The sequence below is a fragment of the Arachis hypogaea genome, chromosome 15 (assembly GCF_003086295.3).
Source record: "Arachis hypogaea cultivar Tifrunner chromosome 15, arahy.Tifrunner.gnm2.J5K5, whole genome shotgun sequence".
NCBI lineage: Eukaryota > Viridiplantae > Streptophyta > Magnoliopsida > Fabales > Fabaceae > Arachis > Arachis hypogaea.
The window spans coordinates 25,518,848-25,590,936 of NC_092050.1; the positions used below are offsets into that span (position 1 = coordinate 25,518,848).

General features: G+C 37.4%; 2 protein-coding genes across 9 annotated transcripts; both read left to right on the plus strand.

Moving 5' to 3' along the window:
• Positions 1-4,171: 4,171 nt before the first annotated feature.
• On the plus strand, positions 4,172-9,144 carry LOC112750019 (uncharacterized). 7 transcript variants are annotated; one of them, XM_025798505.3, is made up of 14 exons: positions 4,173-4,467; positions 4,570-4,602; positions 5,093-5,194; positions 5,267-5,302; positions 5,486-5,592; positions 6,173-6,281; positions 6,789-6,860; positions 7,159-7,302; positions 7,401-7,472; positions 7,576-7,647; positions 7,755-7,829; positions 8,131-8,199; positions 8,311-8,548; positions 8,724-9,144. In XM_025798505.3, the coding sequence occupies exons 6-13, from the start codon at positions 6,268-6,270 to the stop codon at positions 8,372-8,374; spliced, it is 582 nt and encodes a 193-aa protein (XP_025654290.1). In that variant the 5' UTR covers positions 4,173-4,467; positions 4,570-4,602; positions 5,093-5,194; positions 5,267-5,302; positions 5,486-5,592; positions 6,173-6,267; the 3' UTR covers positions 8,375-8,548; positions 8,724-9,144. The 7 variants fall into 7 exon arrangements, with proteins under 7 accessions (XP_072075006.1, XP_025654290.1, XP_025654287.1 ...); XM_025798502.3 differs by having other exon boundaries at positions 4,177-4,467; positions 5,065-5,194; XM_072218905.1 differs by having other exon boundaries at positions 4,172-4,602; positions 5,065-5,194.
• A 15,366-nt stretch (positions 9,145-24,510) lies between these two features.
• Positions 24,511-27,626, plus strand: LOC112750021 (polygalacturonase 1 beta-like protein 3). Of its 2 annotated transcripts, none has more exons than XM_025798508.3 (3): positions 24,511-24,647; positions 25,043-25,449; positions 25,553-27,626. In XM_025798508.3, exons 2-3 carry the CDS (start codon positions 25,375-25,377, stop codon positions 27,404-27,406), a joined length of 1,929 nt encoding a protein of 642 aa, XP_025654293.1. In that variant the 5' UTR covers positions 24,511-24,647; positions 25,043-25,374; the 3' UTR covers positions 27,407-27,626. The 2 variants fall into 2 exon arrangements, with proteins under 2 accessions (XP_025654293.1, XP_025654294.1); XM_025798509.3 differs by having other exon boundaries at positions 24,533-24,647; positions 25,034-25,449.
• Positions 27,627-72,089: the final 44,463 nt, after the last annotated feature.

Here is a 72,089-nt window from a genome sequence, read left to right on the forward strand (position 1 = left end):
TTTATCTTTTAAATTCTTCCTTTTACATTTAATGTTCAAAGTGATAGCGTACATATAGATAAATTATTATGTAGTTTATAACAAGAATGATTAGATATATATGACAACAAATTGAGTTATATTATTTTGAGGAAAGATTAAATATTTAATTTCGGAAAATAACATTATTTTAAAAATTCTTATTGAAAGACTAAAAGAAAATTATGTAATTCTCATGCTTGAAATTTTGTAATAATTGGATTCCTTTTAAAAACAATTGATGGGTTTGGCAATGTATCTATCTACTCATAAAAACGTGTCCTTTCGACCAATGTTACTAATAGTAGGTAATCGGGGATTGGAATCAGACTTCATTCTTGAATTCCATCCTTATCAATAAGAGGTTATATAAATTAAATATTAAACAATTGATTGTATTGATCAATAACAAGAAGGGGAAAAAAAAAAAGAAAGAATTGTTTTGGGTTGAGGTTGAGGAACTTTTGTTAACATTCCTTCAAGTTGCTTCAACGTAACTCAACCTGTGAACATACACCTCCCAATGATCTGAGGTGGATGGAATAATTAATTAGAATTATTAAGATATAAAAGTCCTACTTCTACTATGAAATATAAGTATATAACCACCACGTCATGGATATTATGGCATTTAGTGTGTACTTTAATCCATGAAATTTTGTTGTATTTTTGTCATAAAAAATTAAAGTGCCTCGCACGAATGAGTGTGAATCACTCTCGTTAGCCTATAAATTAAACTATTACAGCCTTAGCTTGTTAAATATAAAGATATAAGTATATATTTAAATTGGTTCCTAACGAATTTTAAATCAAATATTTTAATTTTTAATAAATTTTTATTATTTTAAAAGTCTTTAAATATTATTTTATCTAATAGTTTGATTTCTTTATCACTTATAATAAAATGTTTAATATGTATATTAAACAAATAAATTTTTAACAAATTTTATTATAATATAATTAAATCTCTAACAAATATTATTATAAGATAAATAAATTCTGTTTACAGAAGAATCAATCTATCTCAAAAATTTTTAAAATAATAAAAATTTATTGAAAATCATCAAAATGTTCAATTTAAAATTTTTTAAAGATTAATTTAGGTGTTTATTTTAAAAATATAGAAGTATGTGTATGTCCCTTATTTTTTACTTTATATATATATACATAAATAAATATTTTCTTAATATAAAAAAACTATATATTTAGAAAAGTTTTGGGAACTAATATTATATAACCAAAATTCAGCATTAAAAATCTAAAACTCCTACAAATAAGAATATTTTAAATTTAATTAAAAAATATCTAAAATCAAAACTCAACAAAAATATATTTTTAGTGGGTTTTATACGAAACTTATTTCACAACTTATTATAATATTGGAAAAATTTCAAATGTTCTTGGAATATTGGTGTTTTAATAGTTTTAGTCGTTAATTTCAATTAAAATATATATATATATATATATATATTAATTGAAATCAATGGTTGAAATTATTGAAATATCGGTAGTTTAGGAATATTTAAAACTTTTTTTATAATATTAATTGAAATTAGTTGGTATGGTGTTTTAGTTCCATCACATTACTCATAAAATATAACTTCCACTTAAACAAAATATATATTGATTATTGGTCAGCCATCAAGCAAGAATCAAAAGCTTAGACTACTACTTCTTTAGTATGCAAATATTTATAGTTTAAAAAAAAAAACAAAAGAAAGGGAATCGTGATAATAATATAGAGTATTCCATTTAACATATTATGAGGATGAGATTTTGGTCACAATCGTAAGCGACATAATTGAAACAAGGCATATCTCAATGTAATTGACCCAACACAGGTCCTTAGCCACAAATGCAAACAAGTAAAATCATAAACTAACCTTTTCGGGTACCATCAATTGCAAATTGTGACAATTTCACGAGCTTTGTCACTGTCCAAACACCAAAGGGGGTTCACGAAAAAGCTATTATTGTAAGAGTAGCAGTAATTACAAAACAAAAACATTAGCGGCTAAAACGCGTTAAATTCTATAATAAGCATATGATGTGGCACCAATCATCTTGTGACACGTGTAGACAGGGACGAATCCACTCATGTGGTTGTGGGAGCAAGCGCTTCCACTACAATTTAAAATTTTATTGAGTAGTATATAATAATAATATTTATTTGTCCCAACTAAATTATTAAATTTGATCCTACAATAATTTTTTATTTAACTTTCGACATTTGATAGGCAATTTAAAAATTTCATATTAGATGTCCATTATATATAATGATAAATTTTCAAATTTAAATAAGATTGGTGTTCTTTCTTAGAGATCGACTCGAAAGAATATTATCTATCCATTTGTGTTTCTTCTTTTAAAATTAGCTTTAGTTTTTTTCATAATAACTATACTAATTGAATGAATTTTTTCAACTATGAATATCTTCAAGAGCTAATTTGTATGAAAGTTGAGTTTTAAATGATTGTTTAATGACATATACAAAAAGAAGACATTTTAAATTATATATTATTATTTAAATTACTATTTTAGTATTTTAATTTGTAATTAGATCTTTTGAAATCTAATCATATTTTATAATAATAAAATATAATTATAACAACAATTATACTACGTATACATAAAATAATCATTTGTACAGAATAAATCTTAAAATATAAATTTTGAAATACAAAATACATATTAAAAATAAGTTAAATTATATATGTATTTATGCACAAATTTATAATAGATAATTTGATAATTAATTTTTTATGTAAACATAATATTTTTATTAGAAAAATTATTATAATATTATATATATTTTGCCTCCACTATTAAAATTTTCTGGATCCGTCACTGCGTGTATAGAGAATGGGCAATTGGGCATGCTTGTCTTTCAGCTCCCATGACTTTTATGATTCTGTCTCATTCGCCCCAATTTCAGAAAAAAATTGAGAGTTGTAATTTGTAAGTACCAATAATTCTAGAGTTGCTCTATTCTTCAATTTTATTTTTGTAATAATTGAATTATTTTATCACATGTTCAAGTTTTCTTTATCGTTATTATCAGTTAAAGAAATAAACAAGTTAAGGTGTTATGAAATGCTTGGTTAGCGAACTAAAATCTTTTGTCTCAAGTAAACACGTAAATAAGATTGTATTCAAATAATTTGAACCATCTAGGTCATAATGTACGACATTTAATTTGCATACAATTGACTATTACGAATAGTTTAATGAGGTGGTACGTAATTAAGTAACCTTAATTAAGGGCTATATGGATAGGTTTATAAGTGACTTTTTTTAACTTTTAACTTATGAAAATGTGTAGTATTAATGTTTGGTACAATTTTTAAAATAAAATTGTAACTTTTTAAAAAGTTATTTCGATATTTAAGGAAAAGTTAAAAAAATGACTTTTCTCATAATAAAATTTTTTTATCATTTTTCTCTTAAAATAAGTACTTTTAGAACTAAAAAATTAAATACAAAATAATTTATTTATAAATTATTTTTAATATAAGTATTTATTATTTAAACTATTTCTTCAAAAATAACTTAATTAAGTTATTTACACAAACGAACCTTAGTACGTTAATACTTGCATCGTTATAAGACAAGGACACGTTTGAAGTTTGCTCCATTTATCCTTCAATATTATTTTCTATGATGATCTGAAGAATATTTAGAATTTTATTTCCAGTAGTATTTTCCACGGTTTCCCGCTGATTTAGGATTCCATTCCCTAAATTAATAATTGTATATTTCTCGATCGTTTATTTTTAAGCTTTATATGCTCTATTGTGAATAACAAAAATAAATAAATAAATAGCCACTACTAGAAAACTAGTTATTACAGACAAATATTTTCGACAGATTTTATCCCACTGAAATACAGACAAAATTTCAGAGGGATTTTTTTGTCGGAAAACAAAAAAAAATAGATTAGCATAAATTACAGACGGAAAAGAGAATCCGTCTATAATTCAGTTGGAAAAAAATTTTTTTTTTCCGTGGAATAGTTACAGACGGATTTTCCATCTGTAATTAAGTAGACAAAACGCTACATTTTATTAAATTATTACAGACGGAAAATCCGTCTGTAATTTAAAATTTTCCGTCGAAAAATATTAAAATAAGAGTTGTGAGTGAAAAGCTCCTCGTTTCAATCACGGTACTTCTCCAAATCTCTACACTCATCCCTTCCAAATCCTCCATCAGCGGCGCATCTCAGCTTTCTAATTTCATGCAATTAATTCCTCTTTTTCCAATGGATCTTCTTCGTCACGCTCTCTTCCGTTCCTCCTCCTCCGCCGCCGCCGCTCTGCTGCCATTGTTCGGTTGTTCCTCTGAGTTTTTAGCGTCTTCTGCCGCTGCCGCGACCACTCGCGTCGGACGATCTCTCTCTATCATCCCTTGCGTCGCACGAGCCCCCTCCCTGTGATTCTGTTGTTTAGGGTTCAATTTTTCTGTGCCAATTTTAGATTTATCAGTTTTTCTTCACAGTTTATATCTTCTTGTTGTTGTTGATGCTGATTGAGCTTCTTGTTCCTGTTACAGTTTCTATCACATGCTGGTATCTCAAAACAGATGGTAATTTTGCCCTTTCCATTCTCTTTCTTCTATTTAAATGTTTCTAATTTCCAGCTTAGGGATTTGATCACCTGTTCTGAGCTTGTTCCACGATTCTATTCTATTTGTGATTTTTTTTTGTGTGGATAAATGCATTGCTTTCAATCCTTCATCTTGGTTAATTATTTTGGAACCCTAGAATTGCACATTCTTAATTAATCAGTGTTCTAGCAATACAGTGAAATTTTTTGAACTCTTATAGATATAGAATGGAATTGAACTTCTAGATTATGGCTTCTCTTAATCACTTATTGCAGCAGATAAATTTATCTATGCAGAAATTGGAGTATTAGGATTATTTATTGCAGTATTATTCTCTCTTCTGTGATTTGGAAGTTGTAGAAGTAGTTAGGTGATATGTTAAGATAGAATATTGAAAGGTTCCTTTTTTTTTCTCCTTCTGTTTTATGACCTTCTTTTCAGCTTAAATATTAATGAAAAATAAAATTAGCTTTGTCTATGACCTACTTGGCTGAGGAGTGAGGAGCAGATATTCCGATATGATATCAAGTTTGGTGGAAAAGCCCAAACAGCTTTTCATGAAAGATATCAGGTTAGTGCACTAATTGATTCTATGAATTTGTTAAATAGGAATTGGTTATTGACTTGGTTATTTTGGTGGCAGGATGCTGCCCAAGTATAATGTCACTGCCACGTTAAGGTTGGTTTCAAATTAATTTCTGTTTAAAAAATGATAAATCTAAAGCATCAAGCAGAAATTGGAAGCTAAGAATTACTAGTAGAGAGTACACTCGAAGAGACATAATGTGAAGTTATGGGCTTATTATTATTTAGAGCATAATGTGACATTAGTTTATTTGAAATTGTATGATGCATGGTTTAGAGTTTCTTCATGTGAAACCTGGAAAAGGAGCAGCATTTGTGAGAACCAAGCTCAAGAACTATGTTACAGGGAATACAGTTGAGAAGACTTTTAGAGCTGGAAGCTCGGTAATCTATTCTAAACTGCAGTTTTAGGGCTCATGCTTGGAGTTGTTATGTTCATAATTGTCACTTGAATAGGAAAAGGAAATGTTCTGGAGTTTTAGTAGCTATTATCCTCTATTAATAATATTACATAACACAACTCTCCTCTATTATCCGAGTTCTGGAGAAGCTATGCAAAGCACATCAGTGAAAAAATTGTTAATCCGAGTTTTAGTAGCAAAAAATTTCAATTTTGTTTTCATTTGCATGCTCAACGTGTACTTTATGGCAACTTTTTATATGGTAAGCTTCTTTTCTTTAGGGTAGCAATTATATAACCACTGCAGGCTTAAGTATCGCAGTTTGCTATCAATCATTAAGATCAGGTTATAGCTCTACGGATTGTGACACAAAATATCTGAATTCATATCCTACTTGTCTTGCCCCTGTGAAATTATAAATGAATTCAATTTTTCAAAATTTGGTATTTGCGTTTTTTATTTAGATTATCAGTTTATCTATCGTTCTTTTTTTACTTTCTCCAATTTGTTGCCCATCGCTTGCACCAAGTTATAATTCTTTTGCTCCTCTGGTTCCTTCTCAGCTAGTGATTCTAAAAAGATAAAGGGGTAGTAGAAAATGTAGCGTGAGAATTTGGATGCAGAAGATGAGAGGAGCAAAGAGAGCATATAGAAGAAAATGTGGCCAGCCAGGTAAGTTTGCTTATAATTGTGTAGATACCAGCCATGAACACCACAGAGAGAGTTACAAGTGTAGTGCCAAGAAGCGGCATTGCCAGCTTCATAGCGAGAATATCTTTTGTATGGCACTAGTTTTTCAAATGGTCAAGCAATGACGTTAGATAGAAGTGTATCAGATATAATTTTAATTTTAAATTAGGTAGAACTTAGCAAATAGAATCCAAGTTGATTAAAAGGGCATGCATATGCATGAAGGAAAATGGTTCATGAGACTTATCAAAATTGTGTATAGTCTATGAAATCCAGGTCATTTTTTAGACTGTTGATAGCTTTTGCTTGTTAATTTGTTATTATACAGTTTTGTATATCCAGATGCTTAATATTTTTACTTATATGCTTAAAATTTTATGAATTATTCTCTGGAAAGCAAAAGAAAGGAAAAGCTTTAGAGGGGTTTTCTAGTAATACGTTATGTTATATCATGCTAATATCTTTTATTGTTTTGTGCTTGAATTGAAGGGATTTCATGTGGAATAAGCTGCCAGGCACAATACCAAAGGAGATTGGGAATATTGCAACACTAAAACTCTTGTAAGAACCTATACCAAAGAAGATGAAATTATTATAATTGATCCTCATCAAGTTCTCTTTTTTCAAAGAAGGTGTTGTTCTATCTGTCATCCTTGTTGATATTGTCTGAGATTTGTTTCAAAAGATCAATCATGATTGCCTATGTGTATAACCAGAATTAAATTTGGACTTCTGCTGGTCCTGATGTTGTTATAAATAGACATGTATGGAGTAATCTAGTTGGCTGAGTTTAGAAGCAAGGTTTATGGAGTTGGTTGAAATTGTGTATATATATATATATGATGCTTTGTACTTTCAGGCTTCTGAATGGAAATAATTTATCCGGTAGCTTACCGGATGAGCTGGGCAACCTTACAAAATTAAACAGATTCCAAGTCGACGAAAACCAATTGTCGGGTCCAATCCTAGTGTCATTTGCCAACATGACCAATGTTAAACACCTGTGAGTGAATCCTGATGGCCCATATGCACAACCAACTGAACTTGAAGCTGGATTTCTTATTTATCACCTTATCTGATTTGTTTGCATATTCCCTGCAGCCACATGAACAACAACTCATTTAGTGGTCAACTTCCACCCGAACTTTCGAAGCTGCCTAATCTTATCCACCTGTGAGTATTTAAGCTCTTTATTTTGCTTCCTGAGATGCCTTCTGGTCTGATTAATTGTTTTCAAGTTTTAACTGTGCCTGTTTTGTTGAAATGACTTTTAAAGGCTTGTGGACAACAACAACTTATCTGGTTATCTTCCACCAGAATACTCCATGCTCCAAGGGTTGCGAATACTGTATGTCCTACTTCCATATATTTTCTTTTTTATTTGAAGCAGTTATCAACTTTTTCATCTTTGTGTATTATAGAAGTTAATATGCATTTATTTGATTTCCCTTGCAGCCAACTTGATAACAATAATTTCAGTGGGAATGGAATTCCTTCTACCTATGCAAACTTATCCAGGCTTGTAAAACTGTAAGTATTATTTTAACCATGCAATCCGAATGTCTGATATCCTACCTTTGATAGTATCATTCTTAAATATAATTTGTGGTAAAAGATGGGGAGTCTTTGAATCTTTATGCTTAATCGCCAAAGAGCTTACTTGTGAAGTTATGGATTGGAACTTGGAAGTATGTAAAAAATCACATGCTTTGGGCTCCTAGCTCAAGCTCAAGCAGGATATTAAGTCACAAGCTTAACCTTCAAGAACATAAGAACAATTTTTATTTTTTATTTATTTTTCAGGGCTAATGTTTACTCTTTTGCTTGGCAGGAGTCTGAGAAACTGCAATCTACAAGGAACTGTTCCTGATTTCAGCCCAATAGCAAATCTTAGCTATTTGTATGTTTAGCTATCTCTGGTGATTTTGCATTGTGACTAGTGACATTGAAATAATTTTCTTCTCCTTTTTATGGCTACCCTCTAATTTGTGGTTGTTGGTTCATGTTGTAGAGATCTTAGCTGGAATCATCTTACAGGACACTTGCCAACAAATAAACTTTCAGACAATATATAGCCAATTTTATTTATATATTTTGTATATATAACAATGTTCGTTTATTTTCATGCTAGCGATGATCAACATGAGTCTGATGTAGTAATGCTCTTGCTGTTGCAGCAATCTGGCCAATAACAATCTCAATGGATCTATTCCTCGAAACTTCTCAAACCTGCCTCTTCTTCAGGAACTGTAAGAAGATACTCGTCAACCTATTATATGTGATTATTACATAACACCATCTTGGATTTCTTGAATAAAAACTGTTTAGGAGAAGCGAGTGGCGATATAAACTCTAGTGAGACACTTATACGAATGCAATTCTTTGCAGATTAGTTTGATGTTTGGCTTCTGTGGTTTATCACAGGTCACTTCAGAACAATATGTTGTCTGGATCCATCCCTGCTGGAAAAGGGTCATTCTTTTCTAGCTCTATCAAGTCTGGAACCACTTCTGCCAATTCTGTATCTGGAAGAGCACCAAGAAATCAAAATTCTGTTCTTGATTTGCGAGAACAGATTCATAATCTCAATGAAGAGCTTTTTCAGCGTGTTACTCAACAAACAGATGAGCGTATTAGTAAGTTGTTAGATACACGCTTGGGATGAGGGCTATGATGATGATGAGGATGAAGATGACACTAAAGACTATAGCTGATAGTTTTAGTATGGTTGAACAATATACTAGGAATTATAGTTGATGATCAATACATTTTATGTTTTGAATTATATTGACTTGCTTGTTTATAGTACTTTTCTTTTAGTTTGATAATACGATGAATTTGTTTATTTTTTGAAATATTATAAATATTCGAATATAAATTAGATAAAAATTTGTATTAAATTTATATTTATTTTGTATGAAAATAAGTTTATTTCGTAATTAGAAAAATAAAAAAAATTCTATTTTACCTTACCGACGGATTTACAGACGGATTTTCTGTCTATAATTAGAGTGTAAGATAATTTTCCAAAGTTCAAATTACAGACGGAAAATCCGTCGGAAAATTCGTCTGTAATTACAGACGAAAAATCCGTCTGTAATTACAGACGGAAAATCCGTCTGAAAATCCGTCTGTAATTATAGACGGAAAATCCGTTTGAAAGTGCGTCGCCTTTGGGAAATGGGTAGAAAATTTACAGAGGGAAAATCCGTCAGTAACTGGTAAAAATCCGTCTGTAATTTTCTGATGGAAAAAAAATCCGTCGGTAAATAATTTCCGACGGGGCTTTTACAGAGGGACAAAATCCGTCGGTAACCAAAAATCCGTCTGTAATAAAGACTAAATCTGTCTGTAAATCTGTCTGTATTAATCCATTTTCTAGTTGTGAGCTATTTCAATCACTCCCATAATTGAGATAACAATTGACTTATTAACTATTTCAATATACCAAACTCAGAGAAAAATATACAAGAAAAGTATATATATATATATATATATATATAAAACAATACATATTATTATTGGAAAAAATTATTCTATTGATCTTAAGTTTAAAATAAAAAATCATATGACGTTTGATATATGAGAGGAAACTTGTATGCACATGGTAGGTTTATTTTCACAATAATACAAGGGACGTAAACAATATATCACAAATCATAAAAAAAAAATCACATATTTAAGTATGGTAATTGGTACGCGTTATATAAAGATGGTACTTTTAGACTTTTTATGATAAAAGAATATTTATTCGTTATTTTCAAAAGAAAGAAATTCAATATAAAATAAATTTAAAAAATAAAAAAGACATATATACGCACAATCACGATTCAAATGTAAAAGATACTTTTACATAAAAAAATATTAGAAATATTAATATTTACGTGTCTCTCTTTATTATTTAAATTTTTAAAATAAATAATTTATTAATAGTACGAATATTCAGTTGTTGTATATTAATTGTGTTTTATTTCCTTTTATTAATTTTTCTTATTATAAAAATTAAATTAAGCCAAAGCATTGGATAGTCTTTCCTTTTCCTTGGATTATTTTAATTACAAAAATGTCCCCTCTGCATTTCGTAAGAAATAAGAGTTCTCCAGGTGATGTACTACGTTCCCCCTTACTATTTAGTAGTTGTATAATTATAACAAGATGATTGTTAAATGATTATTAGAATATAATATTTTTAATCATTAGGTAGTTATTAATATTTAAAAGTATAAGATAAAATATGTTAGGGTTAAGTATGATTTTGGTCTATAAGATATAGGTTGAAAAATTTTGTCGTCTCTAACTTTTTTTTGCACACAAAATCATCCCTAAGATTTAACTTAGTTTTAAAACCATCTTTCGAAACAAAATATCCTTTTTTTTCTTCACTAAAATATCTAATTTATATTCTTCTTTTTCTTTTTCTCCATTATAACAGCATCTCTTCTTCCTTTTCTTTTTTTTCATCACAGCATCAGTAGCAACAACAATAAAATTAGAAGCAAAACTAATATAATAAATGTAAAAATAGAATCAAAAATAGAAGCATAAACAGAAGTAAAAAAACAAATCTGTATTTCAAATATCAAAGAATCAAAACACAAAAAATCATAAGAACAATGAAATCAGAAGCACAACAACAATAAAATAAAAAAAAACAGAATCAGAATAGAAGCATAAGAACAATGAAATCAGAATCAGAAGCACAAGAACAATAAAATCAGAATCAGACGGTAATGCTACGGTTTGGTTACTTTCAAAGCATTACCAGCGAATTTTTCTACCGGTAAATCCGACAGTAATCTTGCCGTAAGTTCGAACCATGAACCCTCTCTCCTTAATTTTCGAACTACTCTCTCTCGCTAACCTTCTTCTTCTTCTTCTTCTTCTTCTTCTTCTTCTTCTTCTCTCTCTCTCTCTCTCTCTCTCTCTCTCTCTCTCTCTCTCTCTCCCTCTCTCTCTCTCTCTCTCTTCCCCCAAACCACCTTCGGCAGTCCCTCCGCCAGCGTCAGCCACCATCAACTGCGTCCAAAGACTGCGTGAACTCGGCTAGGTGCTCTTTGCGACGTGTAGGTCGCTCTGTCATTGCTATTTTTGTCACTCCTGCCATTGCTGCCATCGTCGTTGCTCCCTTAATCGCTGACCTGTGTCTGTCCTCCCTCATCCAAGTAAGTTGCCCTCATCCCTCTTCCTATTCCATCCCCGTTTTTACTTCATTTTAAATAAAAAAAGCTTAACCCCATTTTGAACTCTAACCTTATCCGATCCTTTTTTAGTGACTGTGGTACGTGGTTCAGATGTTCTCACCACCTCGCATTCTCGTTGCCAGACCTACTTAGTTCCTGTCACATCGCCGTCTTCTGCTTCCTCTTATCATAATTCCTCCATCATTGTGTTCTTGGTTCTGTTTTTGCAATGTGGCTGAGTTCACTAACTTTACTTTTCACCGAGGTTTTTTTTTTCAGATTTTATTCTATAAATTTTTTATACTTAATTTTTTCAGGTTTTCAATTTTAAATTTTGACGTAGGTTTAAATAATTTGTTTAATTTGATGTAATTAATTATTATTGAGTTGTAGCTAACTCTCTTGTTAATTGAATTATCTTAATATCAAAAATATATTCAAACAATCAGAAGAAAGCTATGAAATACAACATAAAAGTTAAAGCTTGCAAAGGATTTTTTCTTGAAAAACTTAAGGTAAAATGGGTAGAAGTAGTGCCTTTTATCTTGTAAGTTATGATTGCTAATTGTTTTATTGAAAATACTAAGGTAGTGGAGAGGAAGACAACCAGTATTTTTATAATGTTGTAATTTGGTATATGATAATGTTAATAATCACTTGTTTGTATGTTTATGGTTTATTGAACATCAATAGTTGAATTTATAGTAGAATTGAAACATTTTTTGAGAAGATTGAGTATGACAGTTGAGTGAAACTAAAACTTTAGTAAACTTTTTTAAAGAAAGAAATGGATTAAAAATTTTTATTGATATTTAAGAAATTCCTTTACAAAAGCATACTAGGAATTTGAACATCCCTAGCCCTCATGCTGGTGCATCATTAAAAAATCCTTGAAAATCGGGAAAAAGAGGGCACCAATTAAATGAGATTTACTACTTAGTTGTAGTATTTTTTTAGGTTACAAGCGTGCTAGGACCTTGGGAGCTTCCGCCCTTGGAGGTCGGACACCTTGTAGTAACTTTTACCTAAGACCTCTACTATCTTGTAAGGTCCTTTCTAATTTGCAGCCAGCTTTCCTTCTCTCAACTTTTGCACTCCGATGTCATTTCGGATCAGGATGAGGTCATTGGTACTGAAGTTCCTCTTAATCACCTTTTGATTGTATCTTAGAGCCATCCTTTGCTTCAGAGCTTCCTCCTTAATCCGAGCTCTTTCTCGGACTCCATGGAGGAGGTCGAGCTCTTCTTTTTGTACCTGGGTGTTACTTCTTTCATTGTAAAATATGACTCTAGGTGATTCTTCAACTACTTATATGGGGATCATTGCTTCCATTCTATAAGCAAGTTGGAAGGGAGATTCTCCCGTTGTGAAATGTGGAGTGGTCCGATATGCCCATAAGACTTGAGGAAGCTCATCCGCCCAAGCCCATTTTGCGTCTTGTAGTCGGCGTTTTAGCCCGGCTAATATGACTTTGTTGGCAGCTTCAGCCTGTCCATTAGCCTAGGGGTGCTCTATTGATGTGAACTGGTGTTTTATTTTTAGGTCGGCCACCAAGTTCCTGAAAGTTGAGTCAGTAAATTGAGTCCCATTGTTCGTGGTGATGGAGTGGGGGACTCCAAACCTCATGACAATGTTCTTATACAAAAATTTCCGACTTCTTTGAGTAGTAATTGTTGCTAGAGATTCTACCTCAATCCATTTAGTGAAGTAGTCAATCCCTACTATGAGGTATTTGACTTGGCCTGGTGCTTGTGGAAATGGTTCAAGTAGATCAAGGCCCCATTTTGTGAATGCCATGGTAAGGAAACAATGATGAGATCTTCAAGAGACACCACATAGAAATTAGCATGTTTCTTGCAATGCGGACATACCTTAACAAATTCGGCTGCCTCTCTACAAGGTCGGCCAGAAGAAGCCAGCTCGGATCACTTTTTTTGCCAGTGACCAAGCTCCCAAGTGGTTTCCACATATGCCACTATGCACGTCTTCTAAGACTTCCTTTGTGTTGGAGGTCGGGACGCATTTTAAGAAGAGTGTTGAGATCCCTCTTTTATATAAGACATTATAGACCAGTGTATAAGTTTGTGCCTCCTTTACGAGCCTTCTGGCTTCCTTTTTGTCCTTGGAGAGTATGTCGAATTTGAGGTAGTTGACTATAGGAGCTATCCACCCTAAATGTTGATTTGATATGGTCAGTACTTCCTCTTCCTTTGATATGGATGGCAGTTGCAGAGTCTCTTGGATGAGACTTCTATTGTTGTTCCCTGGCTTTGTACTAGCTAATTTTAATAGGGCCTCAGCTCGGGCATTGGATTCTTGGGCTATATGTCGGACTTCACTTTCCAAAAAGTGTGTTAGTTGTTCTCGAGTCTCATCCAAGTACTTCTTCATAGTGGGGTCTTTAGCTTTATAGGTGTCATTAATTTGCGAAGTTATTACTTGCGAATCACTGAACACCACTACTTTTTCTGCCTCCACTTCTTTAGCCAGCTTTAAGCTAGCTAATAGGGCTTCATACTCTGCTTGATTATTGTTGGAAGTGGGAAACTCGAACCTTAAGGATAGATCTATCTAAGTTCCTTGGTCGCTTTCAAGAATAACACCAGCTCCACTTCCAGCTTTATTTGATGACCCATCTACATACAAACTCCATATAACTGATTTTCTTGGGCTTTCCATATATTCAGCGATAAAAGTCAGCAAGGTATTGCAATTTAATGGTTGTCTGAGCTTTGTACCTTAGATCGAACTCGGTAAGTTCCACCGCCCATTGTAGCATTCTTCCAGCCAAGTCCATTTTTTGTAGAATGTGTTTCATTCGTTGGTTGGTGCGGACTTTGATGGTATAAGCCTGAAAGTAAGGTCGAAGGCTTCGAGATGTGAGAATAAAGGCATAAGCAAACTTTTCTATCTTTTGGTAGTTCAACTCTGCCCCCTTGTAGGGCTTTGCTGATGAAATAGATAGGCTGTTGTCCCTTTTTATCTTCTCGGACCAGGGTTGAAGCTATAGCTCGGCTTCCCACTGCTAAGTACAACACGAGCTCTTCCCCTTTATTAGGTCGGCTGAGTATGGGTGGTTGTCCCAAGAATGCTTTAAAGTCTTGGAAGGCTTGTTCACATTTTGGGGTCCATTCGAATTGCTTCCCTTTCCTCAAGATTGAGTAAAGGGGAAGTGATTTCCGGACTAACCCGGCTAAGAATCTGGATAGAGCTGCCAACATTCCATTTAGTTGTTAGATCTCTTTGACACAAGTCGGACTCTTCATGTTGAATATAGCTTGACATTTTTTTGGATTTGCTTCTATGCCTCTTTGGGTTAACATGAACCCTAGGAACTTCCTAGCTTCTACTGCAAATGTGTATTTTGAGGGATTTAACCTCATTTCATGCTTCCTTATAGTAGAGAATACCTCAGAGAGGTCAGACAAAAGTGTCTCCTCCTCTTTGGTCTTAACAAGTATGTCGTCCACGTATACCTCCATGAGTTTTCCTATGTGAGTGGAAAACACTTTGTTTATTAACCATTGGTATGTAGCCCATGCGTTCTTTAATCCAAAAGGCATTACTACATAGCAATAGTTAGCTTTTGGAGTTATGAACGAAGTCTTCTCTTGATCTGGCTTATACATCATAATTTGATTATATCCCGAGTAGGCATCCATAAAGGACAAGTATCTATAGCCTGATGCTGAGTCGACCAGAGCATTAATACTGGGGAGTGGATAAGGGTCTTTAGGGCAGGCTTTATTGTGATCGGTATAATGGACACACATTCTCCACTTTCCGATTTTGTTTTTTCACCAACACTTCGTTAGCTAACCATAGTGGATATTTTACCTCCCTTATAAACCCTGCCTCCAGTAAGGCTTGTCTTGCTTTTCTATGACTTATGTCGGTTCTGGTCCGAGCTTCCTGCGTTTTTACTGAACAGGTCAGGAACCTGGGTATACTGCAAGTTTATGGGACATCAGATCGGGATTTATGCCGGACATGTGGGAAGCTTTTCAGGCGAAGAGATCGGAGTTTTTCCTTAACAGGTGCACGAGCTGTTTCTTTAGGCTTCCTTCTAGGTTTGCCCCTATGCTCGTTGTCTTGTCAGGATGGTTTCCAATTTGTACTTCTTCTATTTTGCCCTTAGGTTGGGGGCGCAATTCTTCACGAGTCCGGACCCCTCCTAACTCGATGGTGTTGACCTCTTTGCCTCCTGGATTGCCTTTCAAACTAAGGCACTCATTGTAACATTTTCGTACTAACTTTTGGTCCCCTTTTATAGTGCCGATCCCTTCTGCTGTGGAAAACTTCATGCAGAGATGAGGAGTAGAGGCAACAGTCACAAGTCAGTTTAGGGTAGTCCGGCCTATTAAGGCATTGTAGGCCGAGTTTACATCGACTACAATGTAGTCGATGCTTAGTATCTTTGATCTAGTACCTTTTCCGAAAGTGGTGTACAATGAGATATAACCAAGAGGTCGGATTGGGATATCTCCCAGTCCGAAGAGGCTGTCGGGATATGCCTTTAGATCTTTTTCTTCTAACCCGGGCTTATTAAAGGCGGGTTTAAGCAAAATATTAGTAGAGCTACCTTGGTCTATCAAGGTTCTGTGGAGGTTAGCGTTTTCCAGGATCATAGTTATCACCACTGATGGGTCATCATGCCAGGGTAATATTCCTTGAGCATATTCTTTAGTGAATGAGATAGTGGATAGGTCGGTCAATTGACTGTCTTCCCTCACTTGGTATACCTCCTTGAGGTGTCTTTTCCGTGAGGATTTTGATATTTCTCCTCCTGCAAACCCACCATTGATAATATGTATATGTCACTTTGGGATGTGAGGAGGGCGTTCTGGTCGTCCCCCTTCTTCGTCCTGTCTTCTTTTCCTCGAGTCGTCTGATCTGTCAGCTAAATATCTGTCAAGTCGGCCTTCTCTGGCCAATTTATCTATGAAATTCTTCAAGCCGTAACATTCATTGGTGGAATGTCCGTACATCTTATGATACTCGCAATATTCTTTCCGACTTCCAGCTTTCTTGTGGTTAATCAGACGAGGGGGCGGAAGTTTCTCTGTGTGGCATTTCTCTTAGTAAACATCCACCAGAAAAACCCTTAGAGGAGTGTAGTTGTGGTACTTTCGGGGCTTCTCTATATTTTGCTCCTCCTTCTTCTTGGGCTCCTTTTCTTTTTTCCGAGGATAATAAGAACAAGGTTCTCTGAGCCGAAAATTTTTCTCCATGTTGATATATTTCTCTTCCCTTTCTTGGATCTCGTTTAAAGAAGTCGGGTATCGTTTGGATATTGACTGGGAGAAAGGTCTCTCTTTGAGACAATTGATTAAGCCCATGATCACGGCTTCAGTGGGCAAATTTTGAATTTCCAGGCAGGCTTTGTTGAACCTTTCAATATAGTTGCTTCACTCCCAACAAGCATGGAGCGTGCTTGGTTTTATCCTTTTGGATAGAGAACCTGGTTAAGAATTTTCTAGCATGATCGTCGAAGCTGGTTATTGACCTGGGTGGTAAGTTATCAAACCACTTCATGACCACCTTCGTCAGAGTAGTCGGGAAGGCTTTACAACGGGTGGCGTCTGAGGCGTCGGTCAAGTACATTCTGCTTTTAAAGTTGCTGAGGTGGTGGCTTGGATCAGATGTGCCGTCATAGAGGTCCATATCGGACGATTTGAAATTCTTGGGAACTTTATCCCTCATGATCTCTTCTGTGAATGGGTCTTCTCCCCCTAGGGGGTTTTCTTTCCGATCTGTTCGATTATTCCCCTTCTGAAGATCTGCTTCTAGCTTCCGGAGCATGTCTTCCAGTTATTTTCGTCGTCTCACCTCTCTTTGCAACTCCCGTTCTGCTTTCCGTTGTCGTTCAGCCTCATGCTCAAGCTGTTGCCGTTGATCTCCCTGGCCATGAACCAGGTCTAGGATCTCGGTTGTATGAGGACGGTCCTCATCCTCGGGATGGTGGACTTTAGAATGGATCCTCCTTAGGTGAGGATTTTCCGAGGTCCTTTCCCCGTGAGGTCCTTGGTGTTGTGGTGAAGGAGGAAGCACGGGGGCCTGACCTTCTAGCTGAGCTTCTTGCTCAGATTTAGATGCCGTGTGGCCGTCTTCGCGCTCATGGTCCGCTATTTGTCAGAGGGAGAATTCTAGGTCCTCGACAACGGCGCCAATGTTTCGAGGGTTATTTGAAACATTGATTTGGGCCTGAACATGAGGTCCAGATCCCTTAGTATGACAGCGCCCGACCTCTTTGGTGTCGAGGTGCCGTCTGTCCGAGTTACTCGTGAGGAGGTGGCGGATGGTACCTGCAAGAGACTCCGATGCTTAAGTTAGCAAGGACTTTAAGCATATTTTTATTATATTAGAATGTAAATTATACTTGGAGGTACCAGTGTATTTATAGTAGAGTTGATAACCACCTTTGTTGGGGTAGTTCCATCTTTTCTAATGGATAATTGTTCCCTTTATCTCGAAAGTTTGTTGGGATCTATCTTTTAAGGGAGATAGAGTTAGTAGGAGAGATTTTTTGGAGGTAGTTACCCGCCTTGGATAGATAGGGCTTAGCCTCCTTACATCGGTGTCCGACCTCTTTAAAGAGGTCGGGCTTGTCGTGGAGACCACATTTTTTGTGGATTTTTTTATTTTATGGAGTCTGACTTTTATTTGTTGGGTCAGGATATTAGCGGTTATAATGGTTTTGGACAAAAATTACGTATATCAAACCAGCATTTTACCGCAATGTTAATATCATGCAGAAAAAGTTTTAGCTCAATAAAATGTCTAGTTCTTTCCGTGGCTCTGTTCAATTCGTTGATTATTTTGATAAAATAACGTGAATTGAAAATAAATAAATATAAGTTGTCGAGTATATAGAGTTGGAATATAATATGTTAGAAACTTCCAAGCCTCAAAGGACACAATGCCCGTATATCCATCTTTTTGTTCGACAACAGAAGATGCCCATATTAAAATTCAGTGGATAAATTATAAGCGTGCGTACACTTCTCTGCCTAAAAATCTTGTTAGCCACCACATCCATACTCACCTGAAATTTCAAAATAAAATAAAAATAAGAACAACAATTTGTATGCAAATTTTCTTAGAAAATGGAGCACTTCTATGCTGTCCAAAGGATGGTAATTAAATGAGTCAAATGACACAACCATCAGTATATATAGAATAGAGAATACGACCCCAAAAAATAAAGGAACTTATTATTACTAAAACGTTGTAAGCTTTGAACTTTTTCACTGTAGGGAATTTTCTTGTGAACTTATAGGAGCCTTTCTATGACAGGCACTTCCACTCATTTAGTGCCTTAGGTAAAATTTATTTGATAACGAAAAAAAAAAGAAAAAAAAAAGAAATTACTTGCTAATTAAGTCAAGAATATATTGCATCAGATTGGCATGGTTTGGGGTTGCGAACCATTCTTAGTCGGCAAATTTTTCAATGTTCATGGAATATATATATTTGCAAGTAAAAACTAAAAAGTTTAAAAAATACTAATAATTTAAACTTTTATTTTAAACAAATTTTTTTATTTGAGTAAAGTGGTAATTAGTTCACTAAAGATTTTAATATCAGATTAATTAGTTTCTAAAGAAATTAAAAAATATTAATTAGATCTTCTATGATAACAAACAGGAAATTACATTATATTTTTTGTATTAAAAGTGTGTTTTATTTATTTAGTCACATTTTAAAAAAAATAACACTTTTACAACATATCAAAATTAAACTTTACAATTCATTATCTAATGGTAAAAAAAAAATATATTTTCATATAAAAACAATTATAAAATTTTCATGATAGTATTCACTGTATTATTAAACTAACGATGATAATCATATACACTGTTACCTATAGTGATATTTTTGTCTATAGAAAATCATTGTTGAGATAATAAGTTTTTGAGCAAAATTTCACATGTTTCATTAGAATTCAAGATAAATAAATAACATTTTAAAAGGATTTTATAAAAATTTAGAGAATAAACAATATTTTATTGTCTAAAATATCATTATCTGCATATTCATGTGTCAAAAATAAAACACGTCGTTATAAATAATAAAACATATGAATAATTTCGTTTTGTTTTACATTATCTATTAATATAAGGATATATTTATTTAATATTTATTATTATGAGGAGCTTAATTGATATTTTTTTTCCTTTAAAGTTAATTAATTAGTTTGAAATTGAAATAATGTTAAGATAATTAATTGTTACTTTATTCTTTTTATTAAGTGTAAATACAATTTATGTAATTTGTACGTTTGGTAAACTTTTAACTTCTTAAAAATAGTCTATCAAATTTAGCTTTTAAAATAGTTTTAACAACTATGTTTGATAAATAAAAATAAAAGTGAATAAGTACAATAATTATGTTTGTTAAAATTAATTTTAATATTTAAAATGATTTTAAGTAGAAATAAATTTAGATACTCATCAATATATAAGATTATATTAAGTTTTTAAATTTTAAAAAAATATATAAATTAATTTTAAAAATTATTTTTTAAATATTTCAAAAGTACCTTTAATTTTTTAAAGTTAAAAGTATAAACACATTTTTTTCAAATCCACCAAATACAAAGTGAGATATTTATATTTTTTTAAAATTAAAAATATTTCTCAAAAAAATTTATCATACCGGACTTAAAACCGGTAAAGATGTTTTTCATTCAAACTCATAGTTGATATTATTTATTTGTCCTTTTTATCAAAATTTAGATGAGTTAAACACAAAATAGTTTTTTAGACTAGCTGTTGCATTGAAAAGGTCTTAAAATTTCAATTGTATTATAAACGTTTTTGAGATTAAAAAATTGAATCAAGTTAATTTCTCGTCGAGTTACTTGTCACATTACGAGTGACTTGGTACATTTTTTCTATGCTGAACTGGGGGAAATAACGTCTTTTAATTTTTGTATTAAGACTATATTTAGTTGGAAGAAAAGAAATAAAAAAAAAGAAAATAAAAAAAAATTAAGTGAATTTTTATTTTTTTTAGATGTGTTTGGATGGAAGAAAAATAAAAAAGAAAAAAATGTTATAAAAAGATAATTTTATTTTTATATTATAAAATATATTAAAAAAAGTAAAGGGATAATATTAGAAGTAAAGAGAGAATTAGTTTTTTCTCTATTTTCTTTTCAATAATAGAGAAAAAATTAGTGAATCCTACTAATTTTTTTTTATCTCTTTTTTTTTCTCTTATATATTTCTCTTTTCTTTCCTTCTTTTTCTTTTCTTATATTTTCCTTTCAAACAAACATAGCATAAATGCTTGATTTATTCACCTTCATAGTCATACATTTTTCTCGGCATAGGATAGTTTTGTGGTTTATTAAAATTAAATGACGTTATTTCATCAAATATCAAAATTAAAGCAATGTCGTTTCGTTTAATTTATCGTAAAAGAATATGTATCAAATCACTCACAACGTGACTATTAACTCAATCTTAACAACTACTTTAGAGAGTTTTTAGCTCATAGTTGGCATTATAATTAATTACGTTGGTTGAAATTTTGTGTCAATATAAGACATTTTTAAAGAATTTTCGTTAACAATTGCTTTCAATATATTAAAAAAGAGTACCGCTAGAAAATCAACTAGGATCCAGTCAATTTCTGCTAACTTTCTAATAGATTAGATCTCAAAATCCGTCTTAATAAAGGTAAGTTGCTATATATATGGATGTTTCTTCTGCTAAGCATTATGATGTTTTATTTTTATACTAAATAGATGTTTTTTAATTATTTTTCATATTTTTTGTATTACAGATGTGGATATTTCTATTTTTTAAGAATTATATAGTTTTTTTTAAATCCTATAGCTTGACATTTCTTCTGTTAAGCATTAGGATTTTTCTTTTATATTAAATAGATGTTTTTTTATATATATATTTTTGCAATTGTTTAAAAACAACCCGTGCTTCACCACTCCTTCTTCCTTAAACAACTCCTGAAGTTGAACCAGATTGTACTTTCTGCAAAACTGCACCACTTTCATCGGCATTGCAAGGTCGCTCTTCCAAGTCCTGACACGAGCTTTGTTTCATCGACCATCACAATGAACTTGTCGAAGGTGGCCTCCAGCAGGGAAGAGCGCCGCCGCGACCTTTTACAAGGTTGAGGTCGGGTCCACCTCATCGGCGCCGTTGATGACGAGATCGAGGCGGAAATTGTAGTCGAGGACAGAGAGCGGGATTCCGAGAGAACGTGCCTATTCCTTAGTGCGCTTGAAGGTAGGGACGCCAATGATGTTGGAAAGTTAATCGGTGGAGAGGAGATGACCGAGTTTGGCAACGACGAAGCGGCGGTGAAGTCGGTGCCGAAGCCGAGGACCATGCCGAACTTGACGTACTTGACGGCTTTGTCGGCGGCGAACTTCTTGAGGTCGTCTTGCGTGAGGGCAGGGGTGGAGAGGGACTGACGGTGAGAGAGAGAATCTGTGTGTGTTGTTGTTGGGGTGTGCAGGTTAATATGGAAGAGATGGAGAAGGTTTTTATAGTTTTTAATTAGGTTTACTTAATCAGTTTTTAATTATTTAAATTTTGAATTTAAAAAATTTAAAATTAATTATTAATAATTATAATTAATTAAGTTGTTCAATTCTCGGTTGGTTACACACTTAGTTTCCTATACTTTCCATTAAAAAAAATAAGTGATAGTTAAAAGTTTTAATTTATTATTTAATTATTTTTCTAATATTTAAATAGATAAATTTAACTATATATATGTTGCATTTTGAAAACATTAAAAAATGAATTAAAATTCCTAATTATTTTTCTTGAAGAATAGTAAAACTATCTATTCTACTCCTTTAATATTCTTATAACACCATGTTTGAAAGGAAATCTGATAATATTTATTGAGTAATATTTTTAGAATTAGCTAATAAATACTATTAAAACATATTGTTTTAAAATTTTTAGTAAAAGTATAATAAATTTGAACTTTTATAAAATTTTGTATTACTCTCGCACTTGAATTCACTTGTTAGCAAAAAAGGTAAAAAGCTCACTCTTTTTTAGTATTAATATACTCAATTCTACTAGATAACCGATTATGGATGCAGTCAACTACAATTAATTCGTAAAAAAAAAACCCATTAAAAAAAAAACAGCACCACAATTTAAGAGTCATTCTAATTTTATTATTAGAAAAAAAAAAGACAATCATAAAAAACAAAAAGAATTATCTAAAATATTTAAAATTATTAAAAAAAATTATTTAAAATTTTTTCAATTATAATAAAAAGAGTGCATTACTTTTGGATATTTAACATCCAAAACATAAGAAAAATAAACATCCAAAACAAAAAAAAAGTACAAAAAACAAAAAGAAACATCCGAAACTTAACAAAAAGAAACATTTAAAATTATTGTAAAAGATTATCCAAAACTCTTTCAACTATGATAAAGAAGAAATCATTTCTTTTAAATATAGAAACATTCAAAACCTAACAAAAGAGACATATACAAAATTATTTTAAAAAAATTAAAAACATAACAAAATAAGACATCCAAAATTAGTAGGAAAAAAATCCGAAAACTAAGAAAAGAAACGTCTAAAACTATTAAAAAACAAAATCCAAAACCTAAAAAGAAGAAACATCCAAAACATAAGAAAAAGAAACATAAAAAACATATAATAAGAACACATCCGAAACCTAGAAAAAAGAAACATCCAAAACTAGTAAAAAAAATCATCTAAAACTTAGAAGAACACAAAAACGACAGCGTTGCTCTCTCGAACAACCTGTGGCAGCGATAAATTATGAAACCAAACAAAATGTAACACAAAAAGTAGAGAGACGGCGAAAAGTCTGGCACGCGTGGCAGCAAGATCAGTTAGAAGGGTTGACAGCAAGAGTAGTTCGATGTGGAGGGTCCGACCGTGGCGAAGAGAAGAGTTGGGATTGGAGAAGGATGCGGTGGCGCATGAGGGGTGATGGATCCGGAGGGCACCCGAGAGGAATTACAGAGCGAGGTCGCCACGTCGTAGGGAGAGAAATTGGAGGGAGAGGTCGTGCTAGGAGTTGAGATTGGATGACGCGTGTTTCTGAACCTCCTAATTTTTTGGAATTTCAAAATTAGATTTGTTTTTAAAGTTTGTCAAATTAACTGCATGTAAAGTTGAGTACCTATATTTTCTCTAATAGACTAACAGTAGTACTACACTCCTAATTAGAGATGGCCAAAAACCCGCACCCTCAAATACTAGCGGGGATTATCCGCGATAGAGAGGCTAACGGAGATCGACAAAATTTTTGTGGGATAGGACCCACTCTTGCAAATAAATTGGGATGAGACGAGAATTGAGTTACTTGTCTCACAGAGATTATAAAATTTTCGTAAAAAAAAATTTACTTAAATATCCTTACATGTATAAGTTATATAAGTAACCCTAATTTACTTTATTTTAATTTATATGTTAAAAAATTTATTTGCATATGATTATTTTAAATTTATATTTGAATTGTATTTGATTTAATATATTTTGTTAAATTGTATAGAATTTTATTATGATTATGTTAAATTTTTTTTAAAAATATTTAAAATTTAATACTCATAGATACTCCAAAATATAGCCTCTTTATAGAAAGAAATAAACGAAAATTCATGACAAAAATAAAGCAAAGCCAGAAAATATTTTACAAAATGAAAATGAAAAACGGAAAAAAATCTCATAGAAATTTATTTTCATCCCTACTCCTATTTTTTCCTTTTGTACGTTGGAAGAAAAAAAAATTGAGCTACAACTAACAAAAGTGGCTAATATTTTTTTATATGAAAACAATTTTAGTATAATATTTAATTATTAAATTTTATGGTGTTTGTCAAAATTTTGAGAACTTATAATTGATATATGAAAATACGCAAAGGCATATTATCCTGCTACCAAAATTTTTAAAAATACCATAAAATCTAATACAGAGTATTCAAAATTTTACTAATATCTAAAAAATAAGCAAGAAAAAGTGATTGGACAAATAATCCAAATTTGTTACCGCGTTATGGCATTCAGAATGCGCGTCAATTGGATTTTCCTTTCAAGTGGCCTATAAATATGCTTCTCTCTCTCTTCTCCATAACAATATGTGTATTCTTCTTCTTCAGTTCATGCAAACTGTCGAGCAGTTCAAAGATAAAAGGTGCACTCACCAAAGATCAATGCCTCTCTTGCTAGTTGCTACTACTTAACTTTTCCACAAACCCCTTCCCTTCTTCTCCCCCTATTTTATCGTTCTTGTATTCGTACTTGTTCTTTTCCTCTTGACCAATCTCTTTTGTACCCTCATATCATTTTCTGACCACTTATACTTTCACCAATTATTTCTTGTTTTCACATGTCACTTGTATTGTTTTAATCTGTTCCTAGTTTTTAGTTTTTACCCTTCCATTTCCCCATCCCGGTTCTTGCTGTAAAATTAGTTACATTAATCAAGTTCCTAATAATTTAATAATGCGACAGCCACAATTACAAATTACTAGTAGTTACTATGACTAACACAGGTATTAATTATTGCATTTGTTTTAGTCAATGCAGTTTGCAGAGGGAAACATGCCAGAGCCTTAAAGACAAAGCTCTCTCACCATTCCCACACAGCAACAACAGCATGAATGAACATTACAAGGCCCAATCTTAAACCATTTTTGTTCACACACACTCGCACACACTCTCTATCTTTGTTTCTCTCTCCTCACCGATATAAATTTCTGCAATACACCCGAACAAGTTCTCCCTTCCAACATTCCCATATCTCCCATAGACTGAGTAACCACCCAAAAGAAAAGAGGGAAAGAGAAACACAAATTTACTATAAGAAAATAGGGAAAATAGAAAGGGAAATACAGAACAAAAGATAGAGCAAAATTAACATGAACAAACAACTCAATTTCAGCTGGCTCTTTATCCTAATCCTCTTCTTATCAACATCACCATTTCTTCTCAGTGTAAGCACAAATTTTATTTTTCTCTAAATCCCATTCAAAAGTGTCAATCTTTTCACACTTACAAATCCTAACTCAACAATGGGTGTTCATTTCACCAATGCAGGTTTCCTCCGCCGCGGACGGCGGAGGCGGCGCCACCAACCCATTCACCCCGAAGGCCTCTCTGCTTCGCTATTGGGACAAGGAGATCCGCAACAACCTCCCGAAGCCAAACTTCCTCCTCTCAAAGGCGTCCCCGTTAACCGCCGTAGACGCAGCCGCATTCTCAAAACTCGCCGGCTCCGGAGGCGGAATCGCACTCTCTACGCGCCTCCCGGAGTTCTGCGCCGCCGCGAACCTCCTCTGCTTCCCGGACCTTGGAGCCTCGCTCGAGAAGCACGACAAGGACGCCAACTTCGCCGGCTACGGAGACAAGAACTTCACCAACTACGGAACAAGTCGACCCGGTGGTTCCGACGCGTTCAAGAAGTACTCCGACGACGCCAACATCCCCGTCAACGACTTCCGCCGCTACGGCCGCGACTCCGCCGGCCATTCCGAGAGTTTCAGCAGCTACGCCACCGACGGCAATGTTGTCGATCAATCCTTCCACACCTACGGCTCCAGCGCCGCAGGAGGAGGCGGTGATTTCCGCGGCTATGCCTCCGGTGTCAACGTCCCTAACCTGGGGTTCACATCCTACTCTGATCACGCCACCGGAAGAACCCAATCCTTCAATTCATACTCAGAAAACGGCAATGCTGGACAACAATCCTTCACCTCTTATGGCAAAAACGGGAACAAACCCGAGAACACGTTCACAGGGTACGGAACTGAGTCCAACGTTGTCGGGTCCGGGTTCTCTAACTATGCTGAAACCGCCAACGCCGGCAACGACACGTTCAAAGGGTACGGCGTGAATATGAACAACCCAACCAACACTTTCTCAAACTACGCCAGCGGCGGAAACGGCGCCGTGGAGAGCTTCACCACCTACAGAGAGCAATCCAATGTGGGTGCAGATTCTTTCACCTCTTACGCCAAAGGCACCAACGCCGCCAAAGTGGAGTTCAGCAACTACGGAAAATCGTTCAACGAAGGAACTGACACGTTCTCAGGCTACGGAAAAGGTTCCACCGGAAAAACCGAGGTTGGGTTCACTGGCTATGGAGTCAACAACACCTTCAAGGATTACACAAAAGACGGAATGTCATTCGCGAGGTACACGAATGTGAGTTCTGGTTCTGGTTTGGGTTCTTCTCTAGTGAAAACGAAGGATTCTGGTATCAGTGGCAGTTTGGTAAATAAGTGGGTAGAACCGGGCAAATTCTTCAGAGAGAAGATGATAAAGGAAGGTACCGTGATGCCCATCCCTGACATTAGGGATAAAATGCCTAAAAGGTCGTTTTTACCCCGGACCTTATTGTCGAAACTACCCTTCTCTACTTCTAAGATCCCTGAACTGAAGCAGATTTTCAAAGCCTCAGACAACGGTTCCATGGAGAAGATGATGAGAGAGTCATTGCAAGAGTGCGAGAGGGTCCCATCGCCCGGGGAAACGAAACGGTGCGTTGGATCGGTGGAGGACATGATCGACTTTGCAACTTCGGTTTTGGGTCGGAACGTTGCGGTTCGGTCAACCCTGAACGTAAACGGGTCGAAGAAGAATGTGTTGGTGGGTAAGGTTATTGGGATCAATGGTGGAAGGGTCACGCAGTCTGTGTCGTGTCATCAAAGTTTGTTTCCTTATTTGTTGTATTATTGCCATTCGGTTCCGAAGGTTCGGGTTTACGAAGTGGATCTACTTGACCCAAAAAGTAAGGATAAGATTAACCACGGTATTGCTATATGTCACTTGGATACTTCGGCTTGGAGCCCCACTCATGGTGCATTCCTTTCTCTTGGGTCGGGTCCGGGTCGGATTGAAGTTTGTCATTGGATCTTTGAGAATGACATGACTTGGACCATTGCTGATTGAGTGAAAAGGAGTTGATAAAATGTGTGAAGAGTATGGAGAAGAACAAAAATTTCTGCTATGAAAGTTTAGCAGGAAAATTATATTTTTAAGTATTTATGGTTTTTATTTTGTTAAATTTTTTTTTGGATATTTTTAGATTTGACAGAAAAGTTTAAATTATGTTTCCTTACATCTGGAAGAAGGTATATTTATAAGATTATTATTATTATTATTACTCAAAGACAGTTATTATTGTTATTATTATAAGCTTCAGCTTCTCTCAAGTTATTAGGCCTTTACCTCAAATATTTGAGGCAATGAATGGAGCAATGCTATTTTTATATTTCCTAAGTGACTACTATTTTGAATTTGATTATGCACTTTTCAGTGATTGTGTTTGATTCACAGGTTTGGTACTGTTACAATTATTAGTGAGTTTTTGTTTGCGGAAGGGGCATTGATTAGAACACACTAGAAGAGTCCATGAAGAGACAAAATGAAACATGATCCAGATTGTGCATGTTGATAATTTTGAGAGGGAGAAGGGAAGCGAAGGGTTGAAGGGAGAAGAATTTGGAGGGGACGCGTAAAATTGGAATTTCCACAAATATACAAAGCCATGTGAACTTGAAAGGATGAGGTGGTCCTTTAGACACCCAAAACATGCTCTTGTATTGGTGTGGCAAAGTTCACGAGACAGCTATTCTTGCCCAATGTCCAAACCAAGTGCTACAAAAAATTTAATAATAATAATAAGGGTTAATACTTAAATTCGTCCCTAAAAGATCATTCATTCTTTAAATTAGTTCTCAAATGATTTTTTTAGTTATATTAATTTCCGAAAGATAAAATATAAGTTAAATTAGTCCTTCCATTAGTTGAATGATAACGTGTCACGTTAAGTGCCACATGTCACAAGATGATTGGTTGACGTGTCAGGTTAGTGACACGTGGCATGTCACTTGACATATAAAAAAGTTTTTTATAATCAAAATAGTCCTTTAAAGTCCACATGTAAATCATTTTCATTCTTAAAATTTTAAAAATTAATCAAATTAGTCCTTATATAATTTTTTATAATATTAAATTTAAAATATTTTTTGATATTACTAATTTTAATATTATTTTTTAAACCTTAATAAATAAAATTCTCTTTACATAAAATAATAAAAATAATTAAATTTTTATAAAGTTATTTTGTCATTTGTATTTTAAAATTTTACATTTTTAAATTGTAATTTTTTATGTAAATTTTTTTATTTAAATGAGTTTATCAAATTATTGTTGATTATATATTTAAAAATTAATATTTTAAATTTTATTAAATAATATAGTAATTATTTTAAATTTTAAATCTTTTAAATTTTTAAAATTATAATTTTTATTATTGCTTAATTTATATAGTAAAACTCAATAATTGAAAAACTGATTTGTGGAATCACTTTTTAAATCTTAATATTCTAATATATTTTTTTAAATATTTCATTTAAAACACAAGGAATTTTATTTTAATACGAAACATATCTATTTATATAATGTACTAGTGAGAAGTAGCCTGTATTATACATAGGTATAATGTTTCCTATTTCATTTTATCTCATTGATTTGTGAAATTAAAAGAAAAATTATATAATCTATTTCAAACATATAAAATACACAAAAATTTATTATGATCTTTGCACGTATTACGCTTAAGAAGCAATTCATTTAGCATATAATAATAATAATAATAATAATAATAATAATAATAATAATAATAATAATAATAATAATAATAATAATAATAATAATAATAATAATAATAATAATTAAGCAACAAATTTTAATATTTTATAAAGTTTTCAATTGAAGTAAAATTTGTGGATTTTCTTGAATTTTGACTCTAAATATCACTACCATTACGTCCTATATGTAAGTAATACCATAATTGAAAAAAATGTAGTAGAAAAAAAAATAGTGGTATAACTTTATTTAGGTTAACATACATAAATTTTGATTTTGAGGATATAACTTTGTTTAGGTTAACAAATACATACATTTCAATTTTGAGTATATATATACATATATTCCAGCAAAATGTAATAATGTAAGAAAAATGTTTTAGAATAGAAAAGAATAAGAGAGATTTTGAGAAGAATTAAAGGAGAGATATAATTTTATTGAAAAAATTTTTAAAAAGAAAAGATACAATTACTAATTTTTTGTTTGTCAATTATATTTCTATTAAAATTAGTAGTATAAAAAATATTTCAAATTTAATATTATGAAAAAAAAAATTATATAAGGACTAGCTTTATTACTTTTTAAAATTTTAGGGATAAAAATGACTTACGTCTAGACTTTCAAGAACTATTTTGATTATAAAAATTTTTTTTACATGTCAAGTGACACGTGTCACTGACCTGCACGTGACATGCCACGTGTCACTGACTTGATACGTCAACCGATCATCTTGTGACACGTGGCACTTAACGTAATACGTCATCATCCGATTGACGAAAAGACTAATTTGACTTATATTTTATCTTTTAGAGACTAATATGACTAAAAAAATAATTTAAAAATTAATTAAAAAAATGAGTGATCTTTAAGAGACGAATTTAAATATTAACCCATAATAATAATAATTCTACTTTACAGGTTTATCTAATATTTTTACTGTTAAATAGAATGTAGGTTCAATAAGTGATTTTAATTACTGGATGTTTACATACTAATTCGTTTCTATGATTCTAAGTGTTTAAATATACACTTTATTTTTCTAATCCACAGATAATGTCATTATACATTATTTTGTATAATAATACAACTATTATATAATTATTGAATTTTTTAACATGATAATTTCTAAGGTTAATAATTACATTGGATCTTGACCTCTCTTTTTCAATATTTTATTTGGTACTATAGTTCAGAATGAATATCTAATCTATAATATCATTATATGTATTTCGCCTGATTTTTAGTAATTTCGATAGAATGTCAAATTAAGTTTGTATCAAGATTTTTATTCAGAGAATAAATACAATTCTTTTAAAAAAAAATGAGCTCAATTCAAAAATTATTTAGTATTTATGTAAAAAATAAAAATAAAAAATGCGAATAATGTCGAACTGAAAGCAAGATTGAATAAAATTTGAAAAAAAATAGTCAAAACAAAATACTTAAAAAAATAAAATAAAAGTAAACAACTGATAAAATGGGTGAATAAATATTAATAAACAATAAATAAATTACAATTTAAAATAAATAGAAAGAAATTTAACGTATTTGAAAAAAATAAAGCAAAGCAAAACGATAAAATAAATTGGAAGTAAAAAAAAAAATTAAGGGAATAAATAAAAAGGCTGACTCCAGACAATCACATGTACTTGCATTTCATAACTTTTCGTTCGCGTCACTAAGACTGAAAATTTGTAGAATTTTGTGTGATGGTGTAGTGTTCAGATTGAAGTCTCTTCAACTTTTCTAAATTTCTCCTACTTACAGACCATAAGGATAGACTTGACCCCGAAAAATTTTGACCACGATTTATTTTCCTCCTTTTTCTCAGGTCACGGCCTTGCCTTAACCCTGGAAATTCTTGCTCTCTATGGTGGACTCCCTACATCTTCTCTTATCTTAGTCTCCAAACTTCATGTTCTTGTATCGTGCTCAGATTTAGATCATGTGCAGTTCATCTGGTTTCGACTTTAATCAATCTCGACTCGACTTACAATCATCATCATGTCCTTGACTTTGATTACTCTTGTCATGACTCTTCTCATAGTCGAGGATGGGTTTTCCTATAACCAAGTACTTACTTCATGAGCTCTCGACTTCATCTTGGACCCTCTTTGACTCAATTCACATGAATAGTCGAATGTCTTAATAGGTCGAAATTCGTACTAACAAATTGTCCCTTAAAAATTATTTTTTCAAAATTTGAAATGATGAGTTTTATTTAGCCACGTGCCATTTTCAAATTTTCAAAATTTTTGAATAGACAGTTATATAGAAATGAAACAGTTTGCACATTTCTGCGAATACATATTGTTCCCAATGGTCTTTAATGGGCCTTCCTCCTTTTAAAACTTTCTCATATTCTCAGGGTTTTACTACTTTGTTCATTTCCATCATTCTCACCATTGTTGATCTTTCCAAAGACTTTCCATCTTCTGTGAAAAAATTTTTCCCCCTTTTCTCTTTTGAAAATCTCCTTTATCTTTCTCATGGATTCTCAATTAGGTCTCCACTCTAGTAGCACCCCTGATGTTACTGCCGCAACTTCTTCTTCTACTACGGTTGCTGCTATAACCACCACCACCACTGTTCCTGTCACTACCTTAACAATCGGAGTCACCACATCATCTCTTTTTCCTGCTTCCACTATTGCCACTGCGGTTGCCACTTCTGCTTCTGGTGGAGCTTCTGCTATTCCTGTTTCTTCTTTGCAAGAAGAGGATGATGATGATGTTCACGTCGTAGACCCTCTTCCATTGGTGGCCAATGTGTCACAATTCTATAACAATAATGGTACTCTGAGAGCTCTTAACCCTGATGTAGAGACCACCGCCCTATGGCGGAGCCAGGTACTGCTTCCATTCCAGGTTACCATTGTCTTGTATTCATTCCTAGGACCAATCTCCACCCAGGAACAATCGAGTCGATTTCTTCTTTCTTTCCATCTCTCCCTGAACACCTTCCTTTGATTTTTTACAAAAACATTAAGGCTACTTATTTTGCTAGTCGGTTCTTTAGAACAGCACCCCTTAAGGAATCTAGTTCTTCATTCTCGACTTGGATGTCGAGACTCTCTTCGACCTACAAACCAGTATGGCAGTCCTTAGGGATTTTTGCCGCACTAAGGTTAGCTACTTTTGAGTTGTCACATACTATGCCTCTCTTAGGAGCTATATTATATTTTTGGTGTCAAGCAACAAATAACTTCAATTTTTCTTATGGAATGATGGCCCAACCTTAATGAAAATTTTTCTTTGATCGGCATTGCTCCCAATGCGGAGGATGCATGTTGGGCTACGAAATACCCTGATGATGTCTTCGACATCAACTTCGACTCAACCTCTGTGTCGGATTTCATTTAGAACAACATGAGTTATGAGGGTGACCTTGTAACTGAGAGTGAACGTATGACTTTCTTATTCTTGTGGCTAAATGCTATTTTATTTTATCCTAAATCAATTCAGATCCAGAAAAGTAACTATTTGCCACTAGCTATCATGCTTCATTGTAAGAAATACGTCAATCTCCCCTCTCTGATTCTGGGCTAACTATATGAAACACTTTCCTTAGTAGTTAGTGAAATCTATCGAGGTGAATCCTCGATCCTTTTGGTCCTCTTTGGGTTGCAAACCTATAGTTGAAGGCTGTACTTGAGCCTCGATTCATTGCCTCTTCTACTCCTGTCCCAAAAGCTTAACTTGATGGTATTCGAGTATCTCAACTCACTTGGTCGAAGCCACAAAATCATGCCTAGTATCGATGCCTTTTGTTATTTCATCAACCTTCTTTTCGACATCAAAACTGATGATGACACTTTTTATTACTCCAATCCATTTACTTGTCAAAAAGTGATGTCGGATATCTTCATTTTTTAACCAGTCTCAAACTTGAGAATCAAGAAATTGTTGATGAGCTATGGTAAAAAACCTTAACTCCCCAAATCCTTCCTGTGGGTCTGCCTCATGAGTCGACCAAGGCTCTAAAAAAGAAATTGATTACCTACTACCCCCAATATGTGTCGAGGCAGTTTGGTCTTGCACAAGCCTTGCCTTCCCCTCTTTCCTTTGACTCTGCAGCACAAATGATCCACTATGAGGTGTTAAGTTTAGAAGAGTTTGATCAAGTTTTAGATCTTAATCACCAAAGGATGACTTTCCAATACCAAAGACAAGACATAAAGTTTTTCTTTCTTTTGACTCCTGCCTTCCACAAATGGTGGTCGACTTACTTTACTTCCCACTGTACTTCGTCTGAGCAAGCACTCTCTAACTTGGTTCTTCCTTCTGCACAGACTGCTGCAGCGTCAAAGAAAACCAAAGGTGAGCATGTCAATGAAGTTGTTGCGTTCAAAAAATGCTATAAGGTAAAATGACATTTCAGGAACGTAAGGTATGTTTTCATTGAAGCCTTAGAGGTATGGGAAAAGAAGAAGGAAGCACATTTCTATAGATGTCTCGACCATTACTTCAAAGCTTTGGCTTGAGACCCTTATGCTCAGAAAATTAATTTTATGCAAAAATTCAAAATTTCCTTCTTTTCCCAATGCCCCTTTTGGCCTTACCAATCGACTACCTGACCCTCATAAAGGAGCCTTAGAAGTGGGTTACCGACTCCGAAAGAAAGATCCTCGAACCCTGGGTATAAACACGACTAGTGCTGTCTATTACTAGGGTTTCAGGGATAAGATTCATGGTCGAACAAGGATCGCTGGATATCCTCTAAGTACCATGTTTTCTTAAAATTTTATCTTATACTCTTTCTATCTTTGAGCTACTTGACCTACGAAAATAACAAGTACAGCTCTCGACCTCAAACCAGTCGAGGAGAATTGGGAGTCGGAGGAAGATGCAGCTCCAAAAAATACCAAATCCAAGCAGGGTCGAGGTAGTGGACGGTCGGGTGAGGCTATTCTTTCCTCAAAAAAGCATGGTGCTGTCGACATCCTTTTTGGGACTAATCCCAAGAAAGCACAAAAAACAAATCCTACAATTTCTTCTAAGGTATCCCTGTAATACCTTTAAGGTTTATAGTCGATGTTTGTTTTGGGAAATGTGTTTAATCTTTTCATATTTTGTCTGAACAGTCGAAACAAAGCTCTAAATCTCGGGTTGAAGCAAAAAGTCACTCTGGACTAGGAGTTGACCCGTCTGGTATCGAGACTGAGGTGACTCAACCTCCTCCACGTGTGGTACTTCGACCGTTGACTATACCAGCCATTCCTATTTTGAGTCCAATACAGCCTAGTCCGTCAACTGCTGCTTCTTAGGCCTCGACTACTTCTCTAATTGTAAATTTCTCCACCATTTCCTTATTTTATTTTTGTTTATTCATATTCACCGACTTATCTAATTCAGGCGAGCTATACGCCTTTGCCAAGTGATGCAAAAATGCGTTTAGAGTCGGGCCACACTTTGATGACTGTTGCAGCCACGTCTACATTTACTCCAGACACAAGTCCAACTGCTGTCAAACATGATTTAGAGCCCCCATTCGATGTTCCTGCACTAGAGAATGGGGATTTAGACTTTGAAGATCTCGACTTTGATGTCTGATGAGAGAACTTTTGCGTGGTCTAGAAAATTGCGGATAAATCCTCGTTGCAAGTATAGTTTCTAAACCTTCAAAAGTCCTTTCATACAAACGTTTTGGGTGTCACAAGTAACAAACCCCTTTAGAAATTGTTAACCGAGTATTCAATCCTCGGGTCATCTTCTCAAGGAACTGCGAGGTAGTATGTTCTTATTATTGGCTATAAAGGTTGTAATCGGGGTTTAGAAGATGAGAAGCAAGTAATTTAAATGACAAGTAAAGTAAATGGCAATTAAAATAAATAAATACTGTAAAGCAGACTTTTGGCAAGGTAAGAGAAGTCGGAGGTCCAACGTAGTTATCTCTCTCAACTATAATGAAAGTTGAATCTAAACTCCACTTGGTCAACCTTTACTAGGGCAAAGGAAAGTCAGGGGACTAATTAAATTGACCCTTGAATCCTATTTATTTCCTAAGAAAAGGTTGGGATTACTTAAGTCAGTTCAATTAGCAAGATAACGATTATCAGTTATGTTGAGTTTAATAACTGTTAAGTTACTGAATTTCTAACCAGGACCAAAAGGGGAAAAGTAAAATTGATAGAAGAATAAAAATATCCTTAGATGGGAAGCAATGGTAACTTAATTCAAAGGGAACAATCATAAACTGAAAATACCTCAATTATCATTAATTCAAATAACAGTCTGCAACATGGAAGAATTCCTAAATCCAATTATAAAGGTAAATAGCCAACTCAGATACTGAAATAAATAAATAAAGTAAAAGGGAGGGTTAAAAACAAAGAAATATAAAACCTGGATTGAGAGTCACTCTTAAAACAAGAAGAAATCCTAATCCTAAGAGAGAGAGAGAGAGGAGAAGATCTCCCTCTCAACTAAATCTAAATCATTAAAAAATAAAATATGCGAGCTCTCTTTGAATGGATGCATTTCCACACTTTATAACCTCTGGTCTATGTTGTCTGTACTTGGATCTGGGCCAAAAAGGGCTTCAGAATTCGCTGGGGGCGTATTCTGTAATTTCTGGTGCGTGGCTTCTGTCACGCGTCCGCGTGGGTCACGCGGTCGCGTCATTTGAAGCTTTTCCTTGCCACGCGGTCGCGTCAGTCATGCGACCGCGTCGCTGCTGATTCGTGCTTGGCACGCAATCGCGTCGTCCATGCGATCGCGTGGATACCAGTTTCCTTAAAGCTCCGTTTTGCTTTCTCCTTTCATTTTAGTATGTTTCCTTTTCCATCCTTTAAGTCATTCTGCCTTAGAAAATCTGAAACTACTCAACACACTGATCATGGCATCGAATGGAAATAAAGGTAATTAAAATAATTAATTTTTAAAGCTTAGAAAACACGTTTTTCACAATATGACATAATAAGGAAGGAAAAGTAAAACCATGCGATTAATGTGAATAAGTAGGTGAAGGATTGTATAAATCACTCAAATTAAGCACAAAAGAACTCATGAAATATGGGTTTATCAATGTCGCCAATATGCTGTCGGAGGCTTGACAAGTATACTTTTCAAAAGGAATAAGAGTTTTCTCCTCTTCTGGTCAGGAGCCAAAAATTGTTCCTTCTATAAAGAATCAAAGCCCATCATGTCCACCCATGAAGAAAAAGTCATTTCTCTTGAACTTCAAATGCTAACAGGTCCTGACCCTTTAATTATCAAAAGGGTTAACATTGTACTTGAATGCCTTAATCAACCCCTAGAGGAAAATAACAACAATGCTGAACTAAAAACTTGATTATTAGAGGCTCTCGAGTTTCTGAAACAAAAGATTCCAGTCGACGTCCATGCAGCCTTAGATACATTTATTGAAGATATTTATAATTATATCTCAAAGCTCGAATATGCTAAAAGCAGTTTGAGAAAGGTAATTGAGGCTTTGGCTACCCATGATACACAATTGAAGAAATGTGAAATGGCGAAATCTCAAATTGAAGAGGTTTTGACAGAAGGTTAAACTAAAGAGAAGACTATAGCATCCAGGGTCGAGGCACTTGAAAAAGAGCTGGCTGAACTGAAGGCAAGTAAAGCAAAAAACTGAAGCCACTAATGCGACACTTACTCTTCGACTTCAAAAGATAAACCAAGCACATGTAAAAACTTTTACTCCTTTTGTACGAACTTTTGATATCTTTTTAATTAATGACCATAATTAATGACAATGATATAACTTGAGATATTTGCCATTTATATGTCCTAATTGTCGAGCAATTGTTATATTTCTTAACTCATACGCATTGTCATCAAATATTTTTTCGACTCTAAAAGGTGCTTCCTATAAAGGTGACCCACTTTCTCTTAACTTGCTCAGTGGGAAGAACTAATTTTAGTACTAAATCACTAACTGCAAATCTTTTACTCTTTACTTTCTTGTTGTATGACTTAGCTATAGATTCTTTTTGTCTAATAATTCGATCTAGGACGGTTAGTCGAGATTGATCTAATTCATCTAATTCATCCATCATACTTAACCAATATTGTTCGACAGATAAATCATTTTGTTTTGCCACTCTAACTGTTTGTAAATTTATTTCAAGTGGCAAAACTGCTTTATGACCATATACCAACTCATAAGGTATCGAACCTGTAGCTTCTTTAGGTGAACATCTATATGCTCATAATACTTGACTTAAAGTATTATGCAAGTTTCGAAGCTACCTCCCTATATGTTTCTTGATCGAACTTATTAGAACTTTCTTAATGGCCTCGACTTGGCCATTAGCTTGCGCATAATAGGGAGTCAAGTGTATAATTTTAATTCCTCTCGATTCGGCAAACCCTTTTATTTGTCGATCAATGAACATGGTTCCTTGGTCCGTGGTCAAGGTTTGGGAAATTCCGAATCTATGGATAATTGACTCCTCAATGAGGTTAGTTATTTTGGCTTGCGTAACTTCTTTGGGCACAACTTACACTCATTTAGTAAAATAATCCACCGCTATCAAAATAAATTTGTGCTCCTTAGTCGAAGAGGGATGAATCATTCCTATTAAGTCAACAACCCATCCTTTAAATGGCCAATGTTTAACTACAATATGTAAATCTGAGGTAGGGACTCTCTGGATTGGTGCACGCCTCTGGCATTAATCACAAAGTCGAGCGAACTCAATGTAATCCTTCATCATTGAAGGTCAATAAAATCCTTGTCGACGCAGTACCCAATGCATCTTTTGACTCGATTGATGGGGTCCACAAATACCTTCATACACCTCTGTCATTGCCAAATAAGCCTCTTGTTTACTTACACATTGGAGTAAAGGTCCGTCAAAACTCTTTTTTAATAAATCTGCACCAACTAATATAAAGCTCAAAGCCATATATTTAGTTTCTTGATCTGTTCTTTGATTAGAATTTGTAAGAAAATTGAAGATCTTGTATCTCCAATCATTTGGATCGACAGCATTCACACAACAAACCCATTTTAATTCTAAAGGAGTCAAATTTGTCTCAATTTCACTAAATTCTTTCATCAACTTGGGAGATATCTTATAACCAGAAGCCATTTGAGCCAGTTCACTGACTTCTTGATTTGACTCCCTAAATATATACTTGATTGAAATTGAATCGAACTCAGCCAAGAGTCTAACAGTCACCATAAAATATTTGACTAAATTTTTTCTAATGACTCAATATTTTCCAGCCAATTGTTGCACTACTAATTGTAATCTCCCAAGATCTTGACAATTCGAGCTCCTCTTTCGATTAAGAGTTCCAAACCAATAATTAAAGCCTCATACTCTGTTTCATTGTTTGATAAACTTTGTTCCAATCGAAACATAAATCTTGTAAAAATCTTGTCAAGAGTGATGATTATCATTCCTACTCCTACCCCATTTTGATGTTTCGACCCGTCAAAAAATAACTTCCAAGGCGTGAGCTCTAACTATTCAACTATGGGTCAATCATTAATATTGACGCAAAGGTGATCTGCTAAAAAATTAGCAATCACTTGTCCTTTAATAGCCTTTGTAGGGACGTAAAACTAAGAATACTCATTTAATCCTAACATCCACTTGCCAATTCATACTCTTAACATTGGATAAGAAAGCATGTATTTAATAACATCGAAAATTTTGACACAACATAAACATTCCTTCCAATTAAGTAACTTTTAAGTTTAGTATAAGAGAAATAAAGTGCTAAGCAAAGTTTCGCGACTGCACTATATCTAGTTTCTACATCAGTCAACATTCGACTCAACTAGTAAACTACTCTCTCGTTTCCATCTTTGTCTTCCTGGGCCAGCATGCTCCCTAAAGTTATTTCTGATGTAGCAATATATAATTTTAGTGGTTGACCTTGCTTGACAGGTGTCAAGATTGGTAGTGAAGTCAAATATTGCTTTATTTGATCGAAAGCTTCTTGGTGATCCTTCTCCCATCTAAACTTCTCTCACTGTTTTAATTTCAATAAAGGGATAAATATTTTTATTTTTCAGACAAATTTGAAATGAAACGTTAAAGAAAGTTTACTTTACCTAAGAAATATTGAAGTTCTTTCTTATTCTTGGGAGGTGATAAGTCAAAAATAGCCTGACACTTATTCGTGTCGATAGCTACTCCTTTTTTCTGCATAACAAATCCCAAGAAGTTCCCTGCAGATACGCCAAAAGTGCATTTCAATGGATTCATCTTGAGTCGATGATGCGTCATTCGTTTAAAAGCCATTTCCAGATTACCCAAATGAGATTGTCTCGACTCGACTTTACTACTACGTCGTCAATGCAAAATTTCCATAAACTTACCAATAAAATCATGGAAAATTGAATTCATAGCTCTCAGGTAAATAGTCAGAATTCTTTAGTTCAAATGGCATGACTAACCATTCATAAGTGCCAATGGCTCCACAGCATCAAAAAGCTGTCTTCGACACATCTTCTTGGGATATGAATATTTGATTATATCCATTAGGTGGGCTTAGCGGCCAAGCTCTCCTTGGCCTTAGGGATCAACTTCTTGCCATGGACCCCTACGTAGCAGCCTTTTGATGAGAGTAGGGTCAAAGGTGCTCATATTAATATCCAGCGGTCGAATACTAGTATGATATTCTTTAAAGCTAACATTCATTTATTCGACATAACAAGGGCTATCATCAACTTCTTCTCAATTCTTCCTTCCTCGTCCCAGAGCACCAATTTTTGATGTAGAGTCAAGGGAATTTTCCCTACTCTATGGATCCAGTGTCTCCCCAACAACATGTTAAAACTTGCCTTGGTAGGCATCACTATAAATACTGTGGGGCGTTCGACACTTCCTACTTTAACCCTAAATGGGATGATTCCCAGGGTTGTTATTGACTTACCATTGAATCCAATGATAGCCAAGTTTGTTTTAACCAAATCTTCAATTGTTTTCTGGAAAAAAAGGTAGCATGCTCTCAGAGAAAAAGTTAATTATCGCTCCTCCATCGATCAAGATGCAATTAATTACCAATCCTTCGACCTTAGCTTTAATATGCAAAGGTCGAAGATGACCCTTGGTTATCTCATAAGGTCTTTCGAACAATCCTTCTTTAATCAATCCATTTTTGACGAACCTGCACTCGCCTCCTGGAATGCCATCATCACAATCTCCTTTAAAACAATTCCAAGGCCCTTCAAGGTTACCCTGAAACTCAAGAGGGAGAATGGATACTGTAGCCACATACCCAAAACTTCTCTAAACATCACATCCAAGTCGTCCTCAAACCCAAAATCAAAATTTCCTGTCAATGCTTCCTCTTCTTCTTTCTCCTTGGAAATTAACTTAGTTAATGAGACTTTTTTCGACTCATCTTTCAACTCTTGACCTTTAATCGAGGACACTTTATCCTCCATTTGTTCTTGTTTCTGAGGTGACTTACTTTCTTTGCTCAGCTTTGGATATGGCCCCTTTGTATCGACATAATGTAACAACCTAGCATTCGGATACACGAGACTTTTTCTGAAGAAGCGGAGTTTTCGAAAGCTTAGTAAAGGAAGCACCTCTACTGTATCATCAAGCACCTCAGCCTATATCATACTTATGTCATCATTAAGTAAAAACCTTTTCCGACATAAGCTTGACGACACAGTCGCGAAGAACCTTGTTTTTGAACCGCTTCAGTTAGGAGTTTTAGATTCTAGTTTCCATAGTTAGTCTCAGTTTGATGAGCCGAACTTGATTTGTGAGAGAAGAGAAATAATAATATAATATTATTATTATATAAATATTAGAGCTGTTTGAGTAATATTATAATATTATTTGATTTGTTTTAGTTAAAAATAGGAGATAAGTTAAACCGGGCTGATAGTCTACTGGTGCAGGTTAACATCAGCACTCTCTAATGACTTTAGCAACGCTAATGCCTCATCATATATCTTCTATTCTCATGTTAATCATGTTACTAGTTTCATCTATATTAGTAGCTCAGATATTAATCTCTAGATGTGTTGTTAAGTGTGTGTTCTAATACATATAATTTTAGTAATTATACACCTGAGATATTTTTTAACCACCTTCCTAACTAACTGTTCATACCCTGGGTCGAGCTATCCAACCTGGGATGATTCAAGATAAAGCGACCAACCTCTTCAGGTCAGACTATCCGACCTCTTCTCAAAGAGCTCGGCTAAATCGACAGGAGCGCCCAGTTAAGGGCCCAAATAGAGGAGCACGACCCGAATCCTAAGGCGGCTTAAGCCTATAGAGATGAAGGCGGTTCCGCTGAAAGATACGCTGACCTCAACTCAAAGGTAAAGATAAGATAAGATAACTAACTTATCTTATCCAAAAGGTCACATCTCACCATTATAAATACACTGGAGCACCCAGGTATAATTCATACTCTGATTCTACATAACACCTGTTTAATACCCATGCTAACTTAAGCATCGGAGTCTCTTGCAGGTACCCCCACCCTTCGGTGACAAAGGATCAGCAGCACGTTCAAGTCCAAACAAGTTGGACGTACCAGCTCCGGTCACCATTCACCAGCCGCACACATCGGTTCCGACCAGCACAGAAGATCTCGTCCGAGATCGACCTACGGTTTCAGGTAACCCTCGGAACATTAGCGCCGTTGCCGGGGAACCTGGAAGTCATCCCATCACCATGGCGGACAACCATGACAACGACCACGACTCAGATCTAGAAAATAGAACACCGCACAAAAATGTGGACACCCCACCAAAAGACACTCTGGAATCCAATGGAGACAAAAATTCAGCTAAACCGGGAGCAATAGAAGCCCTTCAAGATCGCTTGAAACAACTTGAAGAAGAAACCCAACGACAACGAGAAATCGGAAAAGATCTACAAAAAGAAGTACGGCGACGTCGAGAATTGGAAGACAAGTTATAGCAATTAGAAGCCGATCTCAAATTAAAAGCCCCTCTGGTCATTCCTGAGGAAAGCTCACGCAAAGAACAGGATCTGTTCACCAGGGAAATCATGAAAACCAAAATTCCAAAAGACTTCAAACTCCCGGATATGATTTTGTACGACGGCACCACCGATCCCAACCATCATCTCAACGATTTCGGAAGCAGAATGTACCTTACCGATGTCTCAGATGCTGTTCGCTGCAAAGCCTTCCCGACAACCCTCACAAAGACGGCAATCAGATGGTTCGACAGCGTACCTCCCAAGTCCATCTCAAACTTCGATGACCTAGCCGGAAAGTTCCTTGCCAGATTCTCCATCCACAAAGATAATGCTAAACACGCCCCCAGTCTACTAGGAATCAAGCAAGGAGATCGGGAAAGCCTCTGCAACTACATGGAAAGGTTCAACAAAACATGCATGGACATACAAAGCTTACCCACAGAGGCCGCCATCATGGGACTTATCAACGGCCTACGAGAGGGACCTTTCAGCCACTCTATATCAAAAAAGTACCCGACCTCCTTAGACGAAGTGCAGGAATGGGCAGAAAAATACATCAACATGGAAGAAAACGCTCGGTTAGGAGAGACCTCAAAATCGGGGGCCTCCTACCATGACAGAGACAAGGAATCTAAAAGAAAAGAAGACCGACAAGGGGAGAAAATTAAAAAATACCATAATTATACTCCCCTCAGAGCATCCCTAGTCGAAATATACAAAGAGGTCTACCATACAGAAAAAATCCCCCCAGCACGGCCCCTCAAAGGAAAAAGGGGAGGCGGAAATCGGAAGGAATATTGTGAATATCATCGGGTCAGAGGACATGCCACCAACGAATGCTTCGACTTAAAAAATATCATAGAAAAATTGGTAAGGGAAGGAAAATTAGATCAATTCCTGGCCACTCGAGATGATGATCAAAGAAAAAGACGAAGGGATGAAGATACCGAGCGAACAGAACGATCACCTCGGACACCAGATAGACATGTCCACATGATACATGGCGGATTCGCAGCAGGAGGGATCTCCAAATCTTCCCGCAAAAGGTATCTCAAAGAAGTATATCATGTCGAAGGAGAGGAGGAAGCACTCAACATCCCAGCGATAACATTCACTAAGGAGGACTGATGAGCGGATAATTTATACGCTTTTTGACATTGTTTTTAGTATGTTTTTAGTAGGATCTAGTTACTTTTAGGGATGTTTTCATTAGTTTTTATGTTAAATTCACATTTCTGGACTTTACTATGAGATTGTGTGTTTTTCTGTGATTTTAGGTATTTTCTGACTGAAATTGAGGGACTTGAGCAGAAATCAGATTCAGAGGTTGAAAAAGGACTGCTGATGCTGTTGGATTCTGACCTCCCTGCACTCAAAATGGATTTTTTGGAGCTACAGAACTCGAAATGGCGCGTTTTCAATTGCGTTGGAAAGTAGACATCCAGGGCTTTCCAGCAATGTATAATAGTCCATACTTTGGCCAAGTTTAGATGACGCAAACTGGCATTCAACGCCAGCTCTCTGCCCAATTCTGGCGTCTAGCGCCAGAAAATGATCCAAAACCAGAGTTGAACGCCCAAACTGGCACAAATACTGGCGTTCAACTCCAAGAAGGACCTCTACACGTGCAACACTCAAGCTCAGCCCAAGCACACACCAAGTGGGCCCCGGAAGTGGATTTATGCATCAATTACTTACTCATGTAAACCCTAGTAGCTAGTTTATTATATATAGGACCTTTTACTATTGTATTAGGAGTCTTTTTGACCATCTTTGATCAGTTGTATGCTATCTTAGATCACATTTGAGGGCTGGCCTCTCGGCCATGCCTGGACTTTCACTTATGTATTTTTAACGGTAGAGTTTCTACACTCCATAGATTAAGGTGTGGAGCTCTGCTGTTCCTCAAAGATTAATGCAAAGTACTACTGTTTTCTATTCAATTCATCTTGTTTCGCTTCTAAGCTATTCATTCGTACTTCAATCTGAATGTGATGAACGTGACAATCATCATCATTCCCTATGAACGCGTGCATGACAACCACCTCCGTTCTACCTTAGACTGAATGAGTATCTCGTAGATCTCCTAACCAGAATCTTCGTGGCGTAAGCTAGAATGATGGCGGCATTCAAGAGAATCCGGAAGGCCTAAACCTTGTCTGTGGTATTCCGAGTAGGATTTAATGCATGAATGACTGTGACGAGCTCCAAACTCGCGATTGCGGGGCGTTAGTGACAGACGCAAAAGGATAGTAAATCCTATTCCAGCATGATCGAGAACCGACAGATGAATAGCTGTGCCATGACAGGGTGCGTTGATCATTTTCACTGAGAGGATAAGATGAAGCCATTGATAAAGGTGATGCCTCCAGACAATTAGCCGTGCCGTGACAGGGCATTGGATCATTTTCCCGAGAGATGACCGAAAGTAGCCGTTGACAATGGTGATGTATCACATAAAGCCAGCCATGGAAAGGAGTAAGACTGATTGGATGAAGATAGCAGGAAAGCAAAGGTTCAGAGGAACGAGAAGCATCTCCATTCGCTTATCTGAAATTCTCACCAATGAAATACATAAGTATTTCTATCCCTACTCTATTAATTATTATTCGAAAACACCATTATCAATTTATATCTGCCTAACTGAGATTTGCAAGGTGACCATAGCTTGCTTCATACCAACAATCTCCGTGGGATTCGACCCTTACTCACGTAAGGTATTACTTGGACGACCCAGTGCACTTGCTGGTTAGTTACACGGAGTTGTGAACCATGGTCTTGGCATCATGTTTTTGGCGCCATTTCCAGGGAAAGAAAGAGCAATGAATTTTACATAATTAAAGTGTAATCACGATTCCGCGTACCAAGGACGTGTCCGGCATCATCACAGGACACGACGATCCCATGGTCATCACCATCATATTGGCAAACGCCAACCTACACCGCACCTTAATAGACCAAGGGAGTTCTGCCGACATCTTATTCAAGACAGCCTTTGATAAACTCGCCTTAGAAGAAAAAGAACTTAAGGCATATCCAAACAGTCTGTTCGGGTTAGGAGATACCCCGGTTCGACCACTAGGATATATATCACTACATACAACCTTCGGAAAGGAAGACCAATCCAGGACCCTCAAAATAGACTACATCGTAGTCGATGTAAGTTCAGCTTACAATGCTCTCATAGGTCGGACAACACTCAACCAACTCGGCGTAATAGTCTCGACCCCACACCTATGTATGAAGTTCCCAACTCCAAAAGGGATAGCCACGATAAAAGCTGACCAAAAGATGGCACATCGCTGTTATAACGAAAACCTAAACCTCAGAGGCAAAGGAGAAGAGTTCCACGCAATCGAGTTGGGCAGAGTTCAACGACGAGAAGATCTTCGCCCCAACCAGAGGGCGAGATAGAAAAAATTCAGATCGGGGACACCTCGGAAAAAACAGCTAATATCGGCACAATCCTCAAAGGAGATTTAAAAGAATTGCTAATACAATTCTTACGAGATAATGTCGACCTCTTTGCATGGAAAGCCGCGGACATGCCAGGCATAGACCCTAAGCTAATGTGCCACAAGTTGGCGGTCTACCCAGGATCTCGACCGGTACAGCAGAGACGAAGAAAGCTTGGGCCGGAGCGATCCCAGGCTGTGGAAGAGCAAGTACATGCACTAATGGAAGCCGGATTTATAAGAGAAGTTAAATACCCGCTATGGCTAGCCAACGTCGTCTTGGTGAAAAATCGAATGGGAAGTGGCGAATGTGCACCGATTACACCGATCTCAACAAAGCTTGTCCAAAAGATCCATACCCACTCCCAAGCATTGACGCCCTGGTAGATGCTTCCTCTGGATATAAATATCTCTCGTTTATGGATGCATATTCAGGATACAACCAAATTCCCATGTATCCACCAGATCAATAAAAAACCTCGTTTTTAACACCAAAGGCGAACTACTGTTACATCGTGATGCCCTTTGGTCTCAAGAACGCAGGAGCTACTTATCAAAGACTAATGAATAAAGTTTTTTCGGATCACATCGGAAAGATCATGGAGGTCTATGTGGACGACATGCTAATAAAAACACAAAGCGAAGAGACACTATTATCCGACCTGGCTCAAGTATTCGACACCATAAGGAAGCATGACATGTGACTCAATCCTGCGAAATGCACCTTTGCAGTAGAAGCAGACAAATTCTTAGGCTTCATGCTCACTCAGAGAGGAATTGAAGAAAATCCAGACAAATGTCAGGCCGTACTCAACATGAAGAGCCCAACCTGTGTTAAAGAAGTACAGCAACTCAATGGGAGACTGGCCGCCCTATCCCGATTCTTAGCAGGAGCCGCGATAAGATCTCTTCCCTTCTATGCTACTTTAAGAAAGGGAAAACAATTCGAATGGACAATAGAGTGCGAGCAAGCCTTCCAAGACCTCAAGAAGTTCTTAGGACAGCCACCTATCCTATCCCGACCGCGAGTTGGAGAACCACTCATATTATACCTCGCAGTGGGAAGCAAGGCAGTAGCATCAGCACTAGTCAGAGAAGATGAAAATGGACAACAACCTGTCTACTTCATTAGCAAGGCACTACAGGGATCCAAGCTAAACTACCAGAAAATAGAAAAATTCGCCTATACTCTTATCCTAACATCTCGACGACTCCGCTCGTACTTCCAGGCTCACACCATTAAGGTTCGAACTAACCAACCCATAAAAGGAATATTGCAGAAAACAGATCTAGCAGGCAGAATCTTACAATGGGCAGTCGAGTTGTCAGAGTTTGATCTCCAATATAAAGCTCGGACGGCAATCAAATCACAATATCTGGCCGACTTTATCGCAGAATTCACAGATGCCCTAGAAACTCCCATAGAATGGAACTTTTACGTGGATAGTTCTTCAAATAAGACTGGAAGCGGCGTAGGCGTGATAATAGAAAGCAACCAAGGAACCCAAGTTGAGCTCTCTCTCAAGTTCGGGTTCCCGGCCTCAAACAACCAGGCGGAATATGAAGCATTATTAGCTGGCTTGAAGCTGGCTAGAGAGGTCGGAGCTCAAAAATTCAACATTTACAACGATTCACAGGTGGTTACATCACAAATAACAGGGAGCTACCAAGCCAAAGATCCCACCATGAAAAAGTATATAGATAAAACCAAGGAACAGCTTAGACAAATCGGGGAGTATAAGATTTGCCACATACCCCGCAAACAAAATGCCCGAGCTGATGCACTCTCAAAACTAGCCAGCACCAAACCAGGGGGTAACAACAGAAGCCTCATCCAGGAAATGTTGCAGTACCCGTCAATCTCGGAAGAGGAAAAAGTCCTGACTATAATAAGTCAGGACCAAGGATGGATGACCCCTATAACCAACTACCTCAAAACAGGAACGCTCCCCATAGAAGAAAAGGAGGCAAAAAGGTTAAAAAGGGAGGCACAGTATTACACCATCATAAACAACATCCTGTACAAAAGAGGAATCTCAACACCTTTACTAAAATGCGTGCCAACCTCCAACACAAGAGAAGTGCTAGAAGAAATACACGGCGGTATCTGTGGCAATCATCTCGGAGCACGAGCTCTCGCCAAAAAAGTGCTCCGGGCGGGATTTTATTGGCCAACTCTACAGAAAGAAGCCATAGAATTTGTAAAGACATACCCACCATGTCAGAAACATGCCAACTTTCACATCGCCCCGCCAGAAGAGCTCATCAGCGTAACCTCGCCTTGGCCGTTTGCGAAATGGGGACTCGATCTTCTCGGCCTCTTCCCACAGGGATCAGGACAAGTTAAATTCCTCATAGTAGGGGTAGATTACTTTACAAAGTGGATCGAGGCAGAGCCCCTAGCCAATGCCACCGCTCAAAGAAGCCGGAAATTCTTATATAGAAACATTGTCACGAGGTTCGGGGTTCTATATTCAATAACCACAGACAATGGCACTCAATTCATAGATGCAGGCTTTAGAAACTAGTAGCCGACTTGAATATAAAGCACCAGTACACCTCCGTTGAACATCCACAAGCCAACGGACAGGCCGAAGCTGCTAACAAAGTCATACTGGCCGGATTAAAATAGAGATTACAAGATGCAAAGAGAGCCTGGGCAGAAGAGCTTCCACAGGTCCTATGGGCATATCGAACAACGCCACATTCCACCACGAAGGAATCCCCCTTCCGATTAGCATACGGAATAGAGGCAATGATTCTAGTAGAGATCGAGGAAGGGTCGCCCAGAGTAGTTCACTACAATGAGGGAGCAAACTCCCAACTTCAGAGAGAAGAGCTCGACTTGTTACCCGAACTCCAGGAAAGAGCTCGGATCAGGGAAGAAGCTCTAAAGCACCGAATGGCTTCCAGATATAATCAAAAGGTAGTGCCGAGAAGTTTTGCAGAGAATGATCTCATCCTAATCCGAAATGATATAGGAACAACTCGACCAGGAGAAGGAAAGCTGGCAGCAAACTGGAAAGGACCCTACCGAGTTGTAGAAGTACTCGGAAAGGGCTACTACAGACTGTCTGAACTCGATGGACGAGAGCTTCCCAGGTCGTGGCACGCTTGCAACCTAAGAAGGTACTACAGTTAAGAAAAGATAAAAGATCTCATCATTGGATGCACTCTTTTTCCTGAAAAGGTTTTTTAATGAGGCACCAAGTTGAGACTCAGACAATCCCATATGTATCTATTTGCACTTTTCCTTTAAATAAAATATATTTTAGATATTCTACAAAGATTTCAAGACGCATTAATCTGAAGCATTCATCGTCCGATTATAAAGCAACAGATCGGCAGAAAGTGAAAAAGAATTTCACTGCACGATCACGATAAAGACAACCGTCCGATAAAGGTGAAAACACGATTCCCCCAAAGGACGATCTAGAGATGACAACCACTTTCTACAAATCAGCAAAGATGAACACAGAATAATGTAAGAAGTTATCGAAAGTGATCTAAAAAAAACCTGACGAGGTCTTACGGATCGCTAAAATAATAACTTAAAGACTGGTCGAACATTAAGAAGTCGAACCAAGTCAAACTAAGTTATAAGTAAACCCTGGAAAGAGGTCTGGCCAACCCTATTAAAGAGGATTACTTTAACTTAGAAGGGCCCGACATAACAAAGTCATCCCAAAACAAAAAGTTATTAAAGTAGTCCCTGAAAGAGATCTGACAAAGATCCAAGAAAGAGGACTCCAAAAAATAACTTAAGGGAGACCGACATAACCAAGTCGGACTCCTACTACCAAAAAAGTTATCAAAGTAGTCCCTGAAAGAGATCTGACAAAGATCCAAGAAAGAGGACTACAAAAAATAACTTAAGGGAGACTGACATAACCAAGTCGGACTCCTACTACCAAAATGTTATCAAAGTAGTCCCTGAAAGAGATCTGACAAAGATCCAAGAAAGAGGACTACAAAAAAATAACTTAAGGGAGACCAACATAACCAAGTCGGACTCCTACTACTGATAAGTTATCAAAGTAATCCCTGAAAGAGACATGACAAAGGTCCAAGAAAGAGGATTACAAAAATAACTAAAAAGAGATCGACCTGACGAAGTCAAACTCCTACAGACAAGTTATAAAAAAGTAATCTCCGAAAGAGAGGATTACAATAATAACTTAAAAAGGGACCAACGCAAAGGAACTAGTCACAAATACGGAAAGCCAAGAAACAAGTTGGACCTCACAAATCGTAACCTCAAAGGATTCAAGCTGCAAACAACGAAATAACCCAAGGAGGTCGAGCCACAAGATATCACACATCGGCAGAAAACAGAAAAATGGCAAATCAAAAGGCATTATGTAAAATCTACAAAGTTTCAAAAGCCTCGAAGGCCAGCAAAATCTAAGGATGGCGAGCTACCCTTTTTGTTTGTCAAAATAAAAGTTGCTAGAAAAGCAACTAGGAAAGCGTCAATAAATAAATAAGAAAGTTTTAAAAAGCCCACAAGCCAGGCCAACTACACAAATTCCCAGGAAAGAGATCAGCAATCATCAGGAGCCTTCTTGGCAGCATCAGGACAAGGAGAAGGAGGACGAGTCTGAATCGGTACGACGTCTACAGTTCCATCTTCCCGGTTCAAAATCTGGCAATCCGAATCAGGTGCAACCGGAGGAACAGAAGAAGTCGGCACTTTAGCAGAAGACACAGGGGGAGGAACAACCTCATCATCGTCACCCTCATCATCAGGGACAATCTTGCCATCTCTGACAATATTATCCAGGCTAAAAAGGGTGAGATCGGCCTCAGGAGCAATGACCCGAACTTGCTCCTTCAAGTTCTCGTAAGCAGCAGTCACGCTGCCAACGAGATGACCTTGAAGCTCAGAATAATCTTCCCGGGCATGGTCGAGCTCCTCCCTCAGGCGCATCACCTCTCGATAAGAGGTAACGTAACTATCCTTGGGCATCAAGACTGCGTCCTCAGCCAACCTCAACGAAGCTGCCAATGACTGAGAACTCGCCTCCTCATTCTTCAAGTCCTTCTCCATCTTGGCCACCTTCGTCTCAAGCTCCTCCTTTAACTCCTTCATCCGATCAAACTCTTGTTTCGCCTCCTCCATAAACGCTTTAGTGGCGTGGAGAGGGACATTCTGAGCAGTCCGATATATGGCAGCCGACATATACGCCATCTTCACATGATTTGGGGCCATGAATTCCAAGTGATGAAGGATGGACACATCGTCCATGGAGAGAGCACCGTAGGGACCGATTTGTTGATCCACGAATTCAATAGCATTAAAATTAGGAGCATCGAGGTCGAAGGGCTCAGTAGTCTTTTGTTTTTTATTGGGAGGAGCAACAGAAGGAGCAGCAGAGGCGACGTGAGGATCTACCAAACGAACTCGGGGTGTAGGGATCACTTTATCCACCCCGACGGAACTCTGCACGGATGGCTTCTCGCGCACCTGGGAGGATCCCTCCCCAGCTGCCCTGGCAGCAACATTTCTGGCAGCAGTCGCCCTCTGGGCCCTCTTAAAAGCTTTCATAGCTTCATTATTCTTCATTGCCTCTGCAAGCAAAACAGAAAATTCAGCTACAAGTCAGATAAGTCAGAAAAGACAGCTACAAGCAACATAAACAAGATAATAAAAGAAACACAAGATACCCAGTTTAGTTTGAAGAAGAGAAGGATTGGTCAGAAATTTCTTTGTGTCAAGATGGGGAGGTTGACCCCAGCGTTCTTCCAAGATAGTCACAAAGGCTCGCTCAGCCTCATCCAACATTTCCCACGAATACCGGGAGACCCTCACGTCTTTTTGCCATTCCAAGGGAAAAGCAGGTTCGTTATTCTCATCCAGAAAAAAGGGCCGAGCTCCTTTAACAGCTCGGACGTTGAAAAAGTAGTTTTTAAAATCACGGATCGACTCGTCAAATATGGAAAAAACCTTCTTTCCTTGGGTAGAACGAAAGGAGACCCAAATTGACTTCTTTTTTTACCACACCGGGCTTAGTTAAGACAAACAGATAGAAAAAGAGAGATTGGGAAGCAGGAATACCAAAACCATCGCACAGCAATTGGAAAATTTTTATGAAACCCCAGGAGTTGGGGTGAAGTTGAGAAGGGGCAACATTACAAGACCATAACAGGTCGGTTTCAAATTGAGTAAAAGGAAGGGTAATACCCAGTTGACCAAAGAAAAAATCATAAGCATAAAAGAAGGGGCGATTGTCAACAACTCGAGTCGAGAAGCAGACTCTCTCGTCAGAAGAAGGAGGAACAAGCTCATAGTTCTTCTCATCACCAGAATTACTACAGACACTATGAAACTGCCTAAGCTGAGCACAAAACTCAGAATCAACCAGCGAGACACACATGAGAACCATAGAGTCCACCCAATCGGCCATACCTGCAGGGACCTGGGAAGGCATCTCTACAACGTTATTACGGGAAGACATGAGGTCAACTAAATCCTACAAAAAGAAAAGAAGAATGGATTACTTAAAAACATCTCGACGGGCGGATAAACAAAAAAGGGAAAACCTCAAGACTTAAGACAAAAAGTCTTGGGGCATCCCTTGGAAGCAGTAAACAAGCAAGGTCTTCAAGTTATTTCTACAGCCTACATCCCAGCACTCATTAAAATAAAATCTAGAAAGAAAACAAAGGAAGCAAAAACACAAAAGGTCCACCCTTCTACAGTTTATCAGGAAAAAGCATTGCTCCTACAATTTACCAGCAAAAAGCACCACTTCTACAGTATATCAGAAATACCAAAAAGGCCAAGCAGCAAAGGCGCAAACTTTTTTTTGAAATCAAGCAAAAAATCATCAGCCAAGGCACAAATAGAAATGGCGGCAACATGCAAAAGAAAAAGATTCGCACCAAAAAACAAAGAAATTCCAGAGCATGCAACAAGTCAAGCATGATAAAAACAGAAAGATCCAAATTTCTCCAAAAAGAAGATCAAAAGGAAAACTCCATCGCAAAGTCAAAAACAACGAGGAAAATACGAAATGGGACTAACCTGGAGACGGAAGAAGCTTCGAGGAAGAGTGGAAGCGCAGAGATAAAGGCTGCCCTGAAAAACGCCAAGCGACGCCGCAAACACAAGAAAGCAGAAGCGCAAGCGAAAGATAGAGAGCAGATGAGAGAAACAGAAAACGAGAGAGTAAAGGGAGAAGTTACGAAGAAGAAATGAAGAAGAGAAACCGTTTTTGATCGCGAAATTCAAAAATAAAAGCCAAGAGAGAATGAAGGGCAAAATTAATGCCAATTAAATGCGGATATTAAAACCGCTTGCGTTCCCAAAAAAGCGCTAATACAAAAGCGCGCGCTTCTAGAGGAAAACGTTCTACATTCAAAAAAGACTTTACAAAGAAAGGAATCGACAAATGCTTGAGTTCGACTTTAAGAAGGACCGAAGTCAAGGACTCCACCTCAAAAAGAAGATCGAGCTCAAGCAGGGGCACTGTTCATACCCTGGGTCGAGCTATCCGACCTGGGATGATTCGAGATAAAGCGACTGATAAACCACTATTTCATGGTTTATCTTGTGCTCAATTGAGTAGATTTTATCAACTCTTTACCCACTTATTCATACTATTTGCATGGTTTTACATTTGCCTTCCTAATTATGTGCTTTGATTGAAAACATGCTTCTTTGATCTTATATTTGCTTATTATTAATCCTCTGTTATTACCATTAGATGCCTTGATATGTGTGTTAAGTGTTTTCAGAAATTATAGGGCAGGAATGGCTTGGAGGATGGAAAGGAAGCATGCAAAAGTGGAAGGAATACAAGAAGTTGGAGAAACTGCTAAGCTGTCCAGCCTGACCTCTTCATACTCAAACGGCTATAACTTTAGCTACAGAGATCCAAACGATGCGGTTTCAGTTGCGTTGGAAAGCTAACGTCCGGGGCTTCGATTTGATATATAATATGCTATAGTTTCCCTGACGCTAGGCGATGCGACCGCGTGATCCATGCGGCCGCATCACAGTGACGGAAATCAGCGCATTTGAATTCGCAACCAGCGAATTCTGGGTTATTTTTTACCCAGTTTGCGGCCCAGAAAACACAGATTAGAGGCTATAAAGTGGGGGAATGCATCCATTCATAAGGAGGCTCTCAAAATTCACAATTTTAGGAGTAGATGTAGTTTTTAGAGAGAGAGGTTCTCTCCTCTCTCTTAGGATTAAGATTTAGGATTTCTCTTAGTTTTAGGAGTGACTCTCAATCCCAGGTTCAACGTTCTTTTACTTTATATTTATCTCTTACGTTCAGATACTTTAATGCTTATATTAGTTATGTTGCCTATTTGGCTTATGCTACATTCATGTTATGATTTTCTTAATTAATATTATTTGAGGTATTTCAGATTTAAGATTGCTTTGCTTTTAATTTAATTTAGATATTTTCTTCCTTTTGGCTTTGGTTAGGTAATTGGTAACACTTGAATTGTCAAACTCAGGAGTGGTTGAAATTGGCAGATTTTGCTTTAGCTAGGATTGCTCTAACACTAGTCTCTCCACAGGGATTGACTAGGACTTGAGGATCAAGCTAATTAGCCCACTTGACTTAACTAAGTGGGATTAAAATCCAATTCTCATCACATCTGATAAGGATAACAAGGACAGGATTTCCAGTTCTCATATCTTGCCAAAAGCTTATTTTTCAGTTATTTATTTATTTTTATTGCTTTGAAAATATACCTGTGCCCATTGCCCAAACTCCAAATTTCCCCAATTTACAATCTTCATAACCAATAATAAGAACATACTTCCCTGCAATTCCTTGAGAATACGACCCGAGGTTTGAATACTTGGTTATCAATTTCAAAGGGGTTTGTTACTTGTGACAACCAAAACGTTTGTACGAAGGGATTTTTGTCGGTTTAGAGACTATATCTACAACGCGACTGTTTTTATGACATTCTTTACTAGCAAAAATCCTAACGTCAAAATGGCGCCGTTGCCGGGGAATTGCAAATGTGTGCCTTGTTATTGGTTATTGTAAATATTTTATTTTTGCTTGCTTATTTGTTTTTATTTTTGTTTTTTATTTTTGCTTTTTCATAAATTAAGAGGTCATTGGTTTTTATTTTGTTATTAAAAATTTTTCAAAAAAAAAAAATTTCAGATTTTTATTTTTATCTTATCTTATCTTATTTCAAAAATCAAAATTTCAAAATTCAAAAATTCAAATTTCAAAAATTTAAAATTCAAATTTCAAAATTCAAATTTCAAAATTCAAATTTCAAAATTTTTATTTTATTTTTTTTTTGTTTTTAATTTTTTTATTTGCTACTATGAACTCTCACCCCTTTGGCTATGAGTCTGGTTACAATTATGTTGCAGGAAGAAGAAATTACAATGAGAACAGGCATCAAGGTTGGAACAATCAAAGATGGGAGGAGCCACAAGGATTTGATCAACCCTCATGGCAACGACCACCTCCAATGGACTATCAACAACCACCACCATATGCCTATGAACCCTTTCCTCAACACAACTTTGAACTACCACACTCACAAGCCAACTACCACTATTCACCTCCATATGACCCTAACCCTCATCCACCATACCAACCACGTTATGAACCAAATGAACCCTCCTATCTACCCCAAACCTCCATGGAGAAAGCACTTGCCGATCTAAACTCTACTATACAAGCTCTCTTCACCCAAATCAGACCACCAAATACCTTCAACAATTAACCCTCAAGCTCTAGTGCACTTCCTTGTCAACCACAGAATAATCTCTCCATCCCATCACTACCATCCATGGAAGAGCACCCACATCCATCAATCCAAGAGCAAGATGATCCCAATTATGCTATTGATATAGAACAGGAAAGAAGGAATCATCTTCGCGAATCCATACTTCATAAAGAGCTAGAGGAGGCCCTGCGGGTAAGGGTAAGAGAGACCCTTGAAGATGAAAGAATAGTTGAAAGGAGTTGTCATAGAAAGAAAATCATCGAGGATGAGTACGATTTTATACTTAAGCAACTGGACAAAGCAGCAATTATTAAAAAGGAAGAAGTGGTTGCAGACTTAAGAGATGCTGTACCTCCATTGGAAAGTCCAGTCACAGAGCCTCCTTCCACGGTGTTTGATGTTGATGTTGAGAAGAGCGTACAACCTCCAAGGCAGATCATGGTTGAAGATTTTGTAGAGGCTGATCAAGAGGTAGAAGATGTCAAAGAAGAGCACAAGGGAGTGGAGCTTGAAATTACCTTGCCAAAGTTGTTGGAAACCCCTCCCCCTAAGTTGCCATCATCCTTCACAACATTCAAGTAGGTAAAATTCATATCCCATAGCTTTCTAATCCCACTTGAATATGGGCTACTGGAGACGGATGGTCAACTTAGAGCTCTTTGTGGCATTAAGAGTAAGAGAAAGATGGCCAGTGATAAGAATTGTCAAGCAAGGTTCATTATGGTTGGAAGCTTTAAGTTTAAATGCAAAGGTTGGTATAAAACTCAATTGAATGGGTCTAGGAAGCTGTTTGGTAGCTGCAGTGAGAATTCAAATTACTTATCACCCGGCTGGAAAAATACAGATCCCGACAAAAATGGGTGTAAAAGCAAGGTTTGGGATCCTGGAATCTGTTCTGACATCCAACACCCCGGGAACCTAAGAATCTGATTAAAGCTTCTTAAGAGCTTTACATGCTTAGTTTGGGATCCCGGAGGTTACTGGAGATACAAACATTGGTGGAGATTCCTGGATGAGTTCAAGCATAAGCCACCATAACAGGAAGCTCATCAAATGTCCAACTTAAGAACTTTAACTAAAAGTGCTAGGTGGGAGACAACCCACCATGGTATAATCGTTCCTTTTTCATTTTTTATTTATTTTTATTTGTTTTTGAGTTTTATTTTATTTTATTATATTGAACCTGGAGTTTTGCATCACATTCATATTAAAACTGCATTCTGCATATTTTTCAGATTATCAAAAAAAAAAAGTGCCACGCGAAGCGACCGCATCAGTGACGCGTCCGCGTCGCAAGGAGAGAAGAGAAAATAAAAACGAACAGAGAGTCACGCTGGAGCAAGGCTGGAGGCGTGCCAGTGGCACAATTCGTCCCACGCGACCGCGTCACTGACGCATCCGCGTCGCAGGGGAATACTGGCCTCCCACGCGATCGCGTGCCCCACGCGGCCGCGTGACCTGGATTTCGACGTCAAAGGGTGCATGGCCGAAAGTTGAGCTGGAGTTGGGCTGGACTCGTGCTGGAAGCCTAATCCTCACCACGTGAACGCGTGCCCCACGCGTCCGCGTCGTTTTTAAAAGATGGCCATTCACGCGATCGCATGCCCCACGCGATCGCGTCACCCAGATTTTTGGCAAAAAGAGTTTCGAACAGAGAGTTGCGCGACCGCGAGGCTGCACTCGCGCCAATCGCACAAAACAGGCAACGCGATCGCGTAACCCACGCGTCCGCGTCACCTGATCTTATCGCGCACCACGCAACCGCGTCACTCACGCGTCCGCGTCACAAGCGGCGCACAGATTATCCATATCAGCCAAATTTCTTATCTTTTCTTCTCTAATCCTTATTTTTCTTATCTTTTCTTATTTCTTTCTTCTTCCTTTCTTATCTTCTTTCCCTTCTCATCTTTCTTATTTTTCTTTTTATTTTATTTTAATTTATTTACATACTTTCATTCATTGCATTATTTTCATTGGTGTTAGAAATTTATTTGGGTCATTATTTCTATATTTTACTTATGGATTATTAGAGGAATTATTTGACAATTATATATATTTATTTTTAAAGGGTTGCTTGCATGTTCAATTTATTATTTTCATTAGATTATTTACCATGCATGCTATGTGTTTGTGAAAATGCCCGTATGGCATTGTGCACTGCTTTTCAGTATCTTTTATCCTACTACTCTGAATGCTTGCTTTTCATAAACTCCCTTTACTATTGTATTAATTGAAATTAATTGTCAATACAAACGTGATGGTTTGTTACAAAGTATTGCTTGGTCTATGCTACTCATGCCCTTTGTCGGCATGCCAATAAACACCTTGCATTCACTTGTCTTTACATGCACTAGTTATTTCCCATTGTTGGCTTTTCACATATACTCGAGAGCATGTGTTAATGTCAATTACATCCTAATGTGCATCCATCACCACTCTTCCATTCTCTTCCTTGCTATATATCTATTTGAATTTAATTTACTTTCTCTTCCCTTCTTCAGGATGGCCACCAAGGAAGGAAAGGAGAAAGCTACTCGAAACCGCTAGCAAGGAAAGGAACAAAAAGAGCCCCAGCTGAGGAACCACAACCCCCATCCACTTGCACATCTTAGCATGCACCGAGGACGGTGCAATCTTTAAGTGTGGGGAGGTCGATACCGATCTCCATGGGTTAGTTATTTCCTACTTCAACACCAATGTTAATTTGTTCATTGTTGCATCTGCATATTTGATTGCATGTTTATTTGATTTTGTGCATTTAGTTACTACTTGGTTAAAGTAATAAAATTCTTTTTAGGACCCTATTTTTGAAAAATTTTACTAATTTAAAATGAAAATTTTTGTGTTTAACTTGTTTGAAGTTGTATTTGGAACATGGTTTTTAAGCCAAAGAACACACAACCTGTGAGACTTTGAGCTTATTTACATGGTTACATTATTTAACCATAAATATTTTATTCCTGTGTGTTCCCTTCTCTATGATTGTAATCTATATTTTGTTCCAATCTATATGTCCATTATTTAGTGTATTTACATGCTTGCATATGATTGAGGCCATTATTTGGTTTTAGCTCACTTATCCCAAATAAGCCTACCCTTTAAATCACCCTTGTCAGCCACTTTGAGCCATTTAATCCCCATTTATTCTATATTTTACCACATAACTAGCTTTAAGCGAAAAACAAATTAATTATCCCAATTGAATCTTTTGTTAGCTTAAGATAGTGTGTTAATTAAGTGTGGGGAAACTGTGGGAACATGGGTTAATAAGGGAATGTATCATGTTTCTAATTTATTTGAATATTGGGAATTTGGGAACCTACTCATGAAAAACCAAAATAAAAAATAATAAAAAATCCATGTGCATTGATAAGTTGTGTTTATTTCTCTACAAAAAAAAGGAGAAAAAGAAAAAAGAAAAATATATATATATATAATATAAATAAATAAATAAAGGGGACAAAATTATCCCAATGCTAAGTTAATGAAAAATCAATGCACTTATTCAAAAAGCGCGCGCTTCTAGAGGAAAACGTTCTACATTCAAAAAAGACTTTACAAAGAAAGGAATCGACAAATGCTTGAGTTCGACTTTAAGAAGGACCGAAGTCAAGGACTCGACCTCAAAAAGAAGATCGAGCTCAAGCAGGAGCACTGTTCATACCCTGGGTCGAGCTATCCGACCTGGGATGATTCGAGATAAAGCGACTGATAAACCACTATTTCATGGTTTATCTTGTGCTCAATTGAGTGGATTTTATCAACTCTTTACCCACTTATTCATACTATTTGCATGGTTTTACATTTGCCTTCTTAATTATGTCCTTTGATTGAAAACATGCTTCTTTGATCTTATATTTGCTTATTATTAATCCTCTCTTATTACCATTAGATGCCTTGATATGTGTGTTAAGTGTTTTCAGAAATTATAGGGTAGGAATGGCTTGGAGGATGGAAAGGAAGCATGCAAAAGTGGAAGGAATACAAGAAGTTGGAGAAACTGCTAAGCTGTCCAACCTGACCTCTTCGCACTCAAACAGTTATAACTTTAGCTACAGAGATCCAAAAGACGCGGTTTCAGTTGCATTGGAAAGCTAATGTCTGGGGCTTCGATTTGATATATAATATGCTATAGTTTCCCTAATGCTAGGTGATGCGACCGCGTGATCCATGCGGCCGCATCACAGTGACGGAATTCAGCGCATTTGAATTCGCAACCAGCGAATTCTGGGTTATTTTTTACCCAGTTTGCGGCCCAGAAAACACAGATTAGAGGCTATAAAGTGGGAGAATGCATCCATTCATAAGGAGGCTCTCAAAATTCACAATTTTAGGAGTAGATGTAGTTTTTAGAGAGAGAGGTTCTCTCCTCTCTCTTAGGATTAGGATTTAGGATTTCTCTTAGTTTTAGGAGTGACTCTCAATCCCAGGTTCAACGTTCTTTTACTTTATATTTATCTCTTACGTTCAGATACTTTAATGCTTATATTAGTTATGTTGCCTATTTGGCTTATGCTACATTCATGTTATGATTTTCTTAATTAATATTATTTGAGGTATTTTAGATTTAAGATTGCTTTGCTTTTAATTTAATTTAGATATTTTCTTCCTTTTGGCTTTGGTTAGGTAATTGGTAACACTTGAGTTGTCAAACTCAGGAGTGGTTGAAATTGGCAGATTTTGCTTTAGCTAGGATTGCTCTAACACTAGTCTCTCCACAAGGATTGACTAGGACTTGAGGATCAAGCTAATTAGCCCACTTGACTTAACTAAGTGGGATTAAAATCCAATTCTCATCACATCTGATAAGGATAACAAGGACAGGATTTCCAGTTCTCATATCTTGCCAAAAGCTTATTTTTCAGTTATTTATTTATTTTTATTGCTTTGAAAATATACCTGTGCCCATTGCCCAAACTCCAAATTTCCCCAATTTACAATCTTCATAACCAATAATAAGAACATACTTCCCTGCAATTCCTTGAGAAGACGACCCGAGGTTTGAATACTTGGTTATCAATTTCAAATGGGTTTGTTACTTGTGATAACCAAAACGTTTGTACGAAGGGATTTTTGTCGGTTTAGAGACTATATCTACAACGCGACTGTTTTTATGACATTCTTTACTGCCAAAAATCCTAACGTCAGCGACCAACCTTTTCAGGTCAGACTATCCGACCTCTTCTCAAAGAGCTCGGCCAAATCGACAGGAGAGCCCAGTTAAGGGCCCAAATAGAGGAGCACAACCCGAATTCTAAGGCGGCTTAAGCCTATAGAGATGAAGGCGGTTCCGCTGAAAGATACGCTGACCTCAACTCAAAGATAAAGATAAGATAAGATAACTAACTTATCTTATCTTATCCAAAAGGTCACATCTCACCATTATAAATACACTGGAGCACCCAGGTATAACTCATACTTTGATTCTACATAACACCTATTTAATACCCATGCTAACTTAAGCATCGGAGTCTCTTGCAGGTACCCCCCACCCTTCGGTGACAAAGGATCAGCAGCACGTTCAAGTCCAAACAAGTCGGACGTACCAGCTCCGGTCACCATTCACCAGCCGCATACATCGGTTCCGACCAGCACAGAAGATCTCGTCCGAGATCGACCTACGGTTTCAGGTAACCCTCGGAACACTAACCAATCATCATCAGGCACGTTTTTACCCCACCCCCAAGACACTCCAAGCTGCTCATTTCCACCTTGACTGACTAAAAATAAGAGAGATAGAACTTCAAATCTTGATTTCTTCCAAACCAAAACTCAAATCAAAATTTTAAACCGATTAAAGTGATCCTCTCCTCTTCCTCTTCAAAATCATATGAATTTTCTTGCATCAAAATCAGGTGAGATTGCTGCTCTCCCTCCTTCTTTAATTCTCTTTCAAGGAAACCTTGTTAAACTTGTGTTTTCTTGATATTCTTCATAGATCTCTTGCTTAGCTTGACTTGTGCGCCAAGAAACTTCAATTTCCAGCAAGTTTGAGACGAGGAATCCTTTCCTAACCTGCTGCTAAGGTTCGTCCAGTTGGAGTTCTTAAAGTTTAAAGTTGTTCTTGATTGGATTTAGGAGGAAAAAGTGAACTTGGAAGCTCACTAGGTGCAGCCGAGATTTGGGGCAGCAAAATATGGTAGAGTTTGGTGAAATTAATCTTTATTAATTGTTTTTGAGTTGTATAATTATTGTATGGTTTGGTTGTGCTCGAAATTGATTGTTTATATAAGTGATTCTTGTTGAAATTTTGGTGAAAACTTGATGAAATTTGAGTTATGAATTTTGTTCTTGAGGGCTGCTAAAAATTCGAACCTTAGGCCTTAAATTGGGGATGAATTTTGTTGAAATCAAGTGAAAATCATGGGGCTTTAGTGGCTACTAATTTAATTTGAATTTTAGAAAAAATCAGTTACCGAAAAGATTGAAAAAGGGTCAGAATTAAAGAAAGAATTTGAAGAATTTACGAAGAACACTTTGAGTTTTACCAAGAACACTCAAGAACAGCCCTTTGATCCATTTTAGGTTCAAAGTGTAAATATTATTATGTTTTGGGTGGAAAGCATAAATACTAAAAGTTTAGGCGGTTAAAATATAAATATCAAAAGTTAAGGGAGTCAAAATATAATTTTAATAAAATTTTGGGGATCAAAATATAATTTTAAAAAATTTGGATTAAAATATTATTAAAAAATAAATAATAATAAAATATTAAATATTATTATTTTTTAATAATATTATTTTATTAAAAATGATAAAATAATGGCGAAAAGACAATTTTTCCTAAAAGTTTTAGGAAGACAACTTTAAGTTCAGAATCTCATAATTACTTTCATAAAATACCTAGGGAGTGGTAAGAACATGTTAGTGAGGAGAAGATAAAAGAAAGATAAAATGTTAAAGAAAAGATAAAAACCGAAGAAAAAGTCAGTAAAGCTTTAACGGCAAAGATAAATGTCGATTAGAGCAGCTATCTAGGAGCAATATAGTTAGCATTTGATTGCCGTTTGGGGTTAGGTATTATATGAAAAATCAAACTATTTCAATATAGACTTAATAAACCTATGCTTGGAACAGGTTGATTATTTATACCGAAATTGACATAAGCTATAAATGCAAATGTTAAGAAGAGAAATAAGAGTAGAGGAAAGAGGTAAAGAGAAAGAGAATAAAGAGTAAATCAATTATTGTATGCCATCTACTGCATTGAGGCAATTAGATAGATAGTGGTACGACTACAGAACGTTTTCCAGTGATACACAACCCTTGAGGGCTGCACCTGCAACTGATAGCCTGGGATCACTTGTAAAGGATATCAATTCATACACGGCTAGAATGCCTCACCTGTAAGGAAAAATTTGCTTACAGAGGATATGATTGCATACGTCGGTTAGTGAGAACCATACTTATGCTTACTGGAATAGCCATACTCCTTTCAGTTGCTTCGGGTTACGTCGGGAGCAGGTAGAAATCGAAAGATGAGCTCGTTACCTGTACTAAGACTAGACATGAATCATTCTTATGTGTGCGTCATTCTTTGTTGTATATTCTCTGTGTTGTGCTTTATTCTTGTATTTTTCTGCTTGTACTCTGCTTTCTATTTTCTCTGTATTCTTTGTTTATCTATTTTCTTTGCTATCCTCTACCTACTGTGAAATGTATTACTGTCAAACAAACACGACGGAGATGATTAACATGAATAATTAGCCCGACTCTTTTCAGAACTTCTCAGTTCTTATCCGTTCTCTCCCCCTTCAAATGGAAGCAGGAGTATTCTTCCGTGAGTTGTGAGTGATCTTTCCATAAAGAGGATTCCACTCTATGTAGTCTTATGAGTCTAGGACGAACTTCATTCTCTGTTTATATGTATATACGGTAAGACCAGCAAATGTCTACGCCCCATTTATCTATGAAATTTAACTTAGATTCTCTATACGAGGTTCCTGATATGTAGCTACATGATGGAGTGCTAGTGAGTTGTCCCAGGACGAAGCATGATCATGCATGGAAGTTGTAGGAGATATTCCACCTTTTGATGATGTTCGACATGACCCATGTTTTGAAGACCTAGAACGTACTTTTACTCACTTTTGTAGTTTAGAGGGATCAGGTGAGTATAGAGTCTAGGCTAGCCTAGGCGCCAGCTTAGGGACTTTTTTGGAAAGATAGGGCTTGGGATGTTGTATTTATATATATAAATAGTTATTATCTAGCTACTTTTAGGGGTGTTCTAACTAAGATCTATACTCTAATAAAGGCTGGATAACTGAATGTTGTTAACTGCATGAGATGTATATACGTGTGGTTGTTTATAACTATTTTATCTATTATTATTTGTGAATTGATTATGAATGATTCCTGTTCATACCCTGGGTCGAGCTATCCGACCGGGGATGATCGGCAACAAAGCGACCGACCTCTTCAGGTCAGACTATCCGACCTCTTCCCAAAAGAGCTCGGCCAAATCGACAGGAAAGCCTGAAAAATGGGCCCAACTCAAGGAATACGACCCAGATCCAAAGGCAGTCCAAGCCTATAGAGATAAGGGCGGTTCCGTTGAAGATAAGCTGACCTCACCCAAAGATAAGATAAGATAAGATAACTAACTTATCTTATCTAGAAAGGTTACTCTATGACCATTATAAATACACTGGAGCACCCAGGTATAACTCATACTCTGATTCTACTAAAAACCTGCTTAATACCCGTGCTAACATAAGCATCGGAGTCTCTTGCAGGTACCCCCACCCTCCGGTAACCAAGGATCAGCAGTGCAGCAAGTCCAACAAGTCGAACACAACAGCTCCAGCCACTACCAGCCAGCCGGACACGCCATCTCCGACCAGTACAGAAGATCTCATCCGAGATCGACCTCCAGTTTCAGGTAACCCCCAGAACATTGGCGCCGTTGTCGGGGAACCTGGAAGTCATCCCAACACCATGGTGGACGGCCATGACAACGACCACGATTCAGATCTGAAAAATAGAACACCGCACAAGAACGCAGACACTACGCTAAAAGATACTCCGGAATCCAACAAGGACAAAAACTCATCAAATCCAGGGGTAATAGAAGCACTTCAAGACCGCTTAAAGCAACTTGAAAAAGAAACCCAACAACAACGAGAGGTCGGAAAGGATCTACAAAGAGAGGTATGGCGGCGACGAGAATTGGAAGATAAACTCCTACAATTAGAAGCCGATCTCAAATCAAAAACCCCTCGGACCACTCCTGAGGAAAGTTCACACAAAGAGCAAGATCCATTCACTAGGGAAATCATGAAAACCAAAATCCCCAAAGACTTCAAACTCCTCCCGGATATGATTTTGTATGATGGTACCACAGATCCCAACCATCATCTCAGCAATTTCAGAAGCAGAATGTACCTCACCGACGCCTCAGACGCCGTTCGTTGCAAAGCTTTTCCAACAACTTTCACGAAGATAGAAATCAGATGGTTCGACAACCTACCTCCAAAGTCCATCTCAAACTTTGACGACTTGGCCAAAAAATTCCTAGCCAGATTCTCCATCCAAAAAGATAAGACCAAACACGCCCCCAGTTTACTAGGGATCGAGCAAGGAGATCGGGAGAGCCTCCGCAACTACATGGAAAGATTCAACAAAACATGCATGAACATACAAAGCTTGCCAACAGAGGCCGCCATCATGGGACTCATCAATGGCCTACGAGAAGGACCTTTTAGCCAATCCATATCAAAGAAGTACCCTACCTCCTTAGACGAAGTGCAGGAGCGAGCAGAAAAATACATCAACATGGAAGAAAATGCTCGGTTAGGAGAAACCTCAAAATCCGGGGTCCCCTACCGAGATAAAGACAAGGAATCCAAAAGGAAAGAAGATCGACAAGGAGAGAAAATAAAAAAATACCACAATTACACCCCTCTTAGGGCATCCCTAGTCGACGTATATAAAGAAGTCTGCCATACGGAGAAAATATCCCCAGCTCGACCACTCAAAGGCAAAAGAGGAGAAGGAAACCGGAATGAATATTGCGAATATCATCGAGTGCGAGGGCACTCCACCAACGAGTGCTTCGATCTAAAAAACATCATAGAAAAATTGGTGAGGGAAGGAAAACTAGATCGGTTTCTAGCTACCCGAGATGACGACCAAAGAAAGAGACGAAGGGACGAAGATATCAGACGAACCGCGCGATCACCTCGTACACCGGAAAGACACGTCCACATGATACACGGCGGATTCGCAGGGGGAGGAATCTCCAAGTCATCCCGCAAAAGATATCTCAAAGAAGTATATCATGTCGAGGGAAAGGAAGAAACATCCGACATCCCTACAATCACATTCACTAAAGAGGACGCATCCGGTATCATCTCGGGACATGGCGACCCCATGGTCATCACCATCATACTGGCAAACGCCAATCTGCACCGCACATTAATAGACCAAGGGAGCTCCGCCGACATCTTATTCAAAACTGCCTTCGACAAGCTCGGCCTAGAAGACAAGGAGCTTAAGGGATACCCGAACAGTCTGTTCGGACTGGGAGATACCCCGGTACAACCATTAGGATACGTATCACTACATATAACCTTCGGAAAAGGGAACCAATCCAGAACACTCAAAATAGACTACATTGTGGCCGACGTGAGTTCAGCCTACAATGCTCTAATAGGTCGGACCACACTAAATCAACTTGGGGCAATAGTCTCGACTCCACATCTATGCATGAAATTCCCAACTACAGAGGGGATAGCCACAATAAAAGCAGATCAAAAGATGACACGCCGCTGTTATAACGAAAGTCTAAACCTCAGAGGTAGAGGAGAAGAATTCCACACAATTGAGCTTGGCGGAGTTCAGAGATGAGAAGAGCTCCGTCCACAGCCAGAAGGTGAGATAGAGAAGGTTCAGATCGGAGACACCTCGGACAAAACGACTAATATCGGCACGATCCTGAGAGGAGACTCAAAAGAATTACTGGTACAATTCTTACGAGATAATGTCGATCTCTTCGCATAGAAAGCCACAGACATGCCAGGCATAGACCCCAAGCTAATGTGCCACAAGTTGGCGATCTATCCAGGATCTTGGCCGGTACAGCAAAGACGAAAAAAACTTGGGCCAGAGCGATCCAAAGCTGTGGAAGAACAGGTACAAGCATTACTGGAGGCAGGATTCATAAGAGAGGTCAAGTACCCACTATGGCTAGCCAACGTCGTCTTGGTGAGAAAATCAAATGGGAAGTGGCGAATGTGCACCGATTACACTGATCTCAACAAAGCCTGCCCAAAAGATCCTTACCCACTCCCAAGTATCGACGCTCTGGTCGATGCTTCCTCCGGATATAGATACCTCTCGTTTATGGACGCATATTCGGGATACAACCAAATTCCCATGTATCCACCAGATCAAGAAAAGACCTCGTTTTTAATGCTGAAAGCAAACTACTGCTACATTGTGATGCCTTTCGGTCTCAAGAATGCGGGAGCTACTTATTAAAGGCTAATGAATAAAGTCTTCTCAGATCACATCGGGAAAATCATGGAAGTCTATGTGGACGACATGTTGATAAAGACACAAAGTGAAGAGACATTGTTATCCGACCTGGCTCAAGTGTTTGACACTATAAGGAAGCATGACATGCGACTCAATCCCGCAAAATGCACCTTTGCAGTAGTAGCGGGCAAATTTTTAGGTTTCATGCTCACACAAAGAGAAAATCCGGATAAATGTCAAGCCATACTCAACATGAAAAGCCTAACCTGTGTCAAAGAAGTACAGCAACTCAACGGGAGATTGGCCGCCCTATCCAGGTTCTTAGCAGGATCAGCGATAAGATCTCTCCCCTTTTATGCTACTTTAAGAAAGGGAAAGCAGTTCGAATGGACAACAGAATGTGAACAAGCCTTCCAAGACTTCAAGGATTTCTTAGGACGGCCACCTATCCTATCTCGGCCACGAAAAGGAGAACCGCTCATATTATATCTCGCAGTAGAAAGCTGGGTAATAGCCTCAGCACTAGTCAGAGAAGACGAAAGTGGGCAACAACCCGTCTACTTCATTAGTAAAGCGCTACAGGGATCCGAGTTGAACTACCAGAAAATAGAAAAGTTTGCCTATACTCTCGTTCTAACATCTCGACGACTTCGCCCGTACTTCCAGGCTCACACAATTAAGGTTCGAACTAACCAGCCCATAAAAGGAATATTGCAGAAAATAGATTTAGCAGGCAGAATTTTACAATGGGCAGTCGAGTTATCCGAGTTCGACCTCCAATATGAAGCTCGGACGGCCATCAAATCACAGTATCTGGCCGACTTCATCGCAGAATTCACAGATGCCCCGGAAATCCCCACAGAATAGAATCTCTATGTGGACGGTTCTTCAAATAAGACTGGAAGCGGCGCAGGTGTGATAATAGAAAGCAACTAAGGAACTCAAGTTGAGCTCTCCCTTAAATTCGGGTTCCCGGCCTTAAACAATCAGGCGGAATATGAAGTATTATTAGCTGGTTTGAAGCTGGCTAAAGAGGTTGGAGCTCAAAAACTCAACATTTACAGCGATTCACAAGTAGTCACCTCACAGATAACAGGGAGCTACCAAGCCAAAGATCCCACCATGAAAAAGTATTTGGATAAAACCAAAGAACAGCTCGGACAACTCGAGGAATATAAGATCCGCCACATACCCCGCGAACAAAATACCCGAGCTGACGTACTCTCGAAACTAGCCAGCACCAAACCAGGAGGCAACAATAGAAGCCTCATCCAGGAAATGCTACAGAACCCGTCAATCTCGGAAGAGGAAAAAGTCCTAGCCGTAACAAGTCAGGACCAAGGATGGATGACCCCCATAATTAACTACCTCAAAACAGAAACACTCCCCACAGAAGAAACGGAGGCAAAGAGGTTAAAAAGGGAGGCACAGTACTAGACTATCATAAACAACATCCTGTACAAAAGAGGGATCTCAATACCATTACTAAAATGTGTGCCGACCAACAACACAAAGGAAGTGCTAGAAGAAGTACATGGCGGCATTTGCGGCAATCATCTCGGAGCACGAGCTCTCGCCAAAAAAGTACTCCGGGTGGGATTTTATTGGCCAACTCTACAGAAAGAAGCTACAGAATTTGTAAAGACATGCCCACCATGTCAGAAACATGCCAACTTTCACATCGCCCCGCCAGAAGAGCTCATCAGTGTAACTTCGCCTTGGCCGTTTGCAAAATGGGGACTTGATCTTCTCGGACCCTTCCCCCAGGGATCAGGACAAGTTAAAGTCCTCATAGTAGGGGTAGACTATTTCACAAAGTGGATCGAGGCAGAGCCCCTAGCCAACGCCACTGCTCAAAGAAGCTGGAAATTCCTATATAGAAACATTGTCACAAGGTTCGGGGTTCCACACTCCATCACCACAGACAATGGCACTCAATTCACAGATGCAGGCTTCAGAAAGTTAGTAGCCGACTTAAACATAAAGCACCAGTACACCTCCGTGGAACATCCGCAAGCCAATGGACAGGTTGAAGCTGCCAACAAAGTCATATTGGCCGGGTTAAAACGGAGATTACAAGACGCAAAGGGAGCTTGGGCAGAAGAGCTTCCACAAGTTCTATGGGCGTATCGAACGACGCCACACTCCACCACAAAGGAATCCCCCTTCCGGTTAGCATACGGAATAGAGGCAATGATTCCAGTAGAGATTGAGGAAGGATCGCCTAGAGTGGTTCATTACAATGAGGGAGCAAATTCCCAACTTCAAAGGGAAGAGCTCGACCTACTACCTGAAATCCAAGAAAGAGCTCGGATCAGGGAAGAAGCACTAAAGCGTCGAATGGCTTCCAGATATAATCAAAGGGTAGTGCCGAGAAGTTTCGCAGAAGATAATCTCATCCTAATCCGAAATGATATTGGAATAACTCGACCAGGAGAAGGAAAGTTGGCATCAAACTGGAAAGGACCCTACCGAGTCGTGGAAGTACTTGGGAAGGGCTACTACAGACTGTCCGAACTCGATGGACGAGAGCTTCCCAGATCATGGCACGCCTGCAACCTAAGAAGGTACTACAGCTAAAAAAGTAAAGATCTCACTACCGGATGCACTCTTTTCCTGAAAAGGTTTTTTAATGAGGCACCAAGTTGAGACTCAGACACTATCTGACTTAAAGGGATGAAAAATTCCCACATGTATATATTTGCACTTTCCTTTAATAAAATATATTTTAGATATTCTACAAGTTTTCAAGACGCATTAATCTGAAGCATTCATCGTCCGATTATAAAGCAACATATCGGCATAAAGTAAAAAGCAACTTCACTGCACGATCCCGATAAAGACAATCGTCCGATAAAGGTGAAAACACGATTCACCTAAAAGACGATCTAAAGATAGCAACCACCTTCTACAAATCGGCAAAGATGAATACAGAATAATGTAAGAAGTTATCGAAAGTGATCCAAAAAAGAACCTGACGAGGTCTTATGGATTGCTAAATAATAGCTTAAAGACTGGCCGACGTAAAAAAGTCGGACCAAGTCGGACCAAGTCAACCCAAGTTACAAGTAAACCCTGGAAAGAGGTCTGGCCAACCCTATTAAAGAGGATTACTTTAACTTAGAAAGGCCCGACATAACAAAGTCAGCCCAAAATGAAAAAGTTATAGAAGTAATCCCTGAAAGAGATCTGATAAAGATCCAAGAAAGAAGATTACAAAATAACTTGGAAGAGACCGACATAACGAAGTCGGTTTCCTACAATGAACAAGTTATAAAAGTAATCCCTGAAAGAGACCTGACAAAGGTCCAAGAAAGAAGATTACAAAAATAACTTAGAAGAGGACGACGTAAAGAAGTTGGCCTCCTACAAAACAAGTTATAAAAATCCCTGAAAGAGACCTGACAAAGGTCCAAGAAAGAGGATTACAAAAATAACTTAGAAGAGGACGACGTAAAGAAGTCGGCCTCCTACAAAACAAGTTATAAAAATCCCTGAAAGAGACTTGACAAAGGTCCAAGAAAGAGGATTACAAAAATAACTTAGAAGAGGACGATGTAAAGAAGTCGGCCTCCTACAAAACAAGTTATAAAAGTAATCCCTGAAAGAGACCTGACAAAGGTCCAAAAAAGAGGATTACAAAAATAACTTAGAAGAGAACGACGTAAAGAAGTCGGCCTCCTACAAAAACCAAGTTATAAAAGTAGTCCTTAAAAAGAGATCTGGCAAAGATTCAAAAGAGAGGACTACAAAAATAACTGGAAAGAGGACTAACGTAAAGAAATCGGTTATGAAAGTGCTAAAGATACAAGCCAAAGCGAGAAAACCGAAAAACAAGTTGGACCCACACAGCCACAACCTCAAAGGATCCAAGCTACAAACAATAAGTACAAAGCAATCCAAAGAGGCCGAGCCACAAGATTTCAACACTCTCAAAAACCAGAAGAGATACCAAGTTAAATGCAAAAAAGCGTGATATAATCTACAAAAGTTAGAAAGCTTTAGAGGCCACCAAAATCTACCTCAAAAAGCTAGAAAGCTACCTTTGTTTTCCAAAATAAAAGTTGCTAGGCAAGCGACTAGAAAGTGTCAGCAGTTAACAAAACAATAAAGAGTTTAAAAGCCCACAAGCCGGGCTAGCTACACAAATGTTCAGAGAGAAATCAGCAAACATCGGGAGCCTTCTTGGAAGCATCATTAGGGGGAGAAGGAGGGCGAGTCTGAATAGGCACAGCATCCACAGTTCCATCCTCCCGGTTCAGAATCTGAAAATCCGGATCGGCTACAACCGGAGGAGCTGAAGAAGTCGACACTTTGGCAGAGGACACAGGGGGAGGTTCAACATCATCATCCTCGTCATCAGGGACAATCTTGCCATCCCTGACAACATTATCCAGGCTGAAGAGGGTAAGGTCGGCCTCGGGAGAAATAACCCGAACTTGTTCCTTCAGGTTCTCATAAGCAGCAGTCACACTGCCAATGAGATGACCCTGAAGCTCAGAGTAATCTTCCCGGGCACTCTCCAGCTCCCCCCTCAGACGCATCACCTCCTGATAAGACGTAACGTAGCTATCCTTATGCATCAGTGCTGTGTCCTCGGCCAGCTGCACAGAAGCTGCCAAAGCAAGAGAATTCGCCTTCTCGTTCTCCAAATCCCTCTCCAACTTGGCAACCTTTACCTCAAGCTCCTCTTTAAGGCCCTTCATCCGGTCGAACTCCTGCTTCGCCTCCTCCATAAACTCTTTGGTGGCATGGAGAGGAATATTCTGAGCAGTTCGGTACAAAGCAGCCCCCATATACGCCATTTTTACACTATTTCGGGCCATAAATTCCAGATGGCGAAGGATAGACACATCGTCCATAGGAAGAGCACCGTAGGGACCGATTTGCTGATCCACGAATTCGATCGCATTGAAGTCGGGAGCATCAAAGTTGAAAGGCTCAGCCGTTTTTTGTTTCTTATTGGGAAGAGCGCCAGAAGGAGCGGCAGAAGTTGGCAGAGGGTCAGCCAGACGAACTCGGGGAGTGGGGATCACCTTCCTCGCCCCAGGAGAACTCGGCATGGACAGCTTCACACACACTTGGAAAGATCCCTCCCCGGCCGCCTTGGCCGAGATGTTTTTAGCAGCAGTCACCTTCTGTGCTCTTTTAAAAGCCTTCATGGATTCATTATTCTTCATCGCCTCTGCAAATAAAACACAACAGTAAGAAATTAAGCTGCAAGTCGGAAAGGCATTTACAAGCAATATAAACAGATAATAAAGGGAAAATCAGGAACGTGAAATACCCAGCTCGGTTTGAAGAAGAGAAGGATTGGTTAAAAATTTCTTTGTATCAAGATGGGGAGGTTGACCCCAGGGTTCTTCCAAGATGGTCACAAAAGCTCGCTCAGTTTCGTCCAATATCTCCCACGTGTATCTGAACA

What these genes read in the sequence shown, in the direction of transcription:
- LOC112750019 (XM_072218905.1), top strand. An exon ending in ATTGCAACACTAAAACTCTT is followed by an intron (nt 6,861 to 7,158) that starts GTAAGAACCTAT and finishes TTGTACTTTCAG; the next exon opens with GCTTCTGAATGGAAATAATT. An exon ending in TTATCCAGGCTTGTAAAACT is followed by an intron (nt 7,830 to 8,130) that starts GTAAGTATTATT and finishes TTTGCTTGGCAG; the next exon opens with GAGTCTGAGAAACTGCAATC.
- LOC112750021 (XM_025798508.3), top strand. Translation starts at nt 25,375, where the DNA reads ATGAACAAACAACTCAATTTCAGCTGGCTCTTTATCCTAATCCTCTTC. An exon ending in CATCACCATTTCTTCTCAGT is followed by an intron (nt 25,450 to 25,552) that starts GTAAGCACAAAT and finishes TCACCAATGCAG; the next exon opens with GTTTCCTCCGCCGCGGACGG.